This window comes from Drosophila tropicalis, unplaced genomic scaffold, assembly GCF_018151085.1.
Source record: "Drosophila tropicalis isolate 14030-0801.00 unplaced genomic scaffold, ASM1815108v1 contig_61, whole genome shotgun sequence".
NCBI classification, from domain to species: Eukaryota; Metazoa; Arthropoda; class Insecta; order Diptera; family Drosophilidae; genus Drosophila; species Drosophila tropicalis.
The window spans coordinates 77976-150064 of NW_027173089.1; the positions used below are offsets into that span (position 1 = coordinate 77976).

A 72089-nucleotide genomic window follows, 5' to 3' on the forward strand; every position below is an offset into this window, starting at 1 on the left:
TTTTAGTGGCAAGGACTAAGTGCCATGAGAAGCGGTCATTTCGTCCTGTCGATAATTACTCGTGAAGTTTGAGCAAACATCAGCAGAAATTGCCCTACGATTTTACCAGATTTTGTCGTAATGTTCCCGCCACAAATCTTTTGGGTGACAGCTTGAATTCGATTGCCCGCCCATATTTAAGACATAAAACTAACTAATTTATAAATATACAAAGGAAAGATGTATGCTGATTACAGATGTGTACCAAGTTTCATACTAGGAATTGAGTCTTACATAGCTTGTATTCTCAAATGCAAGGAATTTAGATGTAATCAACATGAACATTTCCATAATTTGTGCTCTGTTTATTTTCTGGGTTCGGTTTATCCCCAACCCTTGCTGCCTCATAAAAGAGATCACAGAAACGTTACACAAATCATGCGTAATATAAATTAATAGCCATCAACTGTTAAATTTGGCAACATTTTTAAATCGGACTTGGGTTCTATGTCTCAGTCTCTGTGTGTGTGTGTTGTTTTTGTGTGAAAACGGTCGAATTGAGGTGTTAGGCCAACAAACCACCCGCCGTTTCATGGCAAATTAGTAACTTGTGGGCATTTTAATTACAGTCCCTCCATCCATGGATGTGATGCTGCTTGGATCCCATAGCCATGGCTATGGCTCAGTTATATGCGTCAAAAAATAAAATGAATTCATTTTTACCCTTCTCAAAAGCTTGTTCTCTCTCCGTATCTCCCTCTCTCCATGTTTCTTTCTATTTAACACAAAAAAAAAAATATTCTAAGACTTGGCACGCGGCTTTTGGTCCCCCCAAATGACTTAACTCATTTAATGTGCCTCTAATGGGATACAATTTAAATGTAATTGAATTGCCCGACAAGGTATTTATGGCCGTTTGTAAATTAAAAATGCATTTTCCTTGGCCTTGTTCCTTTTGGAAAAAAGGCAAGCGAAAAATGTGGCACACTTTAAAAGGCGGCAAGATTTATTTATGTTTTGTGAACTGTGATCCGCATTGATTAAATATGCAGTGCGACACAACGATGGCGCCTGACGACACTATGTTCCTAACTATGCGCCCACCCCTACCAACAACTCGGCAGGATTCTATTTTTTTTCTTTAGTGGCTCGCTGATTTATTGGTTTAAGCACGGGGCGTAGTATTGCCGCCACCCGAATAAACATAGCGCAACAAAACCACGGAGCAGCGGGCTCCCCTTTTTGGAAGACTGCAAGGAACTGGATGTGAGATGCAGAGTTCCAGACATAGGGGCAGTCCATATGTATGTATATAGATATACTCATTCATTCAATACATGTATATGTATTTGTCGATGCCGTGTATGTGTGTGTTTTTTTTTATACCCTTGCACAGAAGGAGACGTTTCCGACCACATAAAGTATATATATTCTTGATCAGCGTGAGAAGCTGAGTTGATATACCCATGTCCGTCTGTCCGTCCGTCTGTGCGTACGCGTTTTACTCAGCCGTCTTAAGAGCTATCGGGCTGAAATTTTTTTCGGGGGGTTTTTATTACCCGGCAAAAATAAAGTATGAAAACCAACAGGATCGGACCACTATATCATATAGCTCTAGAAGAACTAGAAGAAACATTTTCATAAAAATCGAGTATGCTATGAAATTGACATATGTATGTGATAAAATTGGATATCAAACCCCATATCCCAAAATTTGAATGTGATCGGATAAATATAATATAATAATCGGCTCTGCTCCCAGCTCTGCCGGCAGCGCTGCTTGCTGTCTACTACGTCTTTCGTCATCAACAGAGTACATGCATACACACACAGACGCAACGGTACATAAAGTGTATGTGTATGCGTGCGTTGCTTTGCTTTGGGAATGAGGGAAGAAGAAGAACAAATTGTAAAATAGAGAGTAAAATTGTTTTGTTTGTATATTGATGAATTGAGTTGCAGAAAACAAATTTTGAACATGTAAAATTATTGTTACCAAGGACTACACGGGTATATAAACTTCGGCATAGCCGATGTTAGCTTCTTTGATTTTTTTAATTCAATTTTAACGCTTAACTAACAGAAAAAAAACAACATAAAAGAACAAATTTGATTCGGAGTGGATGAAAAGCAGTGTGCTGACTTCTCCGGAACTACTAGTGTCCTATTAGTAGTGTACTAGTGTACTATTGTCCTGACCTAATCCGTTCTTGCCTCCGTTGCTCTCTCATGACCTTTGCTGCAAAGTCGTTTACCGCCGTCCAAATTATCGCGTCTTCTAGCATTTTTCTCACCAGGTTGGAAGGTGTGGCCCCCTCACCTAGCATGGTGTTTAGGGATCTCCTTTCATCGTCGTATCTCGGGCAGCAAAAGACAACGTGTTCAGCGGTTTCGGAGATACCACTCCCACAACACCTGCACTTGTCTGTGGTTTTGTGCCCGAACCGTTTTAGGTAGCTTCTGAAGCTACCGTGTACGCTCAGTATTTGCGTCAAGTAAAAGTTTACCTGACCATGACGCTTCTTGATCCACGCCTTAATGTTCGGGATCAGCTTCCAGATCCACCTGACCTTGGTGGAGGCATCCCAGCGAGTCTGCCACCTAGCGAGGCATCCATGCCATTGCGAAGTGCGCTCCGCTTGACGTGATGATACGCTTAAGGTCTCCTGTCGGCGATTTAGACCGCGTAGCGCAAACTTAAGGAATTGCTTCTGTACCGATTCAATACTACGCTGGTGATTGCGGGTTCCACACTGGCGAGCAATATTTTAGAGTAGTGCGAACTAACGAAGTGTATAAAACCTTTGTTACATAGCGATCATCAAATTCTTTGGTCCAACGTTTAATTAAGCCAAGAAGGCTGCATGCTCTATTGACAATTGAAGAAATATGAACATTAAATGAAAGTCAAACATCATTTATAAACAATGTAAATAAGAGCCCAGATGACTGCCTTGGAGTACACCCGACGTAACTCGAACAGTTTTAGATATCGAGGAACGAAAAGACACATTTTTGGTTCTGCCAATAAGATACCACTTTACCCAAGCCAATAGTTTTGTTGAAAAACCCATGATGTTAAGTTTTGCGAGAAGCATAGAATGTTCAACCGTATCAAAAGCCTTACTAAAGTCAGTATAAATAACATCAGTTTGACACTTTTTACGGAAGCCATGGTGTGCAAGGGTAGTCAATTCTAAAAGGTTGGTAAGCGACGAACGACCTTTCATGAAGCCATACTGACATGGAGAAATAATGGATCTGGATAGATGTTGAAGGGAAGACGTAATAATTTTCTCAAACAGTTTAGGTATTGCCGAAAGTTTGGCAATTCCACGGTAGTTAGAAACATCTGATTTGATATCCTTTTTAAATAGCGGAATGATAAAAGACTCCTTCCAAATATCAGGAAAGCTACAAGTCTCACTCGATATAAAGAATATCCGAGCTAAAGGCTTAGATAGGGAAATCGAACACATTTTAAGGATGCAACTAGGTATATTATCAGGCCCGGGAACGAAGGAAGACGTCATAGATGACAAGCTAGAGATAATACAGTCTTCAGTAATATTGGGAAAAAACATACAATTTAAATGTGGGGTTGAAAGGTATAGGGTGTGGGATCCGAAACAGTAGTAGAATAAGTTGACTGTAAGAATTTAGCAAACAGATCTGCAATATCTGAATCATTATTAGCAGTCTGGTCGTTAAGTCAGAAGGTGGAAGGTAGTACATTAGAGCGTCTTTTGGAATTGACAAAGTTGTAAAATCTTTTGGGGTTCTTATAAAATTCAACCTTACAGCGAACGAGATAATTGTTGTAGCATTGAGTACATAAAAGACAAAATTGAGATTTGGCTATACAATACCAACCAGTTTATTTAAATTATTTAAAATATCTCGATTTAATGTTACGTAGATTAGAGAGCCTACGTGTGATCCAGACTGGCGAGCTGGAGACGGTAGAGACATTCACATAAGGAACGCATTTATTAATTAGAGAATTAAGAGCAGAGTAGAAAAACTTCACTGCACAATCTATATCGCAGCACTCAAATAGAAATGACCAATCAAAAGAGAAAATAAGGCTGTTAAGAAGATTGAAATTTGTTTTACGAAAACATCTACGACGAGAATTTGAGATGTTATTAAATGAATTAGTAACGGAATTGTAAGAAATAGTAACTTCAATGGTAGGGTGATAAGGATCTTCAGGTTTCACTAGTGGCTGTGTTTGTGATACAGCACTAACAGTGGGATCAGAGACAAAAACAAGATCAAGGACTCTTTTAGAAGAGTTAAGGAAAGAATTCAACTGATATAGGGGAATTAAGTAGGCTATCAGAAACAAGTTGAGATGGGAATTAAGAAAAAATTATCATAAAGCAAGAAATATTAGGCAAGTTAAAATCATCTAAAATCTTAAGAAAATCGACTTAAGACGAAAAAAAATAGTTCGTAAAGCATCAGCATGGTGCACGTAGATCATGATATCAGAAGCTGGAGGAATATATGAACAAGAGATATATAGGCTAAAGTTAGAACGTGTAACTTCGACGCAAATAAACTCAACACCTAAGGGGAGATCAATCGGCACCACACTTGAAGACAGATTCGAGTTGACAGCAATGAAGACTCCACCGCCAACACGATCAAGCCTATAAGAAATAAAGTTATTAAAAAGAATTTCATTATCCAAAACAGAGGAGTTAAGCCAAGGCTTCAGGCTTCTAACGGAGCACGACCCAGTTTCGATTTCGGCAGATCGTCCAAATCCCGAATTATCGCCGATTTGTATGTATGTGTGTGTTGGTGTCTGCGTATATACAGGGCAACTAATTGGTCAATTAAACATCAATTGCTTAGACGTTCAAACTGCCAGGAGGACTATATATATATGTATGCATTTTTCTTTAGATATGTGTGTGTTTGTGTTAAATATAATTTAATATAATTAAATAGTTTTATGACTTTGCCTGTGCAACGAATGGCAGCAGCAGCACTCAGACATGGTTTTGAAAGAAGCTTCCTAAGTCACTGCCTGGTAAACACGCGCAGCTTGAAATCTTACCAAGGAAAAAAACAAAATCGACACTCGGAGAGAGTGAGAGAGATACCAAACTTGTTTAATCCCCCCCACTTCCTTCTTGTACCGCTATTGCTTTTTGGGTTCCCTTTCCTTTAGCTATCAAAGTGATTAAGCCATCAAAGTTTACTTTCGACACGCAGCATTAACGCTTCGTCTTTGCTTAGCTTGCCATTGGGACGACAGACTCTTTTAGTGGCAAGGACTAAGTGCCAGGAGAAGCGATCATTTCTTCCTGTCGATAATTACTTGGCCAATGTGAAGTTTGAGCAAACATCAGCAGAAATTGCCCAACGATTTTACCAGATTTTGTCGTAATGTCCCCACCACAAATCTTCTTTTATTTAAGACATAAAACTAACTAATTTATAAATATACAAAGGAAAGATGTATGCTGATTACAGATGTCTACCAAGTTTCATACTAGGAATTGAGTCTTACATAGCTTGTATTCTCAAATGCAAGGAATTTAGATGTAATCAACATGAACATTTCCATAATTTGTGCTCTGTTTATTTTCTGGGTTCGGTTTATCCCCAACCCTTGCTGCCTCATAAAAGAGATCACAGAAACGTTACACAAATCATGCGTAATATAAATTAATAGCCATCAACTGTTAAATTTGGCAACATTTTTAAATCGGACTTGGGTTCTATGTCTCAGTCTCTGTGTTTGTGTGTGTGTTGTTTTTGTGTGAAAACGGTCGAATTGAGGTCTTAGGCCAACAAACCACCCGCCGTTTCATGGCAAATTAGTAACTTGTGGGCATTTTAATTGCAGTCCCTCCATCCATGAATGTGATGCTGCTTGGATCCCATAGCAATGGCTATGGCCCAATTATATGCGTCAAAAAATAAAATGAATTCATTTTTACCCTTCTCAAAAGCTTGTTCTCTCTCCGTATCTCCCTCTCTCCATGTTTCTTTCTATTTAACACAAAAAAAAAAATATTCTAAGACTTGGCACGCGGCTTTTGGTCCCCCCAAATGTAATTGATTTGCCCGACAAGGTATTTATGGCCGTTTGTAAATTAAAAATGCATTTTCCTTGGCCTTGTTCCTTTTGGAAAAAAGGCAAGCGAAAAATGTGGCACACTTTAAAAGGCGGCAAGATTTATTTATGTTTTGTGAACTGTGATCCGCATTGATTAAATATGCAGTGCGACACAACGATGGCGCCTGACAACACTATGTTCCTAACCATGCGCCCACCCCTACCAACAACTCGGCAGGATTCTATTTTTTTTCTTTAGTGGCTCGCTGATTTATTGGTTTAAGCACGGGGCATAGTATTTGTTTAAGAATAAACATCGTGTTCATCTGAAGCGGCTTCACCAAATCAGATGCACTAAAGAAAACATAATACAACTGTACTTTTGTCACAAACAAGTAATCTAGCATATGACTAGAATTACAATCAGCCACACACATTGTAGAAAAACACTTGTAACTCTAAACTAACCCAAAAGATCACAACGGCAGGATGTCAAGTGGCCGAAGCCGTGCCCAAAATAATAATAATTTTCAACCCCAGAAATCTTGGGTTTTGAGTCTCATTAGAATAAGATATTTTAAGAACGATTGTTACCTCCTAGAGCCTAAGATTCCCTATATAAACTCCATACTCTGCTTAATAAAATCAGTTCATATTTTGAATTCAACGAATGAAGATTGGGTTATTTTCCTTCTCTCCGGAATCCCTATTCAGTATTTCCGCCACCCGCATAAACATAGCGTAACAAAACCACAGAGCAGCGGGCTCCCTTTTTTAGAAGGCTGCAAGGAACTGGATGTGAGAATGAAGGTGGCCCTATCACGGCAGAGACAAGCAGCAACCAGCAAACCAACAATGGGCTACCAGGAGAGCGCGAACTTTTGCTGCCCGCAAACATTTCTTAGCTTGGCAGCTAATGTATGTGCGCACGATGCAATAAAGAAAATGCTGGCGAAAGGATATGCCAGGAGGCGCCAAGAGCTAGAGCAGAGTCTACCATTTTCTTATAGTGAGAATAATGTTTGAGACGCCAACGCGGAGGAAATTGACAGCCAGGACGAGGAGGAGGACGACAAGAACGGGAAGCAGAATGGAGATGAAGTTGAAGACGAGGCGCAAATGTCAGAGCGCATAAAAATTCGCATTTTATTATTTGCCAGTACAGCCAGTCTTTATATTCTTTTCCCGTCTCGCGGAGTTTGTTTGCCTGCCATTTTATCTTTGCCAAACAGCTGGCGTTTGTTTGCGGTTCCATCGCTCGTTGCGTGTTGACTTTTGTGTCTGAAGCCACCTTTCAACTGCAACTAATTTATTTTATTTGCCAGCTGGCACCACCACCACCACCATCAAACCAAAACCATTGCCACCACCAACATCTGCAGCGCCCCATTGCATTTGATGTAAAGTGCCTTTACAGTAAGAGCATAGAGTGCGGATTGTGTAGGGACTCGGGACTCGGGTCTCTCGTGGTGTCGGGTTGCCAAGTGCTTCTAGGTGCGATTCTGCATCATCATCATGGACAGGCTGTAAATGAGTTTTGTTATCTGCAAGCGAACAAGCAAACAAATTGCATTAGTCCTACGCTAGCAATACAAGAGATACATTGAGAGAGAGAGAATGACTACTCGCCTGTAGCGCCGTTCTCATTGATAGCGGCATTACGCCAAGCATTCTAATAGTTGGTGGCCGTTGTGCCTCTCGCCGAACCATTCCAAAGTATTTCCGTTGCTTGCTGCTTAGCTCTTGCCAGGAAATGTCGCAAATGCTTGTATTTACAGCTTGTACTTACAGCAAATTCAATTTTGGTGCCAAGAATACAATAGACTACCATGCTATAGGCAGAGACCACAAAATATATGGCCGATGGTAGATAAAAGCTGATCAAGTTAATGCAAAAACTAAGCATCACAGCCATGGCCATAGAGAGAACCTGACTGGGAATTAGATCATGGTACAAATCATTAACATACCGAACTGAACTGCCGCCGTGTACAGACGTGTTTTTTAATGCACTCCGCAAAAATTGAGTGTAAAAAAAAAAGACCGCGTTTGTAAAAATTTGTGTAGGGCTCTCAGTCGCCCCAGAGACGCCTATTTACAGTCATATTGCTATTAGATTGCTCTAATAGCAATAAATACTAAGTTGCAGCAACAAAGTGCGTAATTTTTACAAAAGCCATGTCCACCAATTCGGGCCCAAGCTCTCTCGATCCCCAACAGCAACAGCTACAAGAACTAATTGTACAACAACAACGTGAGCGTCGACTCTCGGTCCAACGCAACAACGCGTACTTTTCGGTGGTGTCGCCGACCCCACTGAATGCTAACGTTTTAATGGAATGCAATAACACCGAAAGTGCCAGCCACTCAGCAATCAAAAGCAACTTACCGTGGAGAGAGCAGTGTGCTTCTCCATCAATAACGATAACTGGGTCACCGATTGCACCGACCAGCACCGTCAGCTCGTTGACAGCAACTACTGCAGCGTCTGCCGAAGTATTGACCTGCCTCAAGCCGTCAACGACAAGTCGCCCTGAGTCAGCCACAATAGTAAACCCAACGACTTCTGTCCAAACTGGAATGGATAGATATATTAAAATAACTAAGCGGAAGCTAAGCCCGCAAAAGAAAAAAAGTGGCAACACGCCGAAAATAACCAAACCAAATGAACGAGTAGCACCCCTTAGCGGGAATCGTTTTAAAATTCTTGCCGATCAGCAAGATGATCAAGCCGGCGCTGTAGATAAAGTTAAATCGGCTAGACCACCCCCTTATACATCCGTGGAGCCAACTGCAGCGCCCTGATTTCGAAGCTAGTAGAAACAGTAGGGGCAAATAACTTTGTTGTAACCCCTCTCAAAAGGGGTAACATTAAAGAAATTAAATGTCAAACCCAAACTGAGGACAATTTCCGCATCATTGAAAAGTACCTCCGTAATGCTAACATCAACTTCTATACCTACCAACTAAAAAGCAGTAAAGGGCTCCAGGTTGTGTTGAAGGGGATTGAGCCATCGGTCCCTACTCAAGAAATAGCAGACGCGTTGGTCGAAAAAGGGTTTGCGTGTCAAATCCGTTGTCAACATCATCAACAGGAACAAAGTCGCACAGCCGCTCTTTAAAATCGAGCTCCAACCAGATGCAAAGCGGTCGAAGCCAAATGAAGTGCACCCAATCTACAACCTACAGCTCCTATTGCACAGAAGAATCACCGTAGAGGAGCCCCATAAGAGACACCAACCACCGCAGTGTAAAAACTGCCAGGAATACAACCACACCTCTAACAACTGCAATCTCAGGTCAGTGTGTGTTGGCTGTGGCGAACATCATAAAGATGGCATTTGCACCAAGGACAGAAACAATGTCGCTTTAAGATTATGCAGTAACTGTGGAGGGAACCACACGGCCAACTACAGAGGATGTCCTGTCTTCAAGGATCTTAAATCTCACCTAAACGGGCGCAAACCCCCAGCTGGACCAAAAATCACCGTCAACGCCTCTAAAACTACACCCGAGGTATTCTTCGCCAAGGCTGTTAGATCATCTAACATGCCTGCTACATACAGTCCTAGTGTATCCTTCGCTAGTGTGCTCCGAACTGGACAGACGGAGCCCGCAAAAGAGACCCCGTCACTTCACCATCTACAGAATCCGCAACCTAGCGCACCAGAGCTTGGCCAGCAAACTCCAAGTGGCTTAGAAGCCCTATTGATCTCACTCAATCAAAACATGACCACTTTTATGACGTTCATGCAAAACTGTATGCAAGAACTGATGCGGAATCAAAACCTGCTTATCCAGAAGCTTATCGAGAATAAATAATGGCTTCCCTACGTCTATGTCTTTGGAATGCTAACGGCATCTCCAAGCACAAAAATGAACTGCAACTATTCCTAGACTCAAGTGAAATCGACGTTTTGCTGATTTCGGAAACACATTTAACATCAAAAAATAATTTTCAAATACCAAAATATACCTTCTATGCAACAAACCATCCAGACGGAAAAGCTCATGGCGGGACTGGTATCCTAATCAAAAACCGTATAAAAACACTCGTTCCTCAACAGATTTGAAACACAGCACCTACAAGCAACTGCTATAACCGTTCAAACCAGCGGCGGCAACACTACATTGGTTGCCCTGTACTGCCCACCACGCTTCTCAATCTCTGAAAAGGAATTTACCGATTTCTTTAACACACTCGGAGATCGCTTCATTGCAGCAGGGGACTATAACGCCAAACATACGCACTGGGGATCTCGCCTGGTAAATCCTAAAGGCAAGCAGTTGTACAACACAATAGTCAACCCTCTCAATAAGATGGATTGCGTCTCACCGGGTAGGCCTACTTATTGGCCCACAGATCCACAGAAAGTGCCTGACTTGATTGATTTCGCAGTAACCAAGAGGATTCCACGTAATCGGATCACTGCGGATACACTGCTAGATTTAAATTCCGATCACTCTCCAGTACTATTCACACTATTAACAAGACCTCAAGTACTTGATCGCCCATATAGGCTTACAAACAACAAAACAAATTGGCTTAAATTTAAAATGTACATGAGTGCCCACATTGACTGTTCGCCGAAACTGGATGCTGCAGAGGACATTGATATGTGCGTCTCTGCACTTGAGTCTATGATGGCAGCTGCAGCAAAAGTATCTACTCCACCTGCCTCTTCTTACACTAAACCTGTTGACAGGCCTACGAACCGGCGGATAGAACAATTAGTAACGGAAAAACGACGTCTAAGAAGAGAATGGCAGATTACTCGCTCACCAGCAGCAAAACTTCGCCTAAGGCATGCTAATCGCAACCTCTCCAAGGCGTTAAGACAAGAGGAAAGCTGGGCTCAAAGAAAATACATAGAAAAGCTCAGCCCAACCAGCACTAAACATCCTCTGTGGAAAGCCCACCCAACTCTAAGCGCTCCTGCAGAGACAATTTCACCGATAAGGAGTCCAACCGGTGGATGGGCCCGCAGTGACGAAGAGAGGGCATCCGTATTTGCCACACATCTTAAAATGGTTTTCCAGCCAAATCCAATATCAAACTCATCTGTACTTCCCCCTTCGAGCACACTAACGGATAGTGAGTACTCGGAACTCCAATCGGACGAGATCACTGCAGTTATTAAAAACCACATAAAGCCAAAAAAAGCCCCTGGCCATGACCTAATCACACCGAAAATGATCCTGGAACTCCCTATCATTGCCATACAATATATCTGCAAACTGTTCAACGCTATAATAAGAATTGGCTACTTCCCAAGAACATGGAAAAGGTCCACTATCATCATGATTCCTAAAGTGGGAAAGGACAAAACCCAGCCATCATCCTATAGGCCAATTAGTTTGCTGCCATGTCTTTCGAAGCTTTTTGAAAAGGTCCTGCAGATCCGACTAAACTCATTTCTGGCATCGGAGAACACAATCCCTTCACACCAGTTCGGCTTCCGCGAAAAACATGGTACAATTGAACAAGTCAATCGCATAACATCCGAAATACGAACAGCATTCGAACTAAAAGAATACTGTGCGGCTGTCTTTCTCGACGTTGCCCAGGCTTTCGATAGAGTTTGGCTGGAGGGTCTGATGTTCAAAATCCGGCAAAAACTGCCACAGTACACCCACAAACTCATGGAATCTTACCTTTACAATAGGCAATTCGCTGTAAGATGTAATGGCTCCGTCTCGGCTGATTTTGAAATCAAAGCTGGTGTACCGCAAGGCAGTGTACTCGGCCCATTACTCTACCTACTGTACACTGCAGACTTACCAACGAGTTTAGGACTTACAACGTCCACTTTTGCCGATGACACGGCAATCCTCAGCAGATCCAAATGCCCAATACAAGCCTCTGCAAAATTAGAGGAACACCTCAAGGTGGTAGAGGAATGGCTAGCAACCTGGCGTATCAACGAGCAGAAATCCAAACATGTTACATTTACGCTTAACAGAAGAAACTGTCCAGCTCTAATGCTAAACAACGTACCAGTTCCTCAAGCCGTGGATGTCACTTACCTTGGCATCCAGACAGAAGACTAACTTGGCGCAAGCACATCGAGGCAAAAAAGTCACAGCTTAAACTGAAAGCAAGTAGCCTACATTGGATCATCAATGCTCGGTCCCCTCTACGTCTGGAATATAAAGTCCTCCTATACAACTCCGTACTGAAACCCATCTGGACTTACGGAGCCGTACTATGGGGGAAGGCAAGTACCAGCAATGTCGATATTATACAAAGAGCGCAGTCGAAAATTTTAAGATCAATCACGGGGGCCCCGTGGTACATACGGAACGACAACATTCAAAATGATTTAAATATACCTAGCGTAAAATCTGAAATAGGTAGTCAACAACTAAAGTATTCTGCGAAACTGGATGCACACCCAAATGTTCTTGCCAATTCCCTTACGCGAACTAATAATAGAACTCGTCTTAAAAGAAATGACAGACCAACCCAATAACAAGTGATTCGGGCCGCCTGCAATATCCCCAGGATTTATATTAAGTACTAGATTAAGAAAAATATCTCAAACTTGTTGTTAGGCTCTAATTTAAGAGTAGATTCAACAAATATATATTAAACGTAAAAAAAAAAAAAAAAAAAAAAAAATTAACATACCGGCAATAGCTGCGGTAATTAAATCGAACTATTAACTTTCAATATGCCAATCATAATGACAATTTTAATAAACTTGTAAACTCCGATTTAACAACTTCCAAGAGTAATACCTGAGTCATTTCTGCTCGCTTTGTTGACTTCAGGTTTAACGATTCGTTCAGTTTGCTAACTTTTAACTGAAAGATATCGGAAAATGTCAGAATTTGCGTCAAGGCAAGCAAAACAAAAAGATCGCCAGCATAGAAACCAAAACCAGCCACAGATATAGTAACTATTATATAGCAAATGGCATAGCAAATATTATTCTCCAACGGCAAACCAAGAATCTGAAATATCAGATATTATGCAATAGCATAATTGTGACGCGAGTTCCATTGTTATATACAATTTTACTTTGGTGCGTCTCATATTGAGGTGACCATATGCAAGAACATTCATAGCTTTACTAACTGTAGCAGAAATATGAGGATTAAAAGTTAATTTATGGTCCATAAGAACACCTAAGTCATTGATAATATCTAACCGCTCTAAGGCAGTGTCGTTAAGATAATAAGTTGCTAATTATGGAGTGCATCTATAAAAAGACATAACTTTACATTTAGAGCCGTTAAGGTTTAATAGGTTTGTTTCACACCAACTCTGAAGATCATTAAGATCCGATTGAAGTAGGCAAAAAGACGATATGTCTTTAAAACTGAGGTAAAGCTTGACATCATCCGCGTACATAAGCACCCGAGAATGTGACACTACCAATGGAAGATCATTTATAAAAAGAGTGAATAGCAATGGACCCAAATGATTACCCTGAGGTACTCCAGAGGTCACTTGGGTGGTCTTAGAAAATGAAGACTTAAAAAGGACCTTTTGTATACGCTTAGAAAGATATTGAAGAATCCAATCTAGCAAGGGGATGCCAAGTGCGTTTAATTTATATAAAAGCAGAGTATGATTAACAGAGTCAAAGGCCTTGCTGAAGTCAGTATAAATGACGTCAGTTTGCACGGCAGTCTTGAACCCTTTGATTGAGTGAGATGTAAATTCTAATAGGTTAGTAGTTGTCGATCTACGTTTTTTAAACCCATGTTGGGATGACGAAATAATTGAGCTACAAAAATGCTGCAATTGAGATGTTATTATTTTCCCAAATGCATTGGGTACGGCAGACAATTTAGAAATACCCCTATAATTGGAGGCTTCGGTATTCTTCCCCTTTTTATGAAGTGGAATAATATATGTTTCCTTCCAGATAGGCGGGAAGGCGGAAGATGTGACGGACAGTGTAAACAACTTAAGTATTGGCTTACATAGGGCCTCCGCGCAAAACCTTAATTCGCAGCCTGGTATTCCATCAGGGCCAGGTGCATATATTGGTTTGACGGAACTGAGCACGCTAAGAACCGAACTTTCATCAAACACAGGGTCTAAAATGCAATTAGACGATTGCAAGTGATGAGGATAAGGAGGATTTGCTTGCTAAATCGAAGAGCAATAAGTTGTTTTGAAAAAATCAGCAAACATGTCGGCAATTGCCTGATCATTGTCAGCTTTATTGTTTTTGAAAGACAAGTAAGACGGGTGCACCGATGTCTTACGTTTAACATTTACAAATTTATAAAATTGCTAAGGTAAAGCAAGAGATAAAGTTAATGTTAAATGACTTGTTAAAGTAAAAATATAAGGGAATAATCCTATAAAATTATTAAATAAAATTAATGAAAATAATGAAATAAAAATAAATGTTGATCCATTATGTCCTGAAGGCCCTAATAATGTTTTAAATTCTTTGTGAAGAGTCAAAAGAATTGAATTTCAAAAAATATTATATCGAGAAGGTATTAATCAGTAAATTGAAGGAATTATTAAAAGTCCTAGAAATGTTCTTAATCAGTTTAATGATAAACCAAAAATTGCCTTCAGCAAGGATCAAATACAGAAAATAAATTTGTTATCATTTTCAATTTATTGAATTTAAATTAATATTTTTTAATTCATTAGTTTAAGGTGATGAAGGTAAATAGGAGTAATAAAAATAAATGTTATAGAAAAAATAGTAAATAAAAATAATCATCTAATAGGGGTTGTTGTTGTACTGGTCATCGGGTTACCAACAACAATGCACTTAATTACAACTGCATTATTATAACGTTACAATTATTGTTATTTTCCACTATTTCAGTTGGTATTTGTTTTGCGTTTTTATACACTTGCAAAAAGGGTATATTAATTTTGGTCAGAATTGTGCAACACATAGAACGAAGCTCTCCGACCATACAAAGTATACATATTCTTGATCAGCACGACGAGAGGAGTTCAACTAGCCATGTCCGTCCGTCCGTCCGTCTGGATCAACGCAAACTCCTCCTAGACCGTAAGAGCTGAAATTTTTGCACGTAGGCTTGTATATACTGCAGGGGTTGTATATCTCGGATTCAGCCGGATCGGACCACTATATCATATAGCTCCCATACCCCAAAGTCACGAACAGTGACTTTTCTCAATAACTTCGTTATTTTCTGTGCTATTATCGTGAAACTTAATACTAGAGAGTTTATTACGCCTGTAAACTACTGTGCCAAATTTGATCATGATCGGATGACTATATCATATTGTAAATAACTTCGTTACTTTTAACGCGATTGCTTTCAAATTCAACATTTGTTAGTTGATAATATATGTTAATGATTGTTCCAAATTTAATAAAGATCGGGTGACTATATCATATAGTTCCCTTAGGAACGATCTGTGGAAAACAGTGACTATGATCAATATCTTCGTTATTTCCTACGATTGTAGGCCATTCTTTCGCAAGCATAAGCCTTTTTAGATAAAACGTTCTTCCACATTGATGGCTAATAGGTAAGGAAAGAGTTACCAAAAAAGTTGCAAGGGTATACAAACTTTGACGCGGTCAAAGTTAGCCCCGGCCCTCTCGTTTTCTTTATTCGTTTTCGTTTTAGCTTCTCTTTCGTTTTTTTTTTATATTCAAGCCTCAATTATAAAATTTTCATTAATTATGGCCTGGTCGGAGCTATTAATGTCGGTCTGGAAACCAAATTTCACCAAAAAGAGATATATGAGAAAAAAAAACGTTTCAAAAATAAATTAAATTTTTATGTCTATTTGCTGTATACCTACAATATTCGATTATATAAGTTAAGCACTTCTATCATAACAAGGAGTCAAGTACTTATACCATAAAACCCAAGTCCGTCAACACATGCCCATTGGCCGATCCTATTTCATCATCACAAGCAATTCCCATTGGTCAACCCCCACCCAGTCGTCACATGCCCATTTGTCGCATGATCGCCTGTCTCAAATAACAGTCCGATAGCTAGGATAAACAACAAGTCACCCCACTCAATCGTCAGATGCCAATTTGTCGCATGATCGCCTATCCCCAGCAACAGTCCGATCGTTAGGATAAACAACAAACCTGATACCCAGAATCACCCCACAAATTTCGGCAATAAACAAAGAATGGTCCTGAACACTTGTGTAAACAAAGAATGGTCCCACGCTCTTAGTGGACTATTGGACTCAGCCAACGCCGCCGCCTGCGACGACGTCAATTATCCAAGCCTTCATCCAACATAATCAAATCATAGAAAATCAGTCTTAAGCCTTAGTCGAAACCATCCGGTAAAACTTCGCTTTAGCTCCGCGGAATTCACTCAGTCAGAATCTTTCAGTTATCATTAAGTTGTAATTGTAAAGTGACTTTAAACAAAAATGATATTTTTTTATACCGTGAGTGAAGGAAGTGTTTAATTGGCGCCCGAGCAGGGACCCTGCTAAATAAAACTTGATCGAGTGTTAGTGAAAGATATCAGTGGTCGTGACCGAGAAAACGCGTTAAATGCCTTAAAGTGTCAACGAAATAAAAACACTATATTGAACTACACAAAGAATCAGACAGGGTCAAATTTATCGCTGCAATTTCCTCCAAGATCCGTTCAGAGGAAAACTGATAACCCAAACGTGTTTGCCCAGGAGCGTTAGTACCTTCAACGTTGGAAAAGCGAGCCCTCCTACAAGCCGATCAGTACAAGCACCGAAGATGTTATTAATAATGTAAGTTAAGAAAAATAATTCTAAGCAAAAGAAAATCAAGAAAGAAAATCAAAACAAGAAAAAAGAATTTGTGTAAACACAGTGAGAAAAAATTTGTGAACCAAAACCAAAAGTTTAAATTTAAAAAAGAAAAAAAGAAAAATATAAGCCAAAATATTTGAAAAATCCTTAATTAAATTTTTTCTCACTCAAGAAAAAAAGAATCAAAAATTGAAAAAGAAACTAGTAATAAGTAATCCCAAAAAAAGGGAAAGAAATAATTCAAAATTTAAAAAAAAAATTTTTGTAAAAAAAAGAGAATAATCATTTAATATTGAAAAATTTGCATAATATCACAAATTAAGATTTAAAAAATAATTTTGAAAAAAAGGAGAATAATCATCTAATATTGAAAAATTTGCATAATACCACAAATGAAGATTTAAAAAATAATTTTGAAAAAAAAGAGAATAATCATCTAATATTGAAAAATTTGCATAATATCACAAACTAAGTATTTAAGTACCAAAAACCATTTCCACCAAGATTAGCGGACATACCGCTATACCTTTGTCAATATAAACTGAAATCCAATTTTCGCGGCATTATATCGTTCGTGACGTCATAATATTCGCGATATCGTAACACTTATTTCCTTGAAAGAAACCTGGTTCGAAATATTTTTTCCAAAATGACTAATGACAACTGGGTTAAAGCAGCAGTCCTCCAGCAGGGTGGTAGTCAGGCAGCAGCTTCCGATGCTCCGACAGCATCCACCTCAGGTGCAGCAGCCGTAAATAGAATAGAGGCACTGTCAATACAAGGATTAGATGTAGCTATCCAAACAATTTTGTCATCTCAGCTACAGGAAATAGTGAAACAATTATATTATTCTCAGCCAGGACACATTCCCTTTGGGGACCAGACAGCTAGCGTCCAGGATAACTGGCATGAACTAGACAAAGTGCCAGATATCGTAAAAAATCTTGACAAATTCTCAGGTAGTCGTGAAGAATTCTCAACATGGTTTGCTTCCGCCACACGTTTAATGGAATTGTACGCCCCCATTCAGGGAACACCTAAATACTTTGCAATTCTGGTAACCATTCGAGGCAAAATCACAGGCCATGCAAATACACTGTTGAAAGTATATCGCACCGCGCTACATTGGGATGCAATCTCTCAGTGTCTGTTATCTGAGTACTCAGACAAACGAGATTTAAGCACTCTAGAATACCAGCTATTCACCATGACCCAGAAAGGCGCATCCAAAATAAATTCCCTCAAACGAAAAACCCTATGTTTTTCAATGCACCACCGAGGCCATTTGCCCCGAAGCCTCAGCCGGCACCAACTCCTATGGATGTCGACGGTTCTATTCTAACAAAAAAAGTTGACTACATGAACAAGCCAAACGCTAATTCACCACAACAATTTGCTCTCAAAAGAGTCAACCAGTCCACCGGAAATTTTCCCAATAAAGTTCAGAGGCAATTCCGGTATGTCAGGTGAACAATATATCACCATACCGCCTCAAGAAGAGCATTACTCCGATATGTCCGATTATCAGTCTGCTTACCAAGGCCAAGAAGACCTTTACGAATTAGTCCCATATTCTGAGGTTCGTGAATATCAACAGCAGGAGGAATATTTTACCTCACAAGGTGACAACTCAGAGTTAGTCCCGCAGAATAAAGAGGAAACCAAATCACAATCACAGGAATCTCAACAGCCACAAATTGAGGACACCGTTAATTTTTTAGGTTAAAGTGTTCCTCTTTGCCGTACTTTTTTGTCCGGGACAAAGACGGAACCGCATACAATTTCTTAATAGATACCGGCTCCAACAAAAATTATGTCCAACCAGAAATAGCCAAAAACGTCAAAACAAATGAACACAAGTTTTACGCGAACACCGTAAGTGGTAGCATTCTAATCACCAGCCATATCCATTTGGGTTTATTTAACGAGCCCAACAAACCTATAACTTTCTTCTTATTACCTAATTTGAATCCGTTCCATGGGATTCTAGGTAATGACACACTAAGAGAATTAAACGCCATTATTGATATAGGGAAAGATCTATTATTTGTCAACAACTCTCACGTTGTTAAAGTAAAGCAGATGCGAGCTCATCAGGTACATACGATCGAATCAGAGGAGCTCACCAATCAGCAGAAACTAGGGTTAAAGGCACTCCAAGAGGAGTACGAATCGCTTTTCGCAGACCCAAATAAGAAGTTGACTTTTGCTACTAATGTCCAAGGAGAAATCCGAACGACAACAGACACTCCAGTCTACACCAAACATTATCCGTACCCAGCTTCTCTCAAAGAAGTAGTAGAAGACCAGCTACAAGAATTACTACGAGATGGTATAATACGACCCTCACGGTCGCCCTATAATTCCCCTGTATGGATAGTCCCTAAAAAGAGCGATAGCCTTGGGAATAAGAAATATAGGATGGTCATTGATTACAGAAAGCTCAATGCAGTTACAGTTTCGGATAAGTATCCTATCCCTGAAATCGGAGAAATGGTTGCGCAGTTGGGCAACAATAAGTATTTCTCTGTTCTTGATCTAAAGAGCGGATTTCATCAGATTTCCCTTAAGGAATCTGATATTGAAAAAACAGCATTTTCTGTAAATGGAGGGAAATACGAGTTTACAAGACTCCCCTTTGGTCTAAAAAATTCCCCATCAATATTCCAAAGAGCTCTCGATGACATCTTGAGAGACCTCATCGGAAAAATTTGCTATGTCTACATTGATGATATAATAATATTCAGTAAATCTGAGGAAGAGCATTTCCGACATCTAGCTCTAGTATTTTCTACCTTGTCCAAAGCAAATATGAAGGTCCAAGTAGATAAATGCAAATTCCTAAGACACAGTGTTGACTTCCTAGGCGTAGTTATCTCAAGGGAAGGAGTTAAAACCAATCCAGAGAAAATTCAAGCCATTAAAAAGTTCCCCATACCAAAGAACCTAAAACAACTAAGGTCCTTCCTGGGATTAGCTAGTTATTACAGAAGATTTATCAAAGATTTTGCTAAGTTAGCTAGACCCTTGACGGCGTTATTGAGAGGAGAACATGGCAGAGCTAAAAAGAATGTCTCAAGCAAGATTGAAATCCGATTCGGTGAAGCCGAACTCGATGCCTTTGAGAAAGTAAAAAATGCATTAGTATCACAAGATGTGATGTTAGCATACCCTGATTTTAAACAAGAGTTCCATCTAACCACTGATGCTTCAAACTTTGCATTAGGAGCTTCTCTAGAACAGAACGGTAGACCCATTACATTCCTTTCCCGTGCGTTATCCAAGGCCGAAGAAAATTATGCTACAAATGAAAGAGAAATGCTAGCAATAGTATGGGCATTGGATAAGTTAAGGATGTATGTATACGGCAAATCCAAAGTGATCATTTACACTGACCACCAGACTCTCACTTATGCTCTCAGCCCGAAAAATAACAACACAAAGCTGAAGAAATGGAAAAGTTACCTGGAGGAATATAACTACGAGTTGAAATATAAGCCGGGTAGCTCAAATGTGGTAGCAGACGCACTCTCTAGAAACCCTACCAGCATAAATGCTAGCAGTACGTCAGCTACAGCCCATAGTGATGAAAGCTCAGGTCATGAACTCATTCCAGCAATGGAAGTTCCCATCAATGTCTTTAAAAACCAATTGTTTATCCTCACTGGTGATAACGAATCCACTACCTTTGAAATACCGTTCCCTACATATCATAGACATACAATAGTGAGAAGCAATTATTCCGAAGAAGATCTTGTAACCATCTTGAAAGAAAAAATGGATCCTAGAATAGTTAATGGTATTTTCACTTCCGAAAGTATCATGGGAAAAATTCAACAAATATTTCCAGAGCATTTTAGGAATTACAAGGCAAGATTCACGCATATTCAAACTATAGATGTCCATGATCAGATTCAACAACAAGATATCATAATAAAAGAACACCTCAGAGCACATAGAAATTCCGTTGAAAATAAAAAACAAATTTTATCTGAACATTTTTTCCCCGGTATGAAGAAAAAGATAGAAGCAATAGTAAACTCTTGCCAAACGTGCAAACTCTCTAAATACCAAAGACACCCTCCGAACCAAGAAATACAACCAACCCCTATTCCGAAATATCCAGGTGAAATTATTCATATAGATTTATATTCCACCCAAAATAAGATTATTTTAACCGCAATAGATAAATTTTCTAAATACGCGCAAGTTAAACTTGTAAACTCAAAAGCAGCAGAACATCTTAAAGTACCCTTACGTGAGTTGTTAATAGCCTTCGGTATGACAAAAACCGTGGTGATGGATAACGAAAAGGCTTTAAATTCTGCATCAATAAAATTTCTTTTGAATAATCAGTTAGGTATACAAGTCCACACTACTCCACCATATACTTCGTCTAGCAACGGCCAAGTAGAAAGATTTCATTCAACATATACAGAAATAATGAGATGCTTAAAGCTAGAGCACCCCGAAATGGAATTCGAGGATTTAATATTCAAAGCCGTTGACGAATACAATAAAACCATCCATAGTACCACCAACAAAAAGCCAATAGAAGCATTTTTTGTAACAAATTTGATCCATAATCCAGAAAAATTAGCACTTGAAAGGGAAAAGATTGCAGAAACCATTTTAAAGAAGCAAAATAAGGATCTAGAGTACCATAATAAAACAAAAAAACCCGTCAAAATTTACGATCCAGGTGAAATCATCTACGTTAGGATTAATAAACGGCTAGGCTCGAAACTAACGTCTAGATATAAAAAAGAAATAGTAGCCGAAGATCTTAATACCAAAATTAAAACCAGGTCAGGAAGGATAGTTCATAAAAACCACTTGAAGTATTGATAAACATCCTCTTCCGACAGATTGCTCATGTTACCACTTTGCTGGGGTCACACAACCATACTAGACTATAGTAAGTCAAGAGTGGTCATGTTGGAAACCGGGTTAGCCGCGCGCCAGAACGGAACGTTTAAAATCATTCACGTCATCGAATTAGAAAAATATCAAATGGCCATATCCGTTCTAAAAGAAGTCGTTAAGAATTCATCAAACCTTAGTCCGTATCAACCTTTTTTGGCCTATGAGATAACTCGGATACAGAACGAATTAAGGAGGCTTCAGCCGATGAAATTCAGAAACAAAAGATCGCTTGATATACTTGGCACGGCTTGGAAATGGTTAGCGGGCACACCTGATCACGAGGATCATAAGATTGTGGTAGATAAGATCAATGAACAATTGGAAAACAATAATCGGCAGGTCATTATTAATAATCTAATAGAAAATAAGATAAACGATTTAATTAAGATAACTAATACCATATTAATTAGAGGTAAACCCGAATACAATAATAAGTCAGAAGAAATTGAAATAACCAAATTTAAATTGAGTCTTTTAAGAGAAGAAATAACAAATATTATTTACGCAATTGATTGGGCTAAGGCCAATACCGTAAACTCATTAATACTATCCTCTGCTGAAATAGATTTTATTGAAACAATTAAAGAAGAGAGTCTAACATTTGTAAACATTGAAGAACTAATAGAGTTTGCCGAGGTCAGCATAGCCTCAGACGGTAAATCACTCCTTTATATTGTTAGCCTACCCAGAGTAATTAATGAAATTTGTAAACAAATCCTTGCAATACCAATTAAATATCAAAAATTTATAGAAGAAATAGACTATGAGAATATCATGAAATGTAACAAGAAATACTTCGGGTTAATCAATAAGAGTAAATGTAATATTCATAATGGTAAGACAATCTGTAAACTGGAAGATCTGACTAATTTAGAAAACAGTAAATGTGTAGGAGCCTACTTGCAAAGAAGAAATCCACAATGTAAGGTCATCAACAACCAGCACGTAAAATCCCATTCGGAAATAATGCCCGGTACCTTGCTGCTAAACCAATTTCAAGGAGACATCAACATCAATGGAGAAAATATTACCCTAGAAGGCACCTTCATAATTCAAGCGGAAAACGCGACAGTCGTCATAGAAGACTCCTGGTATATTGTGAAGACACGCTTTGAAGTCGAGGTTCAACCGCCGCTGTTGCAATTACTATCAGATAAGCAGCAAAGAGGTGAAAGGTTATCTCTGGAAATGATCAAGGAACTACACATCAATAATACTAATAATCTGGAGAGAATCCAAAGAAACAACTTGATTATGTCTTCGTCAAGCTGGATTATTCTAACCCTTCTGGCAGCCGCAGTGATAACATATTACATCATCAAAAAATTCTGCAGCCACGAAACAGGCAACCATGGTCCACCAATGGAAGTCTCAATCGCACCAGTTCAATATGTTGTTGCGACCGAGGACGTCCGCACTTAAAGGGGGAGGAGTTAAGCACTTCTATCATAACAAGGAGTCAAGTACTTATACCATAAAACCCAAGTCCGTCAACACATGCCCATTGGCCGATCCTATTTCATCATCACAAGCAATTCCCATTGGTCAACCCCACCCAGTCGTCACATGCCCATTTGTCGCATGATCGCCTGTCTCAAATAACAGTCCGATAGCTAGGATAAACAACAAGTCACCCCACTCAATCGTCAGATGCCAATTTGTCGCATGATCGCCTATCCCCAGCAACAGTCCGATCGTTAGGATAAACAACAAACCTGATACCCAGAATCACCCCACAAATTTCGGCAATAAACAAAGAATGGTCCTGAACACTTGTGTAAACAAAGAATGGTCCCACGCTCTTAGTGGACTATTGGACTCAGCCAACGCCGCCGCCTGCGACGACGTCAATTATCCAAGCCTTCATCCAACATAATCAAATCATAGAAAATCAGTCTTAAGCCTTAGTCGAAACCATCCGGTAAAACTTCGCTTTAGCTCCGCGGAATTCACTCAGTCAGAATCTTTCAGTTATCATTAAGTTGTAATTGTAAAGTGACTTTAAATAAAAATTATATTTTTTTATACCGTGAGTGAAGGAAGTGTTTAATTTATATTACTCATGCATAAAAAGCTCCTTTTAATGAGACGCAAAATTATTGCATTAATGCAGTTTGGTCCTTTCCCAATGAGCTCTATAAAACTTAAGCCATAAATTCTCACTGCGGTAATTAGTGGCCAAGGGTAATGTGCAGACAAAAATTCAAATAGTTTATCATAAAAACAACAACAAAATATGATTGCTACTTTAAACATACGAATAGGTTTTCAAGGATGCGTTAGGACTTTGTCCAAATATTCTATATTGAGTCGTTTTAAGGGGTAATCATGTTCAATATGAACATTACATTGATAGAACATACGAACATACGGTTAAATATACATATGTAATTTTAGATAAACAAACCCCATATAGTCAATATTAAACAGTTCTCCTTGCAAAAAATGTTCAAGTCTGACTCTTTTTCTGAGCTTGAAGCGCTTTAATAAGAATGGTGAATTAAATCTGACAATGAGAGCAAAATGATGTATTATTAGGCTTACAGAGTGTAGGATATTCGTGATTTCCCTTTTCTTTTTTGAAATATTTATACATATAAAGATCTTTGAATTGGTTTAATACTTAACTTAAGAGGTTTTCTCCATCAAGCGAAGGACACACATCACTTTATTTAACTGCTTGAAATTCATTGTGTGAGCTCTCGTCATTATTAATTTCCGAGCTATAAATTTCACTTTGCCACATTCCTAAAGGCCAATTCCTAACACTACTCAATTTTATATACATAGAGCTCGCTTCGAACCTACTGGGTGTGTGTGTGTGTGGTTGTAGGTCCACACCTTTAGCAAAGTCCTTTCAGTTGAGTTGTTTTGTATGACAATTTGGCTACGCCTGCCATCTGCTGCATCTCTTTTGTTTATGCCACACAATGGCCTGTTGCCACAGGTTTTTAGTGCTTGCCATTGTGTTCTCTTGCTTTTGCTTAATTTCTGCTGTGCTGATTTTTCATGGCTCTTCCCGGCCCCCAGCCTATAAAATGAATAGAATTTCATGTTGTGTGTGTGTGTATCGGCATCATTGTGATGCCTTCTTTTAATATGCTTAAATATTTTTGAGCTGCGGCATGGGAAAAATGCAAGCGCCATACTCATACACTCACACACACACACGCAGACGTACCTATGTACATATTTTGTTGTATTTCTGTGATGTTTAATCAATTGAAAATGCAAGAGTGTGTACCATTAATAATGGTTTAAAGCCAGCAAAAATATGGTGTATATCGAGTCAATTGTTTGGGCCTCCTACGTAACATTGACATGACTCCGTGCTAGTGGCACGACCTGAATCACAGTGCAATATCTGGGTAATCCCACAGCCTTCATTTGGCTAACTTCCGCATAGACCCGATGGCTGTTTGCCCAAGACAAACTGCACAAGACTGCAGCTGCAACGTATACAAAAACATTAGCAAGATTGCAATGTGCGTGTGTTGGTTTCCTTTCTTTTGCCTTGCTGGCAACGCCCCATGCTTCCTTATTGAAAGGGAATCGAACGCTGGAACACTGGAATTTTCTTTGCTGTTGGCTGTACCTTTACCATACGGTTAAGCTTTGCCGGTTTCCAAGTTGCCGCAAAGAGAAATAAAAATTACAATATTGCCGCCAACGTTGCTCCTCCTGCAGTGGGAAATGGAAGGCAAACAACAACAATCCATACACACCTACACTTGACTCACACAAAAAGAAAACGACTCTAGGTGCTTGCATGTGTGAGTTTTTTTTTTTTTTTATACTCATTTATTTATTTTTAAGCAACAAAATAGAACAGAGATGAAAGACGTTATAGGGCTAACAACAAAAGATAGGGTAAAGAAATAAATACATATGAGGAAGAAAATGGGGAGACACTGCTTTGGCAACTTGGGCCGGGATCCTGCGGTAGTTCCTCGAGAGAATTGCTTCGCAGGATAGCTGCTACCTCCTATGCCACTCCAGGTCCAGCCCTGCCACGCTTGGCTAAGCGCAGCTCTCGGATTGTTGACGCGGCGAAACTGTTCACCGCCTCCCACATGCTTTTTCTCGCCATCATCAAATCCACAAGGTTTTCGGCGCATATTTCCACGTTTGCCTCCAGTTCAAGCGCCCTCCTGCCGTCGTCAAAGCGTCTGCACACGAACAGGATGTGTTGCGCGTCTTCCACTATTTCGCCGGGGCAGACCGGACAGCATTGAGAGCTATCGTGCCCAAAACGATGAAGGTACTTTCGGAAGCATCCATGGCCGCTAAGGAACTGGGTAGAAATTTACCGTACCATGTGTCCTCTCTGTCCACTTCTTTATGTTCGGGATTAATCTGTGGGTCCATCTGCCTTTATCCGACGCATCCCATCTAGCCTGCCACAGGTCGATGATTGCGTCTCTAGCGTCCGATCGCGCGCGGCACCTGGCCAGAGATCCACGCTCTGTAGCTGATATAATTTCCGCCTCCTTTGCCTGTAGGTCGGTAGGCACCCCTCCGGCGATCACAAGTGCCGCTTCGTCTTATACCGTGCGAAACCCCGAGCAGATTCGCAGCGCGCTTAGCCTGTGCGACGATCTGATCCCTATGCTATAGCTATCTACGCTCATGGCGCGTGCCCAGATTGGGGCCGCGTATAAAATGATCGACCTGCAGACTGTCATTAGCAGCTTTCTGGGTCGGCATGATCCTTGAGAGAGCACGGACGCTCGCGGCTGCCTTTTCGTTTACATACGCCAAGTGCTCCCTAAAGCAGAGGCGGGTGTCGAACCATACTCCGAGGTAGCGAATCGCACGCTTTGATTGCACCGTGTTTCCGTCGATTAGGATTGTGGCTGTCTCTACAATCTTTCGGCTACTAATCAGCACCGCTTCGGTTTTTTTGGGCAGCCAGGCTCAGGGCCACGGAGCTCATCCAACGCATGATGGTCGCTATGGCGGAGTTCGCCCCATCTTCGTCCTGTCTGATGGTCTTACTCAGCACTATAAGGGCCACGTCGTCTGCGTATCCTATTAGTTGGCAACCTGCAGGCACAGCCAGCCTCAAGACGCCGTCGTACATTACATTCCATAATGTTGGGCCTAGGACTGAGCCTTGTGGTACGTGGCCGAAACATTGTACGATTCGCAGCCCACGTCTGACCTATACACAAGTCGCCTGCCGTGGAAGTAGCTCCACAAGATGGCGCGCAGGTAGGCAGGAACGCTGAGCGACTGAAGAGCATCCAGAATACGCCCCCAGTCCGCCGTATTGAAAGCATTTTTTACGTCTAGCGTGACGACGAGGCAGTATTTCTTCGAGCCGCCTTTCCACCTCGAGCCCTTGATTGCCTGCGAGGCCGTGTCTACAACCCTGGCTATTGCGTCTGTGGTGGACAGGGTCTTCCGGAAACCGAATTGGTTCGTAGAGTCCGCCACCATCCTAAATCGCCTGCTGCAGCCTTAAGCATACGATTGACTTTAACACCTTGCCGATAAGGCATATCGACCTGTAGGCAGACACGTCGCTTGGAGGCTTGCCAGGCTTCGGGAGAAGCACCAGTTTTTGGAGCTTCCACCTTGCAGGGAAAGAGCCCTCTCGCAGGCACTGGGTGTAGACTTCAGTAAATTCTGGATTCCGTCTGGGCCGGGTGCTTTGCCATTTTTCAGCCTCTTTGCTGCCGCACGCATCTCCTCCAGCTCAATAGGCTCTACTGCGAAGGGGAGATTGCTGCTGATCCGTGGACTCACTATTTCTCCTCCAGTATGCGGGAACAGTCCTGCAACGATGCCTTTAAGCATTTCTGGATCCGTTGGTGGTCGCTGCTTCGAGGCATAAATGCGCTTGACCACGATTTTGTATGCCCTGCCCAATGGGTAATTTTCCGCCGAGTCGCATAGGTCAAGGAAACAGCTCCGCTTGCTCGAGTGGATTGCCTTCTTGAGTGCTTTATTAGCCGCGCAGAAAGTTTCCCCCAGGATGGGCCAAGACGGGTCGCCGCTCTTTCTGGCACGCTGATATCGCCGCCTTGCAGCGAAGCAGGATTGCCGCTCGGAGATCGTCTCATTCCACCAGAAGACCGGGCGGTGGGGGCCTGCGTAGGTCCTTCTTATGTTCATACTAGAGTCGCATGCCGAGAGGACTGAGCTAGCCAAGCAATTTTCCATATTTTCAGCGCTGTCCACCTGAAGTGTTACCTCGTTTAGAGAGCTTTTGAAAAGGCTCCCTCTTAAGCTGCTGGCTCTGTACGCTTTCTCTTGCGGGATTGGCACTTGCAAGATTTCTCTGGAGCCGAGAACGGTCAATATGGCCTCGTGATCACTGGCGGTGTAGAAATTGCCGACTTGCCAGGTTGCCTTTCGGCACAGAGAGCTACTGACGAACGTCAGGTCTATCACCGAGAAATAGCCCGCGCGGTTGAAGGTATTTCTACTGTTCAGCAGGGTTATGTCCAGTTGCGCGAACGCTTCCAGAACCGCTCTTGAGTTGGTGTAAGTGCTGCCCCAATCCACTGCCCAGGCGTTGAAATCACCGGCGATAAGGCAGGGTGTGTACAAACGGGCGTCAGCTGCCAGCTCGTCGACGGTCCCGCAGAGTTCATCAAAAGAAAGACTCGGGGAAAAGTAGCAACTGTATACAAATATCTTACCTATGCAGCCACGAATGTAATGCCTCGCAGCTTTCACTTTCGTCAGGGGGGGGATGTGAGTGCTGCAAACGATGATGGCGGCCTTGCTTGATCCGCTGCACACGCTGTTCCCACTGGGTCTTATCCTATATGGTGCGCTAACAACGGCCACATCGCTCTTCTGTTCCACTAGAGTCTGCAGCAGAAGGTCCTGGGCTGCCTCGCAGTGGTTTAGATTTAGCTGCAGAAATCTAATCATGCTGATACAAGCGCTATATTGACTATGCGTTGGGCCTCGCATAGGCAGCAATTATACCCATTTCTGCAATCCTTCGCTTTATGGTCCTTGCCTCCACACCTTAAGCACCAATTTGTCCTGTCCACCGGGTCCGAGCAGCGAGCTGCTACATGCCCGAACGTCAGACAGCTATAACATCTGACCGCCGATGTGTTTTTGCGGATTTTTTTTGACCTGCCCGGCTAGGGCCACTCCTATGTCCTGTCTCAGCTGATCGACTGTTTCGGCGACAGATGGATTTAGTTCCAGCAGCAGGTCTCCCTTCGCAGTCCGTCTTACCGTGCGAACGCGGTCGCCCACAGCAATGAGCTTCTTGTCGTGGCTCTTAGTAACCAGCTTCACTATATCGCTGTATGAGATGTTACCCTTTCCCTGGACCAAAATAGCAGGTGGACGCTTCTTGGGTATCGCCTTTTTCGCTGGTCGCGTAGTCCTGCAGCAAAAGAGGTTTCCGAAGTGTTGGCGACTGTGGTAGCGAAGGACTTCGGTGGCGCTATGGTGCATTTGGGGCATGCCTCTTCTGGATCAGAGTCGCAATTGTTGCACAGAATGTTGCTAATTGCCCGCTGCAATTCTCTCAGTCTGTCGCCTGCCTCCCTCCTTTTCGGCTTGATACGTTCGGCAATTTCCTTGGAAATTTCGGTCTGTGACGGACGAAAGTGCCAACGACTGGTTCCAAATTAATTGTTAGAAATTTTCGGACAATTAATTACTGTGAAAAAATGCAATTGAAAATTGTTCCACAGTGCGGATTTGAACCTGGTACTTTCGCCTCAGACCGAGTTGGCGGCTGGAATCCCCAAAAGTATTCCGCACTTTGCGTGATCGAATTTCAAGCTTTGAAACTTAGCTTAAAAGCTTTCGACGCACTCCGCGGGGTTGGCAGGTGCCAAAATTGGGGCTTTTAGGCCCGGGTTGGCCTGACCAGTGCACAGCTGATGTCCGCACCACGAGTCAGATTATCCAGCTGTATACAAAGTGGGAGACAAAAAAGCAACAAAAAAGCAAAATACAAAAAAGGAGAGATGACTCAAACCAGGATAATAATTTTCCTTCAGTTATGTTGGTGTTGGTGGGTGTGCGACCCCACTACCACACACGCGTGCGCGAGAGAGGCGGGAAGAGCAACTGGCGCCCCTCACCCCCCTGATCGGACGACCGCAACCGGCCCTATCAAACCTTAAGCGGAATCACGACCGTATGGCAGGCGATTTGAGAAAACCGTGAGTAAGCAGAGCGTACGCGTCCCGCAAACGTGTTAAAAAACCGGATTTTTGATGGAGCGACGAACCAGCGTCGTTCCTCTGTGGTGTGTATTGCATGTGTGAGTGTGTAACTCATGTATTGAAACTTCCTTTAATGGCTTCCGGTGATCATTATTGGCGCAACGCATTGTCCGCCTCAATTTGTGCTCTCAACTCGCACATTCTCTTATAGTTTCTCCTGCTTGTCTGTAAAGATTAAGCGCATTGTTCTCACCTGTCGGTTAGGGGTGGTGCTACGTACCCAAACACCTGCGGGCTCAATCGGGAGCCACTGCTCTACCTGGTTTACCTTCACTGCCGGTGCCCTACACTGCACAGGGGCGGCCAGACAGGGGGGGTTGAGCTCCATTTCCCGCCTTTCACTTGCGTCCTGTGTGGGTGAATTTCTTTCGCTCCTTCGATCGATAGCATCAGCTTTTCAGCAGTGTTGGTCAACGCATTCGGACACAGCTGATATGGGTAGCAGACACTGTAAGCTTACAGCCCGTAACAGCGTACATAAGCGGTGCATACTTTTAGGCTGCACCACTTGCCGATCGTTGGAATTTTCAAAATTTCAAAAGCTTCAGCTCCCCAAGTTCACCCTGAATGGAAAACTATGGAGTATAAGCAAAAAGAAGGGCTCAGTCAAAGCATAGACCCGATGCTATAATTCTGCATAGCGTTCTCATAGAGCGATATGTTCAAAATGTTAACCAGAAGCCAAGATGAAAAAATGAAAGCCGATGGAGGTAATGTTACCAAGGTGAGGCGCACAGGGAAGAGCAGATAACCTTCATAAGCTTAAAGATATTGGCAATGTGCTAGGCGCCAAGTTCGAAACTCGCGCTCTCACAGATAATATAAGGCTGGAAATACTAGACTTAGACAACGAGACAACCGTAGAAGAGATAGTAGCAGCCTATTGTACCAAGTTGAAATTTGATCTACAGGCGCTGTCAAAAGTCTCCGCCCATTATACCGTGATACCCATATGTGTTTTAGCGGACGTTGACGATACTATGCGCAGTACGTTCAAGTGGCCCCTACGACACCAGGACATAGCCTGTTACTCGCGAACCCAAACACCTCCCCACCTGCCCACCTCCCACCCGACCGACCGAGGGGTGCAGACGTATAACGCAAGGCATGAATCACGTGGACAAATACACAATAGAAAAAACAGACAAACAAATAATACTATAGCTATCTATTAACTAAATGGGATAGGATAGATGTTTTAAGCATATTAATAGAAAACTCTGAGCCGATTACAGGGAATAGAAGGTTGTAATCAGAGCAGAGGACCCTGAAAGGTTCATGCATAGCATAGTTAGAAGAACAGCGACTAAGGGATAAAGGTATCAAAGGATGTCTACTCCGTCTACATGGTACCGACAGATTCACCTGAGCTAATAACTCAGGCGAGTCGATATCACCAATTAGGAGCTTGTGCATAAAAATGACACCAAGCATAATTCTAAGGTTAGTTAGGGACGGAAGGTTACAACAGAAGTCTACTAGAATACGAAGTAAATTGACATTGCGATCCCAGCTTAAGCCACGAAGAGCAAATAGCAAGAGCTGCTTTTGAACGGATTCAAGTCTAATCTGGTGCGACTATTGAGGTGACCAAATGCAAGATCCATACTCTAAAATAGGACGGACAAGCGAAGTAAAAAGAACTTTAGTTGTATAGGGGTCATCAAATTCTTTTGACCATCTTTTAATGAAACCCAGGACACTCATGGCCTTTGCGACCGTGGTGGAAATATGGGTGTTAAAATTTAACTTATGGTCCATAAGTACGCCCAAATCATTCGTATTATTTAAACGTTCTAAATAAGTGACCAGTTGAGGAGAGTTACGGAAAAAAAGTCATTACCTTACATTTGGTAGTGTTAAGATTTAGTAGATTAAACTGGCACCAGGATTGAAAGTTTTTAAGATCAGCTTGTAGCCGACTAAATGAATCTGTATCTTCAGGGCCAAGATGACTACCTTGAGGTACACCAGAAGTCACAGAAATGGAAGCGGACAAAGAAGACTTAAAAAAGTACCTTCTGTTTTCTATTTGTTAAATATTCTCGAACCCAAGAAAGGAAAAGGAGTGGAAACCCAATGTCGCTCAGCTTAGAAAGTAATAGGGTATGATTAACGGAATCAAAGGCTTTGCTAAAGTCAGTGTATATTACATCAGTTTACCATTTTTGAACCCCTTGATAATTATTGATGTAAATTCTAAAAGGTTAGTGGTTGTAGATCTACGTTTCACAAATGGCCATGTTGGGATGGCGAAATAATAGAGCGCCAAAAATGTTGCATTTGAGAAGTTATAATTTTCTCAAAAGCTTTCGGAATAGGACAATTTTGAGATACCCCCTATAGTTAGAGGCTTCGGACTTTTTGCCATTTTTATGCAGGGGAATGATATACGACTCTTTTTAAATAGATGGAAAAGAGGAAGCTTCGGCAGACAATAGAAACAATTTTAAAATGGGTTTACATAATGCGTTTGCACAGAACCTGAGTACGCATCCAGGAAGACCATCTGGCCCCGGAGAATAATTAGGTTTAACTAGTTTAAGTTCGCTAAGAAGAGAACTGGATTGAAAACGCAATTAGCCTTTTCTAAATGATAAGGATAAGGACTTGCTCGATATTCCGTTGAGGAATAGGCTGTTTTGAAAAAATTCGCAAACATATCGGCAATTGCCTGATCAGTACTCGCTTTATCTTTGTGACTCTGTATGTTGGTAATTTTTTGATCGATTTTAAAAATTCATATATCATTTTTCTTATTGAAATGATCTTTTACTTTGCATTAAAACCTTGACAACTTATATTTTGGCCAAGTTTCGTTTAAATTCTTCTAAATGTCAAAAATGGTATAGCCAAATTTTTGTTGGATTTTGATGAGAGTATCTAGTTTTCATAGTTAATTCTAATTCTAAATAGATCTATTCATTGCAATCTCGTTGGGTAGGCTGCTTCGAAACTTCCGCGGAGCTTGGGCCAGGCATGCTTTACATCAAAAGATTTTGTGAATGAAAATGAAATATGACATGTTAAGGTAGCAACTGGTCCACCTCAAGCAAGCGGACAAGTTGAAAGAATTCACCGGAGTTTAGGATACCCTTGCAACTTTTTTGGTAACTCTTTCCTTACCTATTAGCCAACAATGTGGAAGAACGTTTTATCCCAAAAAGGCTTATGCTTGCGAAAGAAAGGCCTACAGTCATAGGAAAAAGCGAAGATATTAATCATAGTCACTGTTTTTCACCGATTGTTCCTATGGGAGCTATATGATATAGTCACCCGATCTTTATCAAATTTGGCACAGTCATTAACAGACATATTAAACTAACAAATATTTAATTTGAAAACAATCACGTTAAAAGTAACGAAGTTATTTATAAAAGTCACTGTTTGCGACCGATCGTTCCTATGGGAGCTATATGATATAGTCACCCGATCTTTATCAAATTTGGCACAGTCATTAACAGACATGTTAAACTAACAAATATTTAATTTTAAAGCAATCGCGTTAAAAGTAACGAAGTTATTTATAAAAGTCACTGTTTGCGACCGATCGTTCCTATGGGAGCTATATGATATAGTCTCCGGTCTTAATCAAATTTGGCACAGTTGTTTATAGGCGTAATAAACTCTCTAATATTAAGTTTTACGATAATAGCGCAGAAAATAACGAAGTTATTGAGAAAAGTCACTGTTCGTGACTTTGGGGTTTGTATGGGAGCTATATGATAAAGTGGTCCGATCCGGCTGAATCCGAGATATACAACGCCTGCAGTATATACAAGCCTAGGTGCAGCTCTGTCAGCTCTGTAGCTCATACGGTCTAGGAAGAGTTTGCGTTGATCCAGACGGACGGACGGACGGACATGGCTATTTGAACTCGTCTCACCGTGCTGATCAAGAGTATATATACTTTGTATGGTCGGAGATGCTTCGTTCTATGCGTTGCACACTTCTGACCAAAATTAATATACCCTTATATTAATAAAAATGGCAGATACAAAAAGACAAACACATAAATATTTATATATAGAAAAACTATTTAGTTTTAGAAAAAAACCAGAGGGCCGGGGCTAACTTCGACCGCGTCAAAGTTGGTATACCCTTGCAACTTTTTGGTAACTCTATCCTTACCTATTAGCCATCAATGTGGAAGAACGTTTTATCTAAAAAGGCTTATGCTTGCGAAAGAAAGGCCTACAATCATACAAAATAACGAAGATATTGATCAAAGTCACTGTTTTCCACCGATCGTTCCTATGGGAGCTATATGATATAGTCACCCGATCTTTATCAAATTCGTCACAGTCATTAACATATATATTAAATTAAGAAATGTTTAATTGTTTAATTAAATGTTTAATTAATGTTTTATTTGAAAGCAATCGCGTTAAAAGTAACGAAGTTATTTACAAAAGTCACTGTTTTCGACCAATCGTTCCTATGGGAGCTATATGATATAGTCACCCGATCTTGATCAAATTTGGCATAGTCGCTTATAGGCGTAGTAAACACTCTAATATTAAGTTTCACGACAATAGCTCCGAAAATAACGAAGTTATTGAGAAAGTCACTGTTCGTGACTTGGTCGTTTGTATGGGAGCTATATGATATAGTCACCCGATCTTGATCAAATTTGGCATAGTCGCTTATAGGCGTAGTAAACTTTTTAATATTTTTAAGTATCACGATAATAGCATAGAAAATAACGAAGTTATTTAGAAAAGTCACTGTTCGTGACTTTGGGGTTTGTATGGGAGCTATATGATATAGAAGTCCGATCCGGCTGAATCCGAGATATACAACGCCTGCAGTATATACAAGCCTACGTGCAAAATTTCAGCTTTGTAGCTCTTACGGTCTAAGAGGAGTTTGCGTTGATCCAGGAGGGACGGACGGACGGACGAACATGGCTAGTTGAAGTCGTCTCGTCGTGCTGATCAAGAATATATATACTTTGTATGGTCGGAGATGCTTCGTTCTATGCGTTGCACACTTCTGACCAAAATTAATATACCCTTTTTGCAAGGGTATAAAAATCATATTATAAGGAGTGTTGAGGAACCAATTGTCATTTGACTTGCATTGCTATACGCAGCAAAGCAAAGACTCATGAATGATCTTGCACATCTCACAATGCTTTTGTTTTTGTATTTTCTCTTAAATTTTCTAGAATATACTGGCGTCAGTCTGGTATGCTCTGTCTCTGTCACTCTTTATAAACCTATATGACCTACGTAGTTGCGTAAGAATTGAAAATTTAGTAATAAGCAAGCAAACGAACGATCAAGACGTGTTCTGGCAGTGGCAGACACAGTTCAGTGAAGTTTAAATAAAAAAAAGTTAAGTTCTTATGAGAAATTAAACACAGTGGTTTATTGTTCATCATAATTTGGTCCTTCGAGCCGGATCGTTGGGCATTGTTTGTTTGTTACTCATTGCTTAATAATTTGTTACGTCATTGCTTAATAATTTGTTGCAACGTGGAAAAAGCGCGGACAAACGGTGGCGCCACTCGCCTATCGGTATCTGTTATCGATATAATCGACGAGATCGTGAGGGAACACATCTCTGGAAAAAGAGGCGTCTTGAAATTTTTGGTCCACACAAGCAGTGGAGATTTCTTAGTATTTCATCATGGAGGAAATGAAAACATTCATAAAGGCCAGAGGAAGATTGAAGACAACCATTACCCGCATATATGGATATGCAGAGAATCCTGCACAGGATGACGACGTCTTCGCAATTGACACCAAATTGGAAACTTTGTCCAATGCGTGGAACGAGTTCGTGAAGTCTGGCGACGAATTGGCCAAATACGACAAACTAGAGGGTTATGTGGACCCTACCGAAGACTTCGGGATATACGAGGAGAAATATGAAATAGCAAATGCCCGCCTTAAGGCTTTACGAGCTGCCTTGGCTCCGTCTGGCAAGTTGGAAGAAATCGGCGCGGCTGGTAACGATGGTTCGCTCTTCCAAGGAATTCTGCAACAAATGCAGAATCAACAGCAACAACTACAACTCCAAATGCAGCGTCAAATGTAACTCCAGATGCAGAGGCAAATGGAACACCAGCAACGGCAAATGGAGCAGCAGCAACTATTGGTTGAGAGATTGCTCTCGCCACAGCAATCTTCGTCTTCGTCAGGCTCACAGTCGGTTGCAACAGCGGCACCAAGAGATTGTGAGTTACCGAAAATCAACATCAAGCCCTTCGGTGGAGATTACAAGGAATGGCATGCCTTTAAAGACCTGTTTGAGAGTACCATTCACGGAAAGACAACTTTAACGAATATCCAAAAGTTTTATCACCTTAAGTCATGCGTCATAGGAGAAGCAGCGATACTCATCCAGCATCTGCCCGTAGTGGATGCAAATTACGTCACTGCATGGAAATCATTGAGTGATCGATATGAAAAGCCCCGTTACTTGGTGAATTTACTGATGGACACATTCACCGCATTGCCAAAAGCTGTTGGGCAAAACTCATCATCGCTACGCGCTCTGACTTGCGGAGCCAGTGATGTTATTCGGGCTTTAGACGCTTCTGGACAAACGGGCCGTGACTGTTGGCTCATATACTTGCTCATCAACAAGGTTGATGAGGCTACCCGACGTGAATGGATCGACAAAAGCCAAGATATCGAAAATCCTACCATTGAAGAGTTGCTCAAGTTTTTGGACTCACGATGCGATCGCCTTGAGCTCAGTCAAGTTATCGATCATGTAGCGAGCAAACCTAGGGATGAAAAGGGAAAAAGGCAAGCACGCACCATGCTTGCCATTACAGGTAATTGTATGAAATGTCATAGTACTGAGCACATACTGTCGGCTTGTCCTCAATTCCAGAGCTTGACTGTCAAGCAACGTTACACCTTTGCGAAGGAGAAACATATGTGTTTTAATTGTTTGAGAACTGGACATGGAGTAAGCGCTTGTGGCTCGAAGTCTTCTTGCAAGTATTGCAAGCGCCGCCATCATTCTATGCTGCATTCTGAAGGCCATTCTACACAGCAAAATAGCTCAGAGCAGCACCAAGGCAACTCAGGCCAGGTTTCTGAGGAGTCACCAGCGGCATCAGCGATAGCAATGATGAATGTTACCAGACCCAGTAAGCCAAATGGCCAACGAAGAAGCACTCTACCTACTGCATTGTCCTACACGTCCGAAATTCTCAAGGAGCCTTGCTGACGTGCCGTATTTTATTGGATAGCGCCTCAGACTTGTCATTCATTTCGGAACGGTGCGTACAGACGTTGGGGCTTGCACGTTCGCCATTTCGAGTTGCCACAGCGGGCATCTCAGACGTCAAGGCGGGAATAACCAGAGGTTTCTGCTCTCTCCAGATGATGTCTCGTGTGTCGAGTCATTGCATCGATATTAAAGCTCACATTTTAGGAAAGATCACCTCACCATTGGCACGTGAAAACATTGATGCTTCATCACTGTCGGTATTTAAGGGATACCAAATGGCTGACCCTGACTTCAAAACTAACGCCTCAATCGACATTTTGCTGGGCAATGATTGCATTTGGTTAGTTCTCACCGGAGAGAAGTTATGCGATGGTCAAGGGCACCCTATTGCAGTTAACACCATATTTGGATGGGTAATCACATCGGTATACACTTCAAGATTGCAAACATCATCTACGTCATTGCTGACTACGGTTAATATAGATGGACTACTGCAAAGATTTTGGGAACTAGAGGAAGTTCCATCACACACAACTGTAAACAAAGAGGATGAAAAGGTCGAAACGCACTTCCGGCGTACCCACAACCGCAACTCGAATGGAAAATACATAGTCGATTTGCCCTTCAAGGAACAAAACCCACAATTTGCGGATACATTTCAAGGAGCGAGATCGCGCTTTCTCGCAGTCGAGCGTCGTCTAATGAAGGACTCCAGCTTGATGTTAAAATATACTCAGTTTATGAGAGAGTATATCCAGCTGGGTCACATGAAGGAAGTAGCTGCAGACGAAGACACAAACGTATGTAAGAAGTCATTCTATTTGCCACACCATCCAGTCATAGGCGCCAAGCTGCGGGTGGTGTTCGATGGATCATTTCAAGATCGGGATGGACGATCTCTTAACGACGCACTTCACATTGGCCCATGTATACAACGCAACCTCTTCAACGTTTGTCTGCGTTTTCGAATGCACAGATTCATATTTTCTGCGGACATCGTCAAAATGTTCAGACAGATTTTAGTGGCCCCTGAACATCAGAATTTTCAACGAATCCTTTGGAGAGAAGACCCTGAGGAACCATTGAAGCATTACAAGTTGACCACAGTCACCTATGGCACGGCATGTGCACCGTTTCTGGCAGTTAGAGTGCTGGAACAACTGGCAACTGATCACGAATACGAGTTTCCAAGGGCAGCTAGGATACTTTTGGATGATTTCTACGTCGATGACGTACTGACAGGAGCCATGAACGAACAAGAACTGCTCGACATTAAGGAAGAGCTGATACTCCTTATGTCACGGGCACAATTGGAGCTAAGAAAATGGGTCTCGAATAGTAAACGAATTGCCATCAACGAGGGAAATGAAATCGATTTCTCAAAGATGGCAGCAAAGGTGCTTGGGCTGCATTGGCGTCCTGGAGAAGACGTCCTAACATATAAGGTTTCATTATCGGAACATATGACTTGTACGAAGCGACAAGTGCTATCTGACACGGCACGCATCTTTGACCCACTCGGCATTTTGGCGCCAGTGGTGATCAAGTTTAAAATTCTGCTCCAAGAATTATGGCTGCTTAATCTGGATTGGGACTCGGAACTGCCAACGAAGCAAGCGCACTTATGGCAAACATTCAGAAAGGACATTTTCACGTTAAGGAACTTGAAGATACCACGATTTGTAGACAATCAACCCGATGACATCGAACTCCATGGATTTTCAGATGCTTCGTTAAAGGCTTACTCTGCTGTCATTTACAACCGTGTGACACACCTAGATGGAAGCATCGGAGTGGCACTCATTGCAGCTAAAACAAGAGTTTCAGCAATGTTTGTAATAATTCGCCAGAAATATTGGATCATTGGCGCACGAAACCTTATTCGACGTTTCACACATGAGTGTTTAAACTGTTTTAGACAGCGCCATCACACAGCAAATCAGTTAATGGCCAATTTACCTGCTGTTCGAGTGCGACAAGCCTTTCCATTTGAGCATACTGGATGCAATTATGCTGGACCTATTTTGTTGAAGGTTCACAAGGGACGAAACCCCAGGAAGGAAAAGGGCTACATTTGCCTGTTTGTATGTATGGTTACTTCAGCTCTTCATCTGGAGCTGGCCACTGATCTCAGCACCGACACATTCTTGGCGGCATTAAAACGTTTTATGGCTCGTCGTGGGAAGTGCTCCCAAATGTATAGCGATAACGGGCGCAACTTTGTTGGTGCAAAACGTGCACTAGACGAAATGGTACAGCTTCTCGCTTCACGCGAGCACAATGATGTCGTTTCAAAAGCCCTTGCGGATCAAGGCATCAATTGGAATTTTATTCCTCCATATTCACCACACTGGGGTGGTAAGTGGGAGTCGGCAGTACGCTCGGTTAAGCTGCATTTGCGACGTGTAATAGGAACCAACCTCCTCACCTTTGAGCAGATGCACACACTGCTCTCGCAAATAGAATCTGTCGTTAATTCGCGACCATTGTGCACAGCATCGGATACTGAAATTGCCTACCTGTCACCGGCACATTTCTTAATTGGCAGAACATATACAGCAGTTCCTGAAGACGGCTATTTGCAGATTCCGACCAATCGATTGAGCTACTGGCAGCATGTTCAAGCAATGCTTCAAGGATTTTGGAAGCGTTGGCATCAAGAATACTTGACATCGCTACAACAGCGCCCGAAATGGACCACCAAGTTACCAAACATTGCGATCGGTAACCTTGTACTCATCAAGCACTCTAACGCGCCTCCATCGGCTCTTAGGACGGGTAACTCAGGTGTTCACAGGAGATGATGGCCTCGTCAGAGCGGTTCAGGTTCTCACCAAATCAGGAGAAGTCACTCGCCCTATCACAAAGATTGCAACCCTACCGGGTTCAGAAACGGAGTTTCAGGGGGGGGCGGGATGTTGAGGAACCAATTGTCATTTGACTTGCATTGCTATACGCAGCAAAGCAAAGACTCATGAATGATCTTGCACATCTCACAGTGCTTTTGTTTTTGTATTTTCTCTTAAGTTTTCTAGAATATACTGGCGTCAGTCTGGTATGCTCTGTCTCTGTCACTCTTTATAAACCTATATGACCTACGTAGTTGCGTAAGAATTGAAAATTTAGTAATAAGCAAGCAAACGAACGATCAAGACGTGTTCTGGCAGTGGCAGACACAGTTCAGTGAAGTTTAAATAAAAAAAAAGTTAAGTTCTTATGAGAAATTAAACACAGTGGTTTATTGTTCATCATAATTTGGTCCTTCGAGCCGGATCGTTGGGCATTGTTTGTTTGTTACTCATTGCTTAATAATTTGTTACTCATTGCTTAATAATTTGTTGCAACGTGGAAAAAGCGCGGACAAACGGTGGCGCCACTCGCCTATCGGTATCTGTTATCGATATAATCGACGAGATCGTGAGGGAACACATCTCTGGAAAAAGAGGCGTCTTGAAATTTTTGGTCCACACAAGCAGTGGAGATTTCTTAGTATTTCATCATGGAGGAAATGAAAACATTCATAAAGGCCAGAGGAAGATTGAAGACAACCATTACCCGCATATATGGATATGCAGAGAATCCTGCACAGGATGACGAAGTCTTCGCAATTGACACCAAATTGGAAACTTTGTCCAATGCGTGGAACGAGTTCGTGAAGTCTGGCGACGAATTGGCCAAATACGACAAACTAGAGGGTTATGTGGACCCTACCGAAGACTTCGGGATATACGAGGAGAAATATGAAATAGCAAATGCCCGCCTTAAGGCTTTACGAGCTGCCTTGGCTCCGTCTGGCAAGTTGGAAGTTCGCTCTTCCAAGGAATTCTGCAACAAATGCAGAATCAACAGCAACAACTGCAACTCCAAATGCAGCGTCAAATGGAACTCCAGATGCAGAGTCAAATGGAACACCAGCAACGGCAAATGGAGCAGCAGCAACTATTGGTTGAGAGATTGCTCTCGCCACAGCAATCTTCGTCTTCGTCAGGCTCACAGTCGGTTGCAACAGCGGCACCAAGAGATTGTGAGTTACCGAAAATCAACATCAAGCCCTTCGGTGGAGATTACAAGGAATGGCATGCCTTTAAAGACCTGTTTGAGAGTACCATTCACGGAAAGACAACTTTAACGAATATCCAAAAGTTTCATCACCTTAAGTCATGCGTCATAGGAGAAGCAGCGATACTCATCCAGCATCTGCCCGTAGTGGATGCAAATTACGTCACTGCATGGAAATCATTGAGTGATCGATATGAAAAGCCCCGTTACTTGGTGAATTTACTGATGGACACATTCACCGCATTGCCAAAAGCTGTTGGGCAAAACTCATCATCGCTACGCGCTCTGACTTGCGGAGCCAGTGATGTTATTCGGGCTTTAGACGCTTCTGGACAAACGGGCCGTGACTGTTGGCTCATATACTTGCTCATCAACAAGGTTGATGAGGCTACCCGACGTGAATGGATCGACAAAAGCCAAGATATCGAAAATCCTACCATTGAAGAGTTGCTCAAGTTTTTGGACTCACGATGCGATCGCCTTGAGCTCAGTCAAGTTATCGATCATGTAGCGAGCAAACCTAGGGATGAAAAGGGAAAAAGGCAAGCACGCACCATGCTTGCCATTACAGGTAATTGTATGAAATGTCATAGTACTGAGCACATACTGTCGGCTTGTCCTCAATTCCAGAGCTTGACTGTCAAGCAACGTTACACCTTTGCGAAGGAGAAACATATGTGTTTTAATTGTTTGAGAACTGGACATGGAGTAAGCGCTTGTGGCTCGAAGTCTTCTTGCAAGTATTGCAAGCGCCGCCATCATTCTATGCTGCATTCTGAAGGCCATTCTACACAGCAAAATAGCTCAGAGCAGCACCAAGGCAACTCAGGCCAGGTTTCTGAGGAGTCACCAGCGGCATCAGCGATAGCAATGATGAATGTTACCAGACCCAGTAAGCCAAATGGCCAACGAAGAAGCACTCTACCTACTGCATTGTCCTACACGTCCGAAATTCTCAAGGAGCCTTGCTGACGTGCCGTATTTTATTGGATAGCGCCTCAGACTTGTCATTCATTTCGGAACGGTGCGTACAGACGTTGGGGCTTGCACGTTCGCCATTTCGAGTTGCCACATCGGGCATCTCAGACGTCAAGGCGGGAATAACCAGAGGTTTCTGCTCTCTCCAGATGATGTCTCGTGTGTCGAGTCATTGCATCGATATTAAAGCTCACATTTTAGGAAAGATCACCTCACCATTGGCACGTGAAAACATTGATGCTTCATCACTGTCGGTATTTAAGGGATACCAAATGGCTGACCCTGACTTCAGAACTAACGCCTCAATCGACATTTTGCTGGGCAATGATTGCATTTGGTTAGTTCTCACCGGAGAGAAGTTATGCGATGGTCAAGGGCACCCTATTGCAGTTAACACCATATTTGGATGGGTAATCACATCGGTATACACTTCAAGATTGCAAACATCATCTACGTCATTGCTGACTACGGTTAATATAGATGGACTACTGCAAAGATTTTGGGAACTAGAGGAAGTTCCATCACACACAACTGTAAACAAAGAGGATGAAAAGGTCGAAACGCACTTCCGGCGTACCCACAACCGCAACTCGAATGGAAAATACATAGTCGATTTGCCCTTCAAGGAACAAAACCCACAATTTGCGGATACATTTCAAGGAGCGAGATCGCGCTTTCTCGCAGTCGAGCGTCGTCTAATGAAGGACTCCAGCTTGAAGTTAAAATATACTCAGTTTATGAGAGAGTATATCCAGCTGGGTCACATGAAGGAAGTAGCTGCAGACGAAGACACAAACGTATGTAAGAAGTCATTCTATTTGCCACACCATCCAGTCATAGGCGCCAAGCTGCGGGTGGTGTTCGATGGATCATTTCAAGATCGGGATGGACGATCTCTTAACGACGCACTTCACATTGGCCCATGTATACAACGCAACCTCTTCAACGTTTGTCTGCGTTTTCGAATGCACAGATTCATATTTTCTGCGGACATCGTCAAAATGTTCAGACAGATTTTAGTGGCCCCTGAACATCAGAATTTTCAACGAATCCTTTGGAGAGAAGACCCTGAGGAACCATTGAAGCATTACAAGTTGACCACAGTCACCTATGGCACGGCATGTGCACCGTTTCTGGCAGTTAGAGTGCTGGAACAACTGGCAACTGATCACGAATACGAGTTTCCAAGGGCAGCTAGGATACTTTTGGATGATTTCTACGTCGATGACGTACTGACAGGAGCCATGAACGAACAAGAACTGCTCGACATTAAGGAAGAGCTGATACTCCTTATGTCACGGGCACAATTGGAGCTAAGAAAATGGGTCTCGAATAGTAAACGAATTGCCATCAACGAGGGAAATGAAATCGATTTCTCAAAGATGGCAGCAAAGGTGCTTGGGCTGCATTGGCGTCCTGGAGAAGACGTCCTAACATATAAGGTTTCATTATCGGAACATATGACTTGTACGAAGCGACAAGTGCTATCTGACACGGCACGCATCTTTGACCCACTCGGCATTTTGGCGCCAGTGGTGATCAAGTTTAAAATTCTGCTCCAAGAATTATGGCTGCTTAATCTGGATTGGGACTCGGAACTGCCAACGAAGCAAGCGCACTTATGGCAAACATTCAGAAAGGACATTTTCACGTTATGGAACTTGAAGATACCACGATTTGTAGACAATCAACCCGATGACATCGAACTCCATGGATTTTCAGATGCTTCGTTAAAGGCTTACTCTGCTGTCATTTACAACCGTGTGACACACCTAGATGGAAGCATCGGAGTGGCACTCATTGCAGCTAAAACAAGAGTTTCAGCAATATTTGTAATAATTCGCCAGAAATATTGGATCATTGGCGCACGAAACCTTATTCGACGTTTCACACATGAGTGTTTAAACTGTTTTAGACAGCGCCATCACACAGCAAATCAGTTAATGGCCAATTTACCTGCTGTTCGAGTGCGACAAGCCTTTCCATTTGAGCATACTGGATGCAATTATGCTGGACCTATTTTGTTGAAGGTTCACAAGGGACGAAACCCCAGGAAGGAAAAGGGCTACATTTGCCTGTTTGTATGTATGGTTACTTCAGCTCTTCATCTGGAGCTGGCCACTGATCTCAGCACCGACACATTCTTGGCGGCATTAAAACGTTTTATGGCTCGTCGTGGGAAGTGCTCCCAAATGTATAGCGATAACGGGCGCAACTTTGTTGGTGCAAAACGTGCACTAGACGAAATGGTACAGCTTCTCGCTTCACGCGAGCACAATGATGTCGTTTCAAAAGCCCTTGCGGATCAAGGCATCAATTGGAATTTTATTCCTCCATATTCACCACACTGGGGTGGTAAGTGGGAGTCGGCAGTACGCTCGGTTAAGCTGCATTTGCGACGTGTAATAGGAACCAACTTCCTCACCTTTGAGCAGATGCACACACTGCTCTCGCAAATAGAATCTGTCGTTAATTCGCGACCATTGTGCACAGCATCGGATACTGAAATTGCCTACCTGTCACCGGCACATTTCTTAATTGGCAGAACATATACAGCAGTTCCTGAAGACGGCTATTTGCAGATTCCGACCAATCGATTGAGCTACTGGCAGCATGTTCAAGCAATGCTTCAAGGATTTTGGAAGCGTTGGCATCAAGAATACTTGACATCGCTACAACAGCGCCCGAAATGGACCACCAAGTTACCAAACATTGCGATCGGTAACCTTGTACTCATCAAGGACTCTAACGCGCCTCCATCGGCATGGCTCTTAGGACGGGTAACTCAGGTGTTCACAGGAGATGATGGCCTCGTCAGAGCGGTTCAGGTTCTCACCAAATCAGGAGAAGTCACTCGCCCTATCACAAAGATTGCAACCCTACCGGGTTCAGAAACGGAGTTTCAGGGGGGGGGCGGGATGTTGAGGAACCAATTGTCATTTGACTTGCATTGCTATACGCAGCAAAGCAAAGACTCATGAATGATCTTGCACATCTCACAGTGCTTTTGTTTTTGTATTTTCTCTTAAGTTTTCTAGAATATACTGGCGTCAGTCTGGTATGCTCTGTCTCTGTCACTCTTTATAAACCTATATGACCTACGTAGTTGCGTAAGAATTGAAAATTTAGTAATAAGCAAGCAAACGAACGATCAAGACGTGTTCTGGCAGTGGCAGACACAGTTCAGTGAAGTTTAAATAAAAATAAAGTTAAGTTCTTATGAGAAATTAAACACAGTGGTTTATTGTTCATCAAGGAGTCCTGGAGTACTCCAGTCGGATACGCCGAATTGTTGCAATTACTAATACACAAAGCAATAAGTAATACATGTTTAATAACGAATAGACAGTAAGTATAGACATACATAATTATAAGCAAGCAAGAACAAAAGAGAATAAATAAAGAACAATCTGAGTTTGACATTGAACAAGCAAGCATCGTGTGTGACTACACTAGGTCTGAAGAAACTCGCACTTAGCTAATCTTAACACATTTGTTTACAACCAATCTGTAAAATATTTCTTTTAAAATTTCTAGATGCATATCGAAATCTTTTTTGCTACCATAATGTCGTCTAAATATATGATAACTTTTTCTTTCGGTTATCCGATTTCAGACAGTTAAATCGGTTAAAGATATAAGGCTAAGAAAACTCCCGGCAGTTCTGCCCAAATTGGTCATGCTCGTGTCGAAAGAGGCAATTTGGTGGTACACTGGACGTATACTTGATCGCCTTGCTGGATTTCTATTTTTGTTCAATATTTTTTCATCTTAGTTACCTCTGACAGTTTGTTGTCGATAAGTCAAGTCAGATCCAAATTTATAAGTTCAGTTACTGTCCTTACTTTGCTCAAGCATTGTTTTTAATTTTCTCTGAATTTTTTTTTGTTGTTTTATTTTGGTAACATTTTTTTTCGGTTTTCATCAAATTTACGTAAAATGTTTAGAGCCATGCAGATGACTATCAATTCGGCCCGATGCCTAGCCTTTTATCCAGCCAGGCTCGACCATATGCGCCAAGGGGCATGCTACAAGGAGAACTACTATGATGTCCTTAATATACCGAGAAATTCCTTTAACCAGGAGATCAAACGGGCCTTTATTGAGTTATCGAAGAAATATCATCCAGACGCTAATACAAAAACTGGAAACCCGGAGAAGTTTTTTGGGGTATGCGAGGCGTATCAGGTATTGCATAAGGAGCCGCTGCGTTCACAGTATGATAGCCACCATAAGATGAATTCTCCCGCGGTGGACACCAGCTACTCCTTCGTCAATGTCCACAAGAATTGGCAGCAGTATCAGGCAGCCATGCGAAAGAAGGATCAGGGCTGCAGCATCCAGATCAAGAGACCAGAGAAATCGCCAGTTGTTCAAAATAAACAACCTAGCTCCTTTGTCCCCTTACTCCCAGGAGTAACCCAGAGCCATCGTGAAAACTTCTGTGGATCCCCCGATTTCTCCGACACAGGAGGCGATGACACCGAAATGCCAAGTGCGTGGATGTACTCGTGCTATATTGCTGGTTTTGGACTGGTCAGCGGCCTACTATTCATGGATTCTCTGAGCGATTGGTGCTACAGGGAGCCGCCAGAATGTCCTAAGCGGGGGGGCGCTATAAGAATCAGGCTTCCCCACTATTCAAAAGTAACTACATCTGTCTATCCCTTTTTGTATGTGTGATTCTGATGTACACGGATGTGAGGGTGAGTTTGTGTTTAGATCATTAGCACATGGCATGGGCGTGTGTTTAAGATCTTTATGCTGAAGCAACCACCCAGCGATGCTGTTACTCCGTTGTCCACTATCAGAACGAATTAACCAAATTCCAGAATGTCCCAAGGGTCATGGTCATTCGTCATAATTCTTAATTGTAATTTCCCTGTAAACTCCAGAGAGCTAAATATATCCACATAAATTTGCTCGTCGTTAATTGTGTAAAATTTTTGTGAAACCGAAACTGAGACATTGTCTGCTTATGCATAATTTGTCATGCCATCTGACAGGGCGGCCACAGATAGCCTCCGCCTCCGCCTCACAAGGGGTCTGTCTTCAGTCGGCTTCAACATACTAGTTTCGCACGCAGACAACCGACAGAAACATAACATAACAGATCAGAACGGAACAGAACTGAATCGTCTATATATCTTCTCTAGTTTGCTTTCAGTTCAGCTAATTAAGAGTTATGAAATCTAGCAAGTTTTTTGTTTTCAATTCTATCTATGATACTCTACAAATGACTAGAAAGGATGTCTCCTGAGAGATAAACTTGAGAATTTCACGAGAACTTATTACTTGCTTTTCAATTGACTTTTTAAAAGATTTGTGAAAGGACCCAATCAAAGCTTCAAACCAAATTTGAAGACATTTTCTAAACCTTAGAGATTAATCGATCCTTATCTTTGTGACTCTGTATGTTGGTAATTTTTTGAACGATTTTAAAAATTCATATATCATTTTTCTTATTGAAATGATCTTTTACTTTGCATTAAAACCTTGACAACTTATATTTTGGCCAAGTTTCGTTTAAATTCTTCTAAATGTCAAAAGGGTATAGCCAAATTTTTGTTGGATTTCGATGAGAGTATCTAGTTTTCATAGTTAATTCTAATTCTAAATAGATCTATTCATTGCAATCTCGTTGGGTAGGCTGCTTCGAAACTTCCGCGGAGCTTGGGCCAGGCATGCTTTACATCAAAAGATTTTGTGAATGAAAATGAAATAAGACATGTTAAGGTAGCAACTGGTTCACCTCAAGCAAGCGGACAAGTTGAAAGAATTCACCGGAGTTTAGGATACCCTTGCAACTTTTTTGGTAACTCTTTCCTTACCTATTAGCCAACAATGTGGAAGAACGTTTTATCCAAAAAGGCTTATGCTTGCGAAAGAAAGGCCTACAGTCATAGGAAAAACCGAAGATATTAATCATAGTCACTGTTTTTCACCGATTGTTCCTATGGGAGCTATATGATATAGTCACCCGATCTTTATCAAATTTGGCACAGTCATTAACAGACATATTAAACTAACAAATATTTAATTTGAAAACAATCACGTTAAAAGTAACGAAGTTATTTATAAAAGTCACTGTTTGCGACCGATCGTTCCTATGGGAGCTATATGATATAGTCACCCGATCTTTATCAAATTTGGCACAGTCATTAACAAACATGTTAAACTAACAAATATTTAATTTTAAAGCAATCGCGTTAAAAGTAACGAAGTTATTTACAAAAGTCACTGTTTTCGACCGATCGTTCCTATGGGAGCTATATGATATAGTCACCCGATCTTGATCAAATTTGGCACAGTTGTTTATAGGCGTAATAAACTCTCTAATATTAAGTTTTACGATAATAGCGCAGAAAATAACGAAGTTATTGAGAAAAGTCACTGTTCGTGACTTTGGGGTTTGTATGGGAGCTATATGATATAGTGGTCCGATCCGGCTGAATCCGAGATATACAACGCCTGCAGTATATACAAGCCTAGGTGCAGCTCTGTCAGCTCTGTAGCTCTTAGGTCTAGAAGAGTTTGCGTTGATCCAGACGGACGGACGGACGGACATGGCTATTTGAACTCGTCTCATCGTGCTGATCAAGAATATATATACTTTGTATGGTCGGAGATGCTTCGTTCTATGCGTTGCACACTTCTGACCAAAATTAATATACCCTTATATTAATAAAAATGGCAGATACAAAAAGACAAACACATATATATTTATATATAGAAAAACTATTTAGTTTTAGAAAAAAACCAGAGGGCCGGGGCTAACTTCGACCGCGTCAAAGTTGGTATACCCTTGCAACTTTTTGGTAACTCTATCCTTACCTATTAGCCATCAATGTGGAAGAACGTTTTATCTAAAAAGGCTTATGCTTGCGAAAGAAATGCCTACAATCATACGAAATAACGAAGATATTGATCAAAGTCACTGTTTTCCACCGATCGTTCCTATGGGAGCTATATGATATAGTCACCCTATCATTATCAAATTCGGCACAGTCATTAACATATATATTAAATTAAGAAATGTTTAATTGTTTAATTAAATGTTTAATTAATGTTTTATTTGAAAGCAATCGCGTTAAAAGTAACGAAGTTATTTACAAAAGTCACTGTTTTCGACCAATCGTTCCTATGGGAGCTATATGATATAGTCACCCGATCTTGATCAAATTTGGCATAGTCGCTTATAGGCGTAGTAAACTCTCTAATATTAAGTTTCACGATAATAGCATAGAAAATAACGAAGTTATTGAGAAAAGTCACTGTTCGTGACTTTGGGGTTTGTATGGGAGCTATATGATATAGTGGTCCGATCCGGCTGAATCCGAGATATACAACGCCTGCAGTATATACAAGCCTAGGTGCAGCTCTGTCAGCTCTGTAGCTCTTACTGTCTAGGAAGAGTTTGCGTTGATCCAGACGGACGGACGGACGGACATGGCTATTTGAACTCGTCTCGTCGTGCTGATCAAGAATATATATACTTTGTATGGTCGGAGATGCTTCGTTCTATGCGTTGAACACTTCTGACCAAAATTAATATACCCTTTTTGCAAGGGTATAAAAATCATATTATAAGGAGTCCTGGAGTACTCCAGTCGGATACGCCGAATTGTAGCAATTACTAATACACAAAGCAATAAGTAATACATTTTTAATAACGAATAGACAGTAAGTATAGACATACATAATTATAAGCAAGCAAGAACAAAAGAGAATAAATAAAGAACAATCTGAGTTTGACATTGAACAAGCAAGCATCGTGTGTGACTACACTAGGTCTGAAGAAACGCGCACTTAGCTAATCTTAACACATTTGTTTACAACCAATCTGTAAAATATTTCTTTTAAAATTTCTAGATGCATATCGAAATCTTTTGTTGCTACCATAATGTCGTCTAAATATATGATAACTTTTTCATTTCGGTTATCCGATTTCAGACAGTTAAATCGGTTAAAGATATAAGGCTAAGAAAAAACTCCCGGCAGTTCTGCCCATATTGGTCATGCTCGTGTCGAAATGAGAGCAATTTTGTGGTACACTGGACGTATACTTGATCGCCTTGCTGGATTTCTATTTTTGTTCAATATTTTTCCATCTTAGTTACCTCTGACAGTTTGTTGTCGATAAGTCAAGTCAGATCCAAATTTATAAGTTCAGTTACTGTCCTTACTTTGATCAAGCATTGTTTTTAAATTTTCTCTGAATTTTTTTTTTTTTTGTTTTATTTTGGTAAAATTTTTGTCGGTTTTCATCAAATTTACGTAAAATGTTTAGAGCCATGCAGATGACTATCAATTCTGCCCGATGCCTAGCCTTTTATCCAGCCAGGCTCGACCATATGCGCCAAGGGGCATGCTACAAGGAGAACTACTATGATGTCCTGAATATACCGAGAAATTCCTATAACCAGGAGATCAAACGGGCCTTTATTGAGTTATCGAAGAAATATCATCCAGACGCTAATACAAAAACTGGAAACCCGGAGAAGTTTTTGGGGGTATGCGAGGCGTATCAGGTATTGCATAAGGAGCCGCTGCGTTCACTGTATGATAGCCACCATACGATGAATTCTCCCGCGGTGTACACCAGCTACTCCTTCGTCAATGTCCACAAGAATTGGCAGCAGTATCAGGCAGCCATGCGAAAGAAGGATCAGGGCTGCAGCATCCAGATCAAGAGACCAGAGAAATTGCCAGTTGTTCAAAATAAACAACCTAGCTCCTTTGTCCCCTTACTCCCAGGAGTAACCCAGAGCCATCGTGAAAACTTCTGTGGATCCCCCGATTTCTCCGACACAGGAGGCGATGACACCGAAATGCCAAGTGCGTGGATGTACTCGTGCTATATTGCTGGTTTTGGACTGGTCAGCGGCCTACTATTCATGGATTCTCTGAGCGATTGGTGCTACAGGGAGCCGCCAGAATGTCCTAAGTGGGGGGCGCTATAAGAATCAGACTTCCTCACTATTCAAAAGTAACTACATCTGTCTATCCCTTTTTGTATGTGTGATTCTGATGTACACGGATGTGAGGGTGAGTTTGTGTTTAGATCATTAGCACATGGCATGGTCGTGTTTTTAAGATCTTTATGCTGAAGCAACCACCCAGCGATGCTGTTACTCCGTTGTCCACTATCAGAACGAATTAACCAAATTCCAGAATGTCCCAAGGGTCATGGTCATTCGTCATAATTCTTAATTGTGATTTCCCTGTAAACTCCAGAGAGCTAAATATATCCACATAAATTTGCTCGTCGTTAATTGTGTAAAATTTTTGTGAAACCGAAACTGAGACATTGTCTGCTTATGCATAATTTGTCATGCCATCTGACAGGGCGGCCACAGATAGCCTCCGCCTCCGCCTCACAAGGGGTCTGTCTCCAGTCCGCTTCAACATACTAGTTTCGCACGCAGACAACCGACAGAAACATAACATAACAGATCAGAACGGAACAGAACTGAATCGTCTATATATCTTCTCTAGTTTGCTTTCAGTTCAGCTAATTAAGAGTTATGAAATCTAGCAAGTTTTTTGTTTTCAATTCTATCTATGATACTCTACAAATGACTAGAAAGGATGTCTCCTGAGAGATAAACTTGAGAATTTCACGAGAACTTATTACTTGCTTTTCAATTGACTTTTTAAAAGATTTGTGAAAGGACCCAATCAAAGCTTCAAACCAAATTTGAAGACATTTTGTAAACCTTAGAGATTAATCGATCCTTATCTTTGTGACTCTGTATGTTGGTAATTTTTTGACCGATTTTAAAAATTCATATATCATTTTTCTTATTGAAATGATCTTTTACTTTGCATTAAAACCTTGACAACTTATATTTTGGCCAAGTTTCGTTTAAATTCGTCTAAATGTCAGGGTATAGCCAAATTTTTGTTGGATTTCGATGAGAGTATCTAGTTTTCATAGTTAATTCTAATTCTAAATAGATCTATTCATTGCAATCTCGTTGGGTAGGCTGCTTCGAAACTTCCGCGGAGCTTAGGCCAGGCATGCTTTACATCAAAAGATTTTGTGAATGAAAATGAAATAAGACATGTTAAGGTAGCAACTGGTTCACCTCAAGCAAGCGGACAAGTTGAAAGAATTCACCGGAGTTTAGGATACCCTTGCAACTTTTTTTGGTAACTCTTTCCTTACCTATTAGCCAACAATGTGGAAGAACGTTTTATCTAAAAGGAGGCTAATGCTTGCGAAAGAAAGGCCTACAGTCATACGAAATAACGAAGATATTGATCAAAGTCACTGTTTTCCACCGATCGTTCCTATGGGAGCTATATGATATAGTCACCCGATCTTTATCAAATTTGGCACAGTCATTAACAGACATGTTAAACTAACAAATATTTAATTTTAAAGCAATCGCGTTAAAAATAACGAAGGTATTTACAAAAGTCACTGTTTTCGACCGATCGTTCCTATGGGAGCTATATGATATAGTCACCCTATCTTGATCAAATTTGGCACAGTTGTTTATAGGCGTAATAAACTCTCTAATATTAAGTTTTACGATAATAGCATAGAAAATAACGAAGTTATTGAGAAAAGTCACTGTTCGTGACTTTGGGGTTTGTATGGGAGCTATATGATATAGTGGTCCGATCCGGCTGAATCCGAGATATACAACGCCTGCAGTATATACAAGCCTAGGTGCAGCTCTGTCAGCTCTGTAGCTCTTTGTTTGCGTTGATCCAGACGGACGGACGGACGGACATGGCTATTTGAACTCGTCTCGTCGTGCTGATCAAGAATATATATACTTTGTATGGTCGGAGATGCTTCGTTCTATGCGTTGCACACTTCTGACCAAAATTAATATACCCTTATATTAATAAAAATGGCAGATACAAAAAGACAAAGACATATATATTTATATATAGAAAAACTATTTAGTTTTAGAAAAAAACCAGAGGGCAGGGGCTAACTTCGACCGCGTCAAAGTTGGTATACCCTTGCAACTTTTTGGTAACTCTATCCTTACCTATTAGCCATCAATGTGGAAGAACGTTTTATCTAAAAAGGCTTATGCTTGCGAAAGAAAGGCCTACAATCATACGAAATAACGAAGATATTGATCAAAGTCACTGTTTTCCACCGATCGTTCCTATGGGAGCTATATGATATAGTCACCCGATCTTTATCAAATTCGGCACAGTCATTAACAGATATATTAAATTAAGAAATGTTTAATTGTTTAATTAAATGTTTAATTAATGTTTTATTTGAAAGCAATCGCGTTAAAAGTAACGAAGTTATTTACAAAAGTCACTGTTTTCGACCAATCGTTCCTATGGGAGCTATATGATATAGTCACCCGATCTTGATCAAATTTGGCATAGTCGCTTATAGGCGTAGTAAACACTCTAATATTAAGTTTCGCGACAATAGCTCCGAAAATAACGAAGTTATTGAGAAAGTCACTGTTCGTGGCTTGGCCGTTTGTATGGGAGCTATATGATATAGTCACCCGATCTTGATCAAATTTGGATATTCGCTTATAGGCGTAGTAAACTCTCTAATATTAAGTTTCACGATAATAGCATAGAAAATAACGAAGTTATTGAGAAAAGTCACTGTTCGTGACTTTGGGGTTTGTATGGGAGCTATATGGTATAGTGGTCCGATCCGGCTGAATCCGAGATATACAACGCCTGCAGTATATACAAGCCTACGTGCAAAATTTCAGCTCTGTAGCTCTTACGGTCTAGGAGGAGTTTGCGTTGATCCAGACGGACGGACGGACGGACATGGCTATTTGAACTCGTCTCGTCGTGCTGATCAAGAATATATATACTTTGTATGGTCGGAGATGCTTCGTTCTATGCGTTGCACACACTTCTGACCAAAATTAATATACCCTTTTTGCAAGGGTATAAAAATCATATTATAAGGAGTCCTGGAGTACTCCATTCGGATACGCCGAATTGTAGCAATTACTAATACACAAAGCAATAAGTAATACATGTTTAATAACGAATAGACAGTAAGTATAGACATACATAATTATAAGCAAGCAAGAACAAAAGAGAATAAATAAAGAACAATCTGAGTTTGACATTGAACAAGCAAGCATCGTGTGTGACTACACTAGGTCTGAAGAAACTCGCACTTAGCTAATCTTAACACATTTGTTTACAACCAATTTGTAAAATATTTCTTTTAAAATTTCTAGATGCATATCGAAATCTTTTGTTGCTACCATAATGTCGTCTAAATATATGATAACTTTTTCATTTCGGTTATCCGATTTCAGACAGTTAAATCGGTTAAAGATATAAGGCTAAGAAAAACTCCCGGCAGTTCTGCCCAAATTGGTCATGCTCGTGTCGAAATGAGAGCAATTTGGTGGTACACTGGACGTATACTTGATCGCCTTGCTGGATTTCTATTTTTGTTCAATATTTTTCCATCTTAGTTACCTCTGACAGTTTGTTGTCGATAAGTCAAGTCAGATCCAAATTTATAAGTTCAGTTACTGTCCTTACTTTGCTCAAGCATTGTTTTTAATTTTCTCTGCATTTTTTTTTGTTTTATTTTGGTAACATTTTTTTTCGGTTTTCATCAAATTTACGTAAAATGTTTAGAGCCATGCAGATGACTATCAATTCGGCCCGATGCCTAGCCTTTTATCCAGACAGGCTCGACCATACACGCCAAGGGGCATGCTACAAGGACAACTACTATGATGTCCTGAATATACCGAGAAATTCCTATAACCAGGAGATCAAACGGGCCTTTATTGAGTTATCGAAGAAATATCATCCAGACGCTAATACAAAAACTGGAAACCCGGAGAAGTTTTTGGGGGTATGCGAGGCGTATCAGGTATTGCATAAGGAGCCGCTGCGTTCACAGTATGATAGCCACCATAAGATGAATTCTCCCGCGGTGGACACCAGCTACTCCTTCGTCAATGTCCACAAGAATTGGCAGCAGTATCAGGCAGCCATGCGAAAGAAGGATCAGGGCTGCAGCATCCAGATCAAGAGACCAGAGAAATCGCCAGTTGTTCAAAATAAACAAGCTAGCTCCTTTGTCCCCTTACTCCCAGGAGTAACCCAGAGCCATCGTGAAAACTTCTGTGGATCCCCCCGATTTCTCCGACACAGGAGGCGATGACACCGAAATGCCAAGTGCTATATTGCTGGTTTTGGATTGGTCAGCGGCCTACTATTCATGGATTCTCTGAGCGATTGGTGCTACAAGGAGCCGCCAGAATGTCCTAAGCCGGGGGCGCTATAAGAATCAGGCTTCCCCACTATTCAAAAGTAACTACATCTGTCTATCCCTTTTCTATGTGTGATTCTGATGTACACGGATGTGAGGGTGAGTTTGTGTTTAGATCATTAGCATGGGCGTGTGTTTAAGATCTTTATGCGGAAGCAACCACCCGGCGATGCTGTTACTCCGTTGTCCACTATCAGGACGAATTAACCAAATTCCAGAATGTCCCAAGGGTCATGGTCATTCGTCATAATTCTTAATTGTAATTTCCCTCTAAACTCCAGAGAGCTAAATATATCTACATAAATTTGCTCGTCGTTAATTGTGTAAAATTTTTGTGAAACCGAAACTGAGACATGGTCTGCTTATGCATAATTTGTCATGCCATCTGACAGGTCGGCAACAGTTAGCCTCCGCCTCACAAGGGGTCTGTCTCCAGTCTGCTTCAACAAATAGTATCACACGCAGACAACCGACAGAAACATAACATAACAGATCAGAACGGAACAGAACTGAATCGTCTATATATCTTCTCTAGTTTGCTTTCAGTTCAGCTAATTAAGAGTGTTTGATCTGCCCAGTTGCAGATGGTACAAAACTCCAATGCTCAATAGCATGTGGAGTGGAGTGAGGAAAAAAAAGTCTTCTCCTCTTCGAATTCCAGACAGAAGTCATTTTTATATTTCGTTTTCATGAGTGAGAAGCTCTTCATGAGCCATGTAACAGAAGCTTTTAGAACATGTTTATGTAAATACAGTGGTAGAAATTCCGATAATCTTAAACAAATAATATAAGAAATTTTAATATATACAAATCTAAGTTAACAATGACGTCTCCTCCTACATACTCCCCCATTGAAGGATAAAGTATGACTCCTTCAATTTACATAAACGTCATCTCTTAACGGCAATGGAGCAAGTTTGCAGATTGGGCGACGAATAATTCCTTTCTTAGTGCGAACATCGGCTACTCTAACCCTTCCATCTGCACCAAGTATGGCTTCGACCACACGACCAGTATCCAGCATTGCGGTGGAAGATTGTCTTCATGGATGAGAACTAATTGATCCTTTGCTATGTTGTTTTCGGGATGCAACCACTTAGAGCGTTCTTGTAATTGATGTACATAGTCGCGCTTCCAGAGTTCCCAGAAGCGTTGCTTGAGATAGGTCACCCTTTGCCAACGAGATAGATAAGAAAGTTTTGAGTCATTTACTACCGGTTCAGGGATCGCTTGCAGTGAACATCCGATCAATAAGTGTGCGGGCGTCAGAGCCTGCCCGTCATTGGGATCATCGCTGTGAATGGATATTGGACGGGAATTCAATATCGCCTCCACTTCAATTGCAATCGAATGAAGCTCTTCATACGTCAAATGAGAAGAGGTCAAATTTTTGATGAGCAGAGTCTTCATTGACTTTACTGCGGCTTCCCATAAGCCTCCAAAATGGGGAGCACGCGGTGGAATGAAATTGAATTCAAAGCCGGCATTTCGGCTAAATTCCTCCAGATTTTTTGCATTGAGTTCTAAACAGAATTGCCGTTTGAAGCCTTCAAGTTGCGAACATGCTCCGACAAAATTGGTGGCATTGTCACAATAAATCCTTTTGGGTATGCCACGTCGTCCGATGAATCGCTTCAAACAGAGAATAAAATTATTAGCAGATAGGTCAGAGATTAGTTCTGTATGAATAGCTTTTAGAGAAAAGCAAACAAATATGGCCAAATATGTTTTGTAAGGAACTTTGCTTCGAATGCGGTACGACGTAAGAAATGGTCCACATAGATCCACTCCGCATATCAGAAACGGGTGTTCGGCCAGGAGACGGTCAGCTGGGAGGTTACCCATGATTTGTCGCATTAATACAGGTTTGTAATGATAGCAATGTGTGCAACTTCTAACAACCTTTCGGACCAGTTCTCGAGCATTTACAATCCATACTGTTAGGCGCAGAATCGCTATCAGAACCTTAGCTCCCGCGTGAAGGTTTAGCAAGTGAAGATCTTCAATATATTTATAAGTGAAATTATGAGTCTTTGGAAGCAATAACGGCATTTTAGCGTCCAATGGTATGTCAGCCATTGCAAGACGGCCTCCAACACGGATAAGTCGAATATTTTGAGAACCTATCTGTTCATTTGAGATGAATGGATTTAACTTTTGAAGCTCCGGCCTCAGTCTTTTAGTTCTTTCGCAAACACATCACTCTGAATGGAAGAGATTATATGATTAAAAGCCAATTTAAATTCTTCTACTGAAATGCTTCTTGTAGCATTTATCGTATTATTGCGGTTAATAGGAACTCGGTTGAAAACTCGTAAAACGTATGCTAAGACTCTCACAATCATACGAAACGATGATAGTCTACTAATGATCTGCTCAACTATGCTCTTTTCTTTATAACTAGTGCTACATTTCAATACAAGGGTGTTTCGCAATTCTAATTTTTTGGGCTCGAAATCTGTCTTTCTTTCAGATTTCGGCCAATGTAATGCATCAAGTGTTAAGAACTTTGGTCCATGAAACCAAATTGTCTGCATTAAATCGCGCGCTGCACAGCCACGTGAAACAATGTCGGCTGGATTATCCCGGCACGTGACTCCAAATGATATCCTGCGATTGAGTTTGTATGGTTGATACGCGATTGGCAATAAAGCATTTTAGAGTTCATGGGTGCATCCAATGAAGAACGACAGTTGAATCTGTCCAAAAATATGTTTTGCTGACAAGACAATTTAATTTGTGTTTGATTTTAGTCCATGTCTGGCAGAGTAAAACGGAATCACAAAGTTCTAAACGAGGTATGCTTTGCGATTGAGTGGGCGCAACTCTCGATCTCGAAATGATCAATGAAGTTACATATTTTCCGTTGTCCAAGACCCTTGCGTATATGCAACATCCATACGGTCGATTTGAGGCATACGAAAATCCATGGATTTCACACTTATTTTTTGGTGATGTGTCAACAAATCGATTTACGCGAACCATGTCAAGATTAGATAAATCAGCTTCAAGTTGTTGCCATCTAGTCCGTAAGATCTCTGGCAACGGGTCGTCCCAGTCCAAGCGCTCGATCCACAAGTCTTGGATCAAGATTTTGTAGCGTATTACGACTGGCCATGATCGATACTATTCTTCGCTTTATTGGTATTGCAGTTAATGGAAGATCAAATCGAAATAATATAAGATCTTCAGTTGGCAGCCACGACATGCCAAGAGCCTTGGTGACATCACTATTGTCAATATTGAGATTATATTCATAATCTGTTGGTGCCCCACTAAAATTTCACTTTGTCAATTCTAAGCCTGCCTTGGAGAGCAATTTGGTAACTTCATTCGTCTTAGAATTGAGTTCTTCGAGTGAGTCAGCTCCATAAAGTAGATCTTCGACGTACATATCCTCAGCTAATACAGCAGCTTCAATTGGAAACAACTCCTTATACGTCTCTGATAAAAACTTTAAGGACCTGATTGCGAGAAATGGAGCGCACGACATCCCATAGGTAACAGTATTCAATTGAAATAATTGAATAGGTTCTTGCGGTGACTTTCTCCACAAAATTTGTTGGAAACTTCTATCCTCAGGTGCGACGAGAAATTGTCTGTTTTTTTTTGGTAAGGCAGCTGTAATAGCATGACGATACAAACGAAACGAGAGTAATGTTAGGATTAGATCTTGTTGAATAGTAGGACCAACCATGAGAATATCATTTAATGATTTATTTGATGATGATTTAGCCAAAGCGTCAAATACTACGCGAAGTTTAGTTGATGAGCTCTGCGGTCTAAGAACACAATGGTGAGGAATAATGTAATGATTTCCCGATTGCAAATTATCTAACGAAGCTACCTCCATGTGATTCAACTTAAGACATTCATTTAAAAAATCGATGTACATTTCCTTTAATTGGTGTTGAGATGCAAGCCGTCTTTCGAGTTGAAGAAAACGTCTTTTTGCACAGGACAACGAGTCTCCAAGTTGTTGAGGAGATTCCTTGAAAGGCAACCGAACCTGTATGCGCCCTGAATCCAGGAATTGTGTGTGCACCTGAAAGTCAGTTTCACATGCTTGTTCTTCTGAGGTTAACGAAATATCTTTATTTGAATTCCATGTATTTCATCCATTTTCCAAAACCTTTCTAATAATATGTTAAGGTCCTGCTGTTGCGTTAAATTACAAGTGTATTGTTGAGTTGATCTTACCCCCGACGATCCATCCTAATGCAGTTTCTACTAGATGAGGAAGACCAATTCCTAAACTAATTTTACCAGTTTTAAGTAGATCAAAAAACTCCTTTACGCTAAGCAACAGATCTACTTTTCCGGGCTTATAAAAGAATGGGTCGGCTAACTCAATTTCTTTGGGAATGGCCCAATTTGACACATCTAGTCTCTTTTCAGGCTGAGGTAGAGATATAGATTTAGTCACGATAAACTCCATATTCCATTCATCTGGAGATATTCTTGAACGAATTTTGGTAGATACGGATTGTTTCAAATGTGTACGTAATTCACCGATTCCAGCAATCTCATAATGATCGTAACGAAACGGAAGCTGAAGCCTTTTGGCTAATTCTTCAGTTATAAAGGTAAGCTCAGAGCACGGATCAAGTAATGCTCTTGCGAACTGAAACTCACCAAGTTTGTCTTGAATAAGAACTATTGTTGTTGGAAGTAATCCCCGCCGAGCGTGGCGAGTCAACATTGATGTTGCAAATGTTTTACTTTCGTTATGTGTATTATGAATGATTTGTTGCGATTGATGATGAATAGAAGGTCCATCTGGTTGATAATTTCCCTGGACGTTTGAATCACCAGGACACCTTGACGCTAGATGACCCTTATTGAGTTAATTTAAACAAAGTGACGCTGTTTTACCAATCTTAAATCGCTCAATAAAAGTTAGCGAAATAAAAACTGGACAGAATGCTAACCTATGTTCAGTTGACTGACATTGAATGCATCTACTTTGGGCTGCAACAAATAGTTTTGAAGTACTATGAATTTTGTCTCTGACCGGTCTTTCCTCTTGTCGGTTTCGCAGATACCCTTCCAAATACTGACAGTGCCGACTGAAATGATAACAGTCGGCCCAGTCTGGCAATTTATCGTATTTTTGAAACCGATTGTATGCTTGTTTGGATTCAAGATCAATTTTTGACATAATGTGAATAAGTACTGAGTTTAATACATCAGCTTCAGACCCAAGAGAGAACAAAGATCCGCGGAGAGCTGAAACCGTATCCAAAATTGTACGCAGGGTAACAGCGTCTGCCTTTTTCATGCTAGCAATGTTAAATAAACTTGAAATATGTTCTACGAAAATAAGAACTTTCTTGTCATATCGCTCGTTTAGGCGCTCTAGGGCCTTCGGATAATTTTCGTCTGATACTTGAAATGGCGAGACTACGCTTAGAGCTTGGCCAGATAGACAACTTATTAGATAGTTAAATTTGTCAACATTGGACAATGAGTTGTCTTGACTGTCCAAGATGATGTAACGATGAATGCAATATAATGAACGAATAAACGACTTTATATAGTTTTTAAGTTTTTATGTTGGGACTTGCGAAGTGCAATGTCCTGTCACGGTCGCCAATGTTTGATCTGCCCAGTTGCAGATGGTACAAAACTCCAATGCTCAATAGCAATGCTCAATGCTCCTCTTCGAATTCCAGAAAGAAGTCATTTTTATATTTCGTTTTCATGAGTGAGAAGCTCTTCATGAGCCATGTAACAGAAGCTTTTCGAACATGTTAATGAAAATACAGTGGTAGAAATTCCGATAATCTTAAACAAATAATATAAGAAATTTTAATATATACAAATCTAAGTTAACAATGACGTCTCCTCCGACAAAAGAGTTATGAAATCTAGCAAGTTTTTTGTTTTTAATTCTATATATGATACTCTACAAATGACTAGAAAGGATGTCTCCTGAGAGATAAACTTGAGAATTTCACGAGAACTTATTACTTGCTTTTCAATTGACTTTTTAAAAGTTTTGTGAAAGGACCCAATCAAAGCTTCAAACCAAATTTGAAGACATTTTCTAAATCTTAGGGATTAATCGATCCTTATCTTTGTGACTCTGTATGTTGGTCATTTTTTGACCGATTTTAAAAATTCATATATTATTTTTCTTATTGAAATGATCTTTTACTTTGCATTAAAACCTTGACAACTTATATTTTGGCCAAATTTCATTTAAATTCTTCTAAATGTCAGGGTATAGCCAAATTATTGTTGGATTTCGATGAGAGTATCTAGTTTTCATAGTCAATTCTAATTCTAGATCTATTCATTGCCATCTCGTTGGGTAGGCTGCTTCGAAACTTCCGCGGAGCTTAGGCCAAGCATGCTTTACATCAGAAGATTTTGTGAATGAAAATGGAATAAGACATGTTAAGGTAGCAACTCGTTCACCTCAAGCAAGCGGACAAGTTGAAAGAATTCACCGGAGTTTAGCATCAATGATAGCAAAATTGGTAGATACAGAAAAAAATTTACATTGGGATGTAGTAGAACATGTTCTAAACAACACTTTACAAAGAACAAATAATCAATATCCGAGTTAAATGTTGTAGGACTCTAGCAGGGAAAGAAAACTGACACATTAGTAAACATAATAAAAAAATGGCAGATATAAAAAGACAAACACGCATATATATGTAGGAACCGGTGATGAGGCACCGATACACAAAAGAACCAGAAGCGGTCATCGTTTCTAAAGCCAGTTTGTAGTGCTAAGCCTCATAAAATAATGAAAGACGGTCACACACAAGACTTGGAAGTTTACAACGACAGCGATCACACGTTTCGGGACATTCCTGCAGTCAGTTTGATATTTCTGTTTAAGCCATAAGAAATTAATTGTAACACTAACATCATTGCCAATAACCGAAACCGGAATATAAATAAAATACCACAAATTGAGGGCCCACCCGGGATGGCAGATTAAAAGTGAAACAATTTCGTTAAAACTTGTGAAATTCTGAGAAGGAAGGAGACAGCAAGTGACGCTGCCTCGAGAAAACCGTCGTTTCAGTGAGTGGAAGCGAGATAGCTGCAGTAAAAGCGCGGTATCGGCGAGCGACAATAAACTTGAAAATTCGACCGATGAGCGAGACAGCAAGTGACGCTGAGATAAGGCAACTGCAGAAGGAGTGAGAAAGCTGATCAGGAAGGTGGTTCCGGAATTTTCGCAGCACATGACAGAACAATCGTGAGAAGTTTGGCCGAAGAAGGTGCCATTGGGATACACCAGCAATCAAAAGGCAAGGCAGGAACGGATCGAAGTGCACAATAGAGAGCGCTGGAGAAGTGTACGGCGCTAGAGAGATTGTGACGATTCCGGTTGCATTGATTCGAGGTTGCAAAATCGATTCAAGGCGGCTACAAGGAGAACTACTATGATGTCCTTAATATACCGAGAAATTCCTTTAACCAGGAGATCAAACGGGCCTTTATTGAGTTATCAAAGAAATATCATCCAGACGCTAATACAAAAACTGGAAACCCGGAGAAGTTTTTGGGGGTATGCGAGGCGTATCAGGTATTGCATAAGGAGCCACTGCGTTCACAGTATGATAGCCACCATAAGATGAATTCTCCCGCGGTGGACACCAGCTACTCCTTCGTCAATGTCCACAAGAATTGGCAGCAGTATCAGGCAGCCAAGCGAAAGAAGCAGCAGGGCTGCAGCATCCAGATCAAGAGACCAGAGAAATCACCAGTTCAAAATAAACAAGCTAATGTAGATTTTGTTACTTTTGACTTCTCAAAGCAGTCCCATCTTGTCTCTCAGCTCCATGAACCTTCCAGTAGATAATGGTTTTGTAAAGATATCAGCCAGTTGATTATCTGTGGGAATATACTCAATAGAAATAAGTTTATTTTCTACTTGCTCTCTGGCAAAATGAAATTTTAATATCTATGTGCTTCGACCGCTTATGACATGATGAACTACTGGCTATGCTTATACAACCCTGGTTATCTTCAAATATTTTTATAGGTTTGTCTAGTTTAATATAAATACTTTTTGAAAGAGACTTCAGCCATAAGGCTTCTCTTACACCTTCAAACAAGACCATATACTCTGCTTCAGTAGATGATGCCGCTACTGAATTCTGCCTTTTGTATTCCAACAAATAAGATTTGAATTAAACATTTGAAACAGATAACCTGTTGTGCTTTTTCTATCAGTTCCATACCCACCCCAATCGGAGTCAACATAGCCAACGAACACATCTTCAAAATCAATAAATTTTTTTAAATTAGTTTTATGTCAATGTTTCCTTTAAGGTACCTCAGAACCCTTTTAAAACCTTTCCAAAGTTCTATATTATTTTTATTAGTATATCTACTTAAAATATTGACGGCTGTTGCAATATCCGGACGAGTACAAAGCATTATGTACATTAAACTTCCAATCAAATTTCGACAAGATCGTATGTGTCGTCTGAGTTTAACATTTCATAATTTAGTTTACTTGGAAGTGGATTATTTACAGATTTACATTCCTCCATATTAAAATTAGTTAAAACCCTTTTTATTTAGGCAGATTGGCTTAACAATATCTGATCTTGGCATATTTCAATTTTCATTCCAATAAAGTGTCGTATTTCCCCAAGATCTGTCATTCTAAACTTTGTCATAAGGTATTGTTTGAAACTGCTCATTATTTTTAAGTCTAAATCATCCACATATAATAACACATAAATATTCTTCTTTATATTGCCTTGATCTTGGACATATATACACGGATCAACAGGAGAATTCTTAAATTCACACTCCTTTAGCGCTTGCTCAAACACTTCAAACCAGCACCTTGCTGCTTGTTTGAGCCTATAAATTGCTTTATTTAGTTTACATACATTTCCATCATTGCAAATAATTCCCTCAGGGACTTTCATATATATTTCTTCTTTTAGCATACCATTTAGAAATGCCGTTTTAACATTCATATGATGTACTTTAAAGTTATATTGGACAGCAATAGACAACACAAGTCGAAGACTAGGGATTCTAGCAACAGGAGCGAATGTTTCATCGTAATCTATTTGATATTTTTGTGTAAAACCGCGTGCAACTAATCTTGCCTTACATCTACCTGGATTTCCCATTTCATCATGTTTTAAAGTAAACACCCACTTACTATCTACAATGTTCTTATTTTCAGGTCTTTTAACAATAGTCCAAGTATTGTTTAAGTCATGAGCGGATAATTCTGTTAGGTAGAAAAATGTCTGCACAGTGAAATTGTAAAATAAGAACACAAGACAAATTAATATGTACAAGTCAAACGTTTTATTCAGAGAGAGCGGGAAAACGAAGTGAGTAAAAAGATCATTGTAGTTAAAGGCGGAACAAAGCTAGAAATGGATAATCATAAAGCTATAAATCGATAAAATGTAATTTGCATATTTAAACTATTTCAACATATGTAAATAGCATATTTCCATAATTTCAACACTTCTTAAATTACATTTTAATACAAAAAATTCAGTTATTCAATCATTCCAAGATGCTTTACAGACTTTACATGTTTTTCTTTCTGTAAGTTTTTAGTAAGTATATCAGCTACATTATCATCTGTTTGAATATACCCTTCAGTACCAAATGTCGCCGGGGACAAAATCGGCACATATTCCGAACCACTGACGTCGACAGAAAAAAATTCTGCCAGCTCATTTCATGCTGAGGTTAGCCGAATATGGAATAAATTATCAAGAAACCTTTTCGCCAGTTATACGATATGAAAATATTAGACTTGTTTTAGCTGTTGCTGCCGAAAAGAGTTGTACTTACTTACTTTAGTAAGGCTTTTGATACGGTTGATCGTTCTATGCTTCTCGTGAAATTTAACATCATGGATTTTTCCCCAAAACTATTGGCTTGGTTAAAGTCGTATCTTATTGGCAGAACCCAAAATGTGTCTTTTCATTCCTCGACATCTAAAACCGTTCGAGTGACGTCAGGTGTACCCCAAGGCAGTCATCTGGGCCCACTATTATTTACATTGTTTATAAATGATTTGCCTTTGGCCTTGGCTGATTGTTATTTCTATAATGATCCTTCTTTCCAACAGTACTTGCAATCAGATCTCGAAGCGTTCTGTGATTGGTGCCACGTTAATAAATTACACCTTAATGCCTCTAAGTGTTCTTTTTATGACTTTCAGTCGTTTGTCTCCGCTCCTAGCTCATTACTCTATTAAGTCTGTTCTGTTAGATTGTGTACCATCATTCAAAGACTTAGGCGTTATGTTTGACCCTAAACTTTCATTCAATGTTCATATTTCTTCAATTGTCAATAGAGCATGCAGCTTTCTTGGCTTCATTAAACGTTGGGCCAAAGAATTTGATGATCCCTATGTAACAAAGGTTTTATACACTTCGTTAGTTCGCCTCACCTTATCTCTCCTCATCTTCCTGTCACTTCTCTTCGCGCTATACTTTTTAATCATCTACAGCGAAACCAATGAAAATATTCTGGACTTGGATTGGCTTCAACTCATCCCCGACCACATTGGCTGTGAATCGGGGCGATAGCTGGCACCTTGTGCAAACAAAACACCTCCACCAGGTCGGGGATGTTTAGTTGTGTATAAAGCTAAGCTACCTTCTTCATTTAATTACTATCTGTCTTTAGCTTAAGCTTTTTCGTCGACTGCTGTGTTAGTTGACGTAAATAAATAAATAAATAAAAATAAAATATTTCGCTCCGCCAACGGATTGAGTGTTTATTGGGCCACATACATCTGTATGTATTAATTCTAACAATTGCGATGCACAGTTCGAACTTTGAGCGAATGGTCGCGAGCATATTTTAGATTGGTTACACGTATTACAGTTCGAAAAACGTTTTAAATTAATGCCGTGTGACCATATCTATTGTGCCACAAAATTTCTTTCTCTTTCATATAAAACAATCTGTTTTTGGTAATTTTATTAAAAAGAAACAAATTGTCTTGCTTTAAAGCTGTAATCATGGTACTACCGTCATTCGATTTTACAACAGCACAATTTTCTTTGAACGTAACTGTGTGACCATAGCTTAGCGATGCACTCACGAAAAAAAATTTAATTTCAGGTCTGGCACATATAGAACATTTTTTAATGTTATTACACATTCACTTGTATTTATTTGAACTGTTCCTCTTCCAGGGCTTCTAATCTGTAAATCAGCAGCTAAACATATCATATCGTTTTTCTCAATGTAAGAAACAAACAAATCTTTTTCGTAGCACATGTGCGAGGTGGCACCATTGTCAATACACCAATTGCCGTTTGCAAATTTCTTTTTTGTATTGCCGAATACACTGCATAAGAATTTTGGTGTTTCTTCTCTGCTTCTTTACTTTCTTGTTGCTTAACTCTACACTGTACTGATCGATGCCCGCTTTTTCCACACTTGAAACAGTTTCCGTTGAATTTACCGGTTTCGCGTTTTTCATTTTGTTTCTTGTTGGTGCCTGCATAGAAGGCTTGTTGCGCGTTTGCTTTTTCACCGTTTTCTTTTATGCGAATTGCTTCTGCCAGCAGCTTCACTTTTAGCACTTGTAAAGACGGTAGAGAATCTCGTGTCTCCATTGCTACCACAAAATGTTCATAATCAGAGCTCAAACTTGACAAAAGAATTATTACTTTTAGTTCTTCACTTAAATCAATTCCAACCTCAATCAGCTTACTGATTAGTTCCACGAATGAATTTATATATTGTGGAATTTCACTGTTTGCTTCCATTTTCAGGTTCAAAAGTTTTTTATAAAGCAACACTTTTTGAATTGGCCCGGTGGGCACGTGTACATTGCGTAGTACATCCCATGCTTCTTTTGAGGTCTTACAATTTTTAATGTAGTTCAATTGAGAAGTATTCACATATAGAATAATACAAGCTAGCGCTTTTTCATCGACTATTACCGATTTTGCTGGATCGAAGACTTCTATTCCACTCACGAATTTCCACAGTTCTTGGTGAATTAGTATACTTCGCATTTGTATACTCCACACGTCATAATTATGCTCATTGAGCTTTTCGTTTTGAAAACTTTGACTCATCTTTTACAATTTTAAAATTTCGTATTCTGTTAGACCTGGGCCCATAACCAATGTTAGGTAGAAAAATGTCTGCATAGTGAAATTGTAATTGTTTTATTCAGATAGAGCGGGAAAACGAAGTGAGTAAAAAGATCATTGTAGTTAGAGGTGGAACAAAGCTAGAAATGGATAATCATAAAGCTATAAATCGATAAAATGTAATTTGCATATTTAAACTATTTCAACATATGTAAATAGCATATTTCCATAATTTCAACACTTCTTCTCAAATTACATTTTAATACAAAAATACCAAAAATTCAATAATTCCAAGATGCTTTACAAACTTTACATGTTTTTCTTTCTGTAACTTTTTAATAAGTATATCAGCTACATTATCATCTGTTTGAACATAGTTAGTTGATATTATTTTCATTGCAACAATTTCTCTGATGTGATGGTGCTTAATTTCAATATGTTTATTTCCCTTTTGGGGTATTAGATTTTTTTTTTTATTTTTTGCGCTAATATTATCAAATTTTAAAAAAAAATTTTTTTTAAAAAAAAAAAAAAAAAATTTTTTTAAAAAAACCAGAAAAAAAATTTTTCTTAGCTGCTGTAGACTGGGCGACGTATTCAGCTTCTGTACTGCTGTGGGCAACCAAACCCTGTTTCTTCGATTCCCACGAAAACGCTGCTCCACCAAAATAAAATCCGTATCCTGTATAGGATTTTCTGTCTAGGCTGTCGTTCGCCCAGTCTGCATCAACAAATCCGTCAACGTCAACGCTACATCATGCTCACTATGTGGATCACTGTTTCGCTGCGCCAGTTTACTAATTGAGTGAGCAATATCGGGACGTGTAGATATAGCGAGATACATTAAAGAGCCAACCAGGGATTGACATTGGGTCACATCTACCCTCTTACATTTCTTATCGTTGCAGCTAATCTTAAAACCAGGATCTAAAGGTGTTGATACTGAACGACATAAAATCATATTGTACTTTTCTAACAAGGACTTTATATATTGCTTCTGACAAATTGAAATAGAACCAACTTCTCCTTGACGTGAACTTCTATACCAAGGAAATTATTTAAATCAGATGAATCTTTAATATCAAATGAACACTTTAATGTTTTTTTCTATGTGAGCAATATGGTTTTTCTTTGAACAGGCAATAATAAAATCATCTACATAAACAGCTATTAAACTGTACGAACTTTGATCAATCTGTTTCTTATATAAACATGGCTCATTTTTTGTAGCTTCAAATCCTAGATTCTGTAATACTTCATTAAGTGTGCTATTCCAAGCCCTGCCCGATTGCTTAAGGCCATATAAGGCTTTTTGTAATTTAATTGACACGATGATGATGATCTTTACTAACAAAATGTTCTGGCTGCCTCATATACACTGTTTCAGTTAAATTACTGTTTAAATAAGCATTTGAAACATCTACCTGATGTAAGTACAACTCTTTTTCGGCAGCAACAGCTAAAACAAGTCTAATATTTTCATATCGTATAACTGGCGAAAAGGTTTCTTGATAATTTATTCCATATTGCTAATTACAGCCCATAGCTACCAGTCTTGACTTAAAATTTGTTATGTTGCCCTGATTATTTCTCTTAACTCGAAATACCCACATGGAACCGATTGCTTTCTCTCCAGGTGGTAGGTTCACCAATGACCAGGTTTTGTTGACAATGAGAGCATCATACTCTCGCTTCATAGACTTCTCCCACTCAAACGAATGTTTGCTTTGTAAGACTTGCTTGACCGTATTGGGGGTTTCGACATCATGATAGGCGACCATATTGTGAAGCATATTGTATTGTTTTTTAGGTTTACCTGGCTGTCCGGTGCGAATAAGACTTGTCCTTCCAGATCCACGACGTTCAGGCTCATTTTCTTCCTCGGAGTCGTTGAATGCTGCAGAGTCGTTGAAACTCACGTACTGCTCGTTTTCGTTGAAAAGTGTCTCATCCATGTCGACTTCTTCTTCTTGAGATAAATGTTGAGTTGCTTCTTCTGGCGTAAAGTCTTCTGTTTCTCCAGTTGCCAAAACTTGTGCTTCATTTGGGAACAAATCATCGTCATGGGTAAAATCATTTTCATTATGATTGTCTATAACAAACGATGTAAAATTGTTAGTACTCGATTCATCTGTATAACACACATTTTTAGGAACTTCGTCTTCAACAAATTTTACGTCACGCCGCTCGATGACTTGCTTCTTATCTCTGTCATAGAGTCGTTAGGCCTTTGCATTTAGAGAATATCCAACAAAAACATACAGTTTACCCTTAGGCCGAAATTTGTGATAATGCATTTTATCTAGCGCGTAAGCATTAGATCCAAATATACGAAGGTGAGACACCGAAGGCCTGTGTCCACTCCAAATTTCAACAGGCGTTGTACCTTTTAGCGCCATAAGGATTCTTCCACCTTTGATTGAACCATCATTGATCGTGCCATTTCTACTAGGGTGCGATTCGCTCTTTCTGCCACGCCGTTTTCTTGGGGGGTATACGGTACGGTTAATTGTCGTTTAATGCCGTGAGCGTTTAGAAAAATATCCAATTTTTTGTTAACGTATTCTCCGCCATTATCACTACTTATGGCTTTTATCTTTCTTTCTGTCTGACACTTGACTAAGTTTTTGAAATTTTTCTAATGCTTCATTCTTTGATTTCATAAAGTAAACAAAAACACGCTTTGACATATCGTCTATGAACGTAATAATATTACGTCTTCCCTTCAACATCTATCCAGATCCACTATTTCTCTTGTCAGCATGGCTTCATGAAAGGTCGTTCGTCGCTTACCAACCTTTTAGAGTTGACTACCCTTGTACACCATGGCTTCCGTAAAAAGTGTCAAACTGATGTTATTTATACTGACTTTAGTAAGGCTTTTGATACGGATGATCATTCTATGATTCTCGCGAAATTTTACATCATGGGTTTTTCCCCAAAACTATTGGCTTGGTTAAAGTCGTATCTTATTGGCAGAACCCAAAAGGTGTCTTTTCATTCCTCGACATCTAAAACCGTTCGAGTGACGTCAGGTGTACCCCAAGGCAGTCATCTGGGCCCACTATTATTTACATTGTTTATAAATGATTTGCCTTTGGCCCTGGCTCATTCACGCGTGCTCATGTTTGCGGATGACGTCAAGATTTGTTATTCCTATAATGATCCTTCTTTCCAACAGTACTTGCAATCAGATCTCGATGCGTTCTGTGATTGGTGCCATGTTAATAAATTACACCTTAATGCCTCTAAGTGTTCTTTTATGACTTTCAGTCGTTTGTCTCCGCTCCTAGCTCATTACTCTATTAAGTCTGTTCTGTTAGATTGTGTACCATCATTCAAAGACTTAGGCGTTATGTTTGACCCTAAACTTTCATTCAATGTTCATATTTCTTCAATTTTCAATAGAGCATGCAGCCTTCTTGGCTTCATTAAACGTTGGGCCAAAGAATTTGATGATCCCTATGTAACAAAGGTTTTATACACTTCGTTAGTTCGACTCACTTTATCTCTCCTCATCTTTCTGTCACTTCTCTTCGCGCTATACTTTTAAATCATCTACAGCGAAACCAATGAAAATATTCTGGACTTGGATTGGCTGCAACTCATCCCCGACCACATTGGCTGTGAATCGGGGCGATAGCTGGCACCTTGTGCAAATAAAACACCTCCACCGGGTCGGGGATGTTTAGTTGTGTATAAAGCTAAGCTACCTTCTTCATTTAATTACTATCTGTCTTTAGCTTAAGCTTTTTCGTCGACTGCTGTGTTAGTTGACGTAAATAAATAAATAAATAAAAATAAAATATTTCGCTCCGCCAACGGATTGAGTGTTTATTGGGCCACATACATCTGTATGTCTTAATTCTAACAATTGCGATGCACAATTCGAACTTTGAGCGAATGGTCGCGAGCATATTTTAGATTGGTTACACGTATTACACGTATAAACGTTTTAAATTAATGCCGGTCACGAGTTGTTTATCTATTATTTCGTTCAAACTGCGAAAATTAAGGTGACCATATCTATTGTGCAACAAAATTTCTTTCTCTTTCATATAAAACAATCTGTTTTTGGTAACGTTATTAAAAAGAAACAAATTGTCTTGCTTTAAAGCTGTAATCATGGTACTACCGTCATTCGATTTTACAACAGCACAATTTTCTTTGAACGTAACTGTGTGACCATAGCTTAGCGATGCACTCACGAAAAAAAAATTTAATTTCAGGTCTGGCACATATAGAACATTTTTTAACGTTATTACACATTCACTTGTATTTATTTGAACTGTTCCTCTTCCAGGGCTTCTAATCTGTAAATCAGCAGCTAAACATATCATATCGTTTTTCTCAATGTAAGAAACAAACAAATCTTTTTCGTAGCACATGTGCGAGGTGCACCACTGTCAATACACCAATTGCCGTTTGCAAATTTCTTTTTTTGTATTGCCGAATACACTGCATAAGAATTTTGGTGTTTCTTCTCTGCTTCTTTACTTTCTTGTTGCTTCACTCTACCCTGTACTGATCGATGCCCGCTTTCTCCACACTTGAAACAGTTTCCGTTAAATTTACCGGTTTCGCGTTTTTCATTTTGTTT

The 72089-nt window shown here is 40.4% G+C and overlaps 5 protein-coding genes, 2 long non-coding RNA genes and 1 pseudogene across 7 annotated transcripts in view; 6 read left to right on the forward strand and 2 right to left on the reverse strand.

Annotated features, from left to right (window-relative positions):
* Positions 1-7548: 7548 nt before the first annotated feature.
* On the reverse strand, positions 7549-13097 carry LOC137578609 (putative odorant receptor 83c; annotated as a pseudogene).
* A 14094-nt stretch (positions 13098-27191) lies between these two features.
* LOC137578610 (uncharacterized) lies at positions 27192-28598 on the reverse strand. Its single transcript, XM_068292190.1, has one exon. The coding sequence runs from the start codon at positions 28596-28598 to the stop codon at positions 27192-27194; it is 1407 nt and encodes a 468-aa protein (XP_068148291.1).
* Positions 28599-35974: 7376 nt separating this feature from the next.
* Positions 35975-37114, forward strand: LOC137578611 (uncharacterized). Its single transcript, XM_068292192.1, has one exon. It carries the CDS (start codon positions 35975-35977, stop codon positions 37112-37114), a length of 1140 nt encoding a protein of 379 aa, XP_068148293.1.
* A 158-nt stretch (positions 37115-37272) lies between these two features.
* LOC137578612 (uncharacterized) lies at positions 37273-39921 on the forward strand. Its single transcript, XM_068292193.1, has one exon. The coding sequence runs from the start codon at positions 37273-37275 to the stop codon at positions 39919-39921; it is 2649 nt and encodes an 882-aa protein (XP_068148294.1).
* Positions 39922-40616: 695 nt separating this feature from the next.
* On the forward strand, positions 40617-45135 carry LOC137578613 (uncharacterized). Its single transcript, XM_068292194.1, has 3 exons — positions 40617-40922; positions 40991-42068; positions 42137-45135. The coding sequence occupies exons 1-3, from the start codon at positions 40617-40619 to the stop codon at positions 45133-45135; spliced, it is 4383 nt and encodes a 1460-aa protein (XP_068148295.1).
* A 970-nt stretch (positions 45136-46105) lies between these two features.
* On the forward strand, positions 46106-46837 carry LOC137578614 (uncharacterized). The gene has a single exon (XM_068292195.1). It carries the CDS (start codon positions 46106-46108, stop codon positions 46835-46837), a length of 732 nt encoding a protein of 243 aa, XP_068148296.1.
* A 3495-nt stretch (positions 46838-50332) lies between these two features.
* Positions 50333-51429, forward strand: LOC137578607 (uncharacterized). The gene is made up of 2 exons (XR_011032712.1): positions 50333-50628; positions 50686-51429. It is a non-coding gene; the product is annotated as an uncharacterized lncRNA (long non-coding RNA).
* A 3192-nt stretch (positions 51430-54621) lies between these two features.
* LOC137578608 (uncharacterized) overlaps positions 54622-72089 on the forward strand; it is a 39628-nt gene continuing 22160 nt past the window's right edge. Inside the window, exons 1-2 of the long non-coding RNA XR_011032714.1 lie at positions 54622-55511; positions 61733-61819. This is a non-coding gene — a long non-coding RNA (uncharacterized lncRNA). The remainder of the gene's footprint in view (positions 55512-61732; positions 61820-72089) is intronic.

Excerpts from the sequence above, each read along its gene's own strand:
- LOC137578611 (XM_068292192.1), top strand. The coding sequence starts at position 35,975 with ATGCAGAGGCAAATGGAACACCAGCAACGGCAAATGGAGCAGCAGCAA.
- LOC137578613 (XM_068292194.1), top strand. The coding sequence starts at position 40,617 with ATGGAGGAAATGAAAACATTCATAAAGGCCAGAGGAAGATTGAAGACA. Across the intron at positions 40,923-40,990 it reads CTCCGTCTGGCAAGTTGGAA|CGTCAAATGGAACTCCAGAT; the intron begins GTTCGCTCTTCC and ends CTCCAAATGCAG. Across the intron at positions 42,069-42,136 it reads GATGAATGTTACCAGACCCA|GAGCCTTGCTGACGTGCCGT; the intron begins GTAAGCCAAATG and ends GAAATTCTCAAG.
- LOC137578614 (XM_068292195.1), top strand. The coding sequence starts at position 46,106 with ATGCAGATGACTATCAATTCGGCCCGATGCCTAGCCTTTTATCCAGCC.
- LOC137578610 (XM_068292190.1), bottom strand. The coding sequence starts at position 28,598 with ATGATTAGATTTCTGCAGCTAAATCTAAACCACTGCGAGGCAGCCCAG.
- LOC137578612 (XM_068292193.1), top strand. The coding sequence starts at position 37,273 with ATGTCTCGTGTGTCGAGTCATTGCATCGATATTAAAGCTCACATTTTA.